Genomic DNA, 72,089 nt, shown 5'->3' with positions numbered 1-72,089 from the left:
TTTGTTCAGTGCATCTAATGGCTGGCTTCAGTAAGATTTTTAACCAAACCCATTCCCATGTTAGTGAATGGGACAGCTGACAGTCTATCATTTGAAGTTACAGCTCTACAAATTATTTATGGGGCTGACACAACTTACAGCAAAAGTATTTAGCTGTATATTTTCAGTCTTCTCTGTCAATATATTATGTCAGTATTTAGTAGCAGTGCAATTTATGTGGAGACCCGGATACACTTGTGAATGGATTTTTTTTTGAATGCCAAGAGTCCAAAATCAACAATTTACAAACATTTCAGCCATCCAGGTATAGCCACCACAGACTACAATCCACAGAGAGTTCTAATCGAGCACACATGTTTCCAATTACACTCAAACTCTATGTCAAGAGTTTGGACATTCAAATGGTTACAAAGTAAAACTCAGTAGTGTTAACTCTGATCTCACCAAGTCTTTTGTTCACGTATCACGTACGCTGGTTTTTGACTAGGAGTGTTTCCTGCTTGTATTTTGTTTTTGTCACATTGTGCTGTTTGATGATCGCCTGAGCCTTTTCCTGTTTTTGACCTTGAACTTGCCTCACGTTCTGGATTTGTCTGCCGATTGTGATTAAACTGCCTCTACTGCATTTGCATACATCTCAGTCTTTCTGTTGTTACACTGCGTCTATTAATGGAAGAAACACCTGACCATAAATTTGTAAACAAAACAAAAGTGAAACCAAAATGAAATATTTGAACAATGCACAGTATAAATTTATGTTTTTCTTCTTAACCATTGTAATAAATAATATTACTTGAATCTATGGTTTAAAGTGATAAACTGTCTAAAATGTGTGGAAATATCTCAGCATTACTATTAACAGGGATTGTTTTTATGTAAGAGAGGAAATATACTTTCATTTTGTATCCTAGTAAATCCTGAATTTGTCTTTCATGTAGGATAGATTTTACTATGCAAAAGAAAGCTCAAGTTATTTCTTATTCATATTATCTTTGCTTAGGTACAATTTGAATACTTATCTGCATGGAAGCTGAAAGCATTGACTAAAATGAAAATGAAAGTGGATGTGGAGGTGTTGTGTCAGTAGCATCAGTTTATGTTTATTCAGTCTGTGTTTGGATTACAGGCACTCTAGTCACACATGAAATGATCTAGATGTAATTAGCTGTATAGGAACTTATTATTCTTATCATGTTGTATTACCTTATTATTACCTTAGGGTCTTAGGCAAATGCCATCTTTTAGTTGTCCATAATGAAACATACCTTCATCAGTCAGTTAAACTATCGTTTTATTATGAAACATTCTAATATCAATAATTTTAAAGATTACCAGCTATTATCTCACCGCCGTATACTTTATCCTGTTAAAATTCCAACGGTCAGCACGCTGTCACCATGTTATGAGCAAATCCATCTACACAGATTCTGTGTGTACGAAGGTACTCATACCTTTGGAAAGCTAAGATTCTTGTGCTTCAATATAAATATAAACCATTTCAAGATACAAACAGCAGCTACAATCAACGTGTCTGTCAGACCACCGATATACAAAGAAACACTTACGAAACGGAGGCAACTCACCTCATATGAATCCTCATAGTAATCCACTGATCAGTAACATCCTGACAAAAACAGTCCTGTTATACTGGCAAAGGTCCAAACAATCCAATTATGAAATATATTTAGTCCACCTTTCAAAAAGAGACCAAAACCATGCATGTACTCCAAATGGTTCAAGAACAGCTTTAATTTTAGTTTGGGTATGCCTTGGCTAGGCGTTTTAGGCTAATTTTTACAGGAGATTTACTTTATGAGAATTTACAGAAAAACGCACTAACAACATGGTTACAGGTTTGATTATATTTACAGATTTCCCCTGTATCACCGCACACAAGAACTAGAAAATCACAGCCAAAAGCAACACATTGTTACATTCTGTTTCTGCTGCAGGGGCTAGTAGCAAATTATTTTTGTTTAATGGTGCTATTCTGGAGTGTGGTTCAGAGTGCTCAAATTGCAACCATTTTACATCATTGACTCAGGGTGCACTGCAGATGTAATGGCAGCCTCTGTAAGTTAAAATATGTATGAAACATAATATTTTGTGTGTTTTCAATGTATTTCAACGTATTTTAGTAGGAGAGGGCAATTACTGCGTGTTAAAGCCGACAAGTCTTCATAGGCGGGGTTTCTTTTAAAGCATTACTAAACTTTAGTTTAGCCATCCAAACAGTTGACAGCATCTCTTAGAAGTTCAAAAATATCATCTCATCTCATTATTCTTACGTTCTCATCATTCTGATCATACTCAAAAAGAATGCAGGCTACAGTATAAAATAATTGGTATTTTGTGTGCTATTGCTTTTGGAGAAATCAAAGCAAGACTGACACACAACACAGACTTTCACCTGGAGTGATCCCATACTAAGTGGGACACTGGTCCCAAAATCCCACTGTATCATTAAAATAGACCCGAGAGCTATCTATCTTATCTATTTTATGCTGAAACAAGGAAAAAGTGAAATAAGAGAGACATTTGGAGAAAGGATTGGTTGGGAGAAACAGGCAGCAAGGATTGTTATTCTGCAAAGAGAACTAGCGTGAGTATTGGATGTAAGTACAGAGAGCCCTTACTGGACACAGCTGGTGTATTCTCTCTTGTTCCGGTGTGAGGAACAGAGGAGGGCAGAAAGCCTGTAACAGCACAGGCTGGGCAGCAGATGTAGGCACCTTATGAATTTAATCCGGCCTAGGATACAGGAAGATCTTGGTTAATCCAGGGGAAAAGGCAAGGCAGGAAGGACCAATTGAGAGAGCTTGTAGATCTACTACTCACTTGAGAGATGTCAGGGCCCGCAGAACAGCTACCTTTAGAGGCAGAAGCTTCTCAGAGGCTGACTCTAAGGGCTCAAATAGGGCACCTGACAAACCTTCCAGGACCACAGAAGGTCCCAGGAAGATATGCGCTACCTGCAGATACGCCTCAGCCACCTGACACCATGCCGAAATGGTTGCCACATAAGCCCTGATTGTAGAAGGAGCCCACCCCGCTGAGAAAGGTCCTTGGAAGAACCCCAGGACTATAGCTATTGCTCAATTCAATGGGTTTAGCTGGCATTCCTCACACCACAAGACAAAAAGCCGCCACTTGAGCGCATACAATTTCCTTGTGAATGGTGCCCCTCAGGGACCAGACCCACAGTTTCCATAGTTCTGGCCGAGGGTGATAAATCAGCCTTCCGGCTTGCGACAGTAGATCAGGTCTAAGGGCTGAAATGGGGCACCTGACAGACCTTCCAGGACCACAGAAAGGTCCCAAGAAGGTATGCGCGGCCTACAGATGGGCCTCAGCCGCCTGACACCACGCATGAACCTCAAAGTTAGAGGATGTTGCCAAACAGAGGCTCCATCAACAGGGGTGTGGCTGGCCGAAATAGCAACCACATAAACCTTGATTGAAGAAGGAGCCCACCCCGCTGAGAAATGTTCTTGTAAGAACTCCAGGACAGTAGCTATTGCACAGTTCACTGGGTCTACAGTGGATCCCTCTGGATGGGAATCTCACAAAGTGTGCCATCTAGCAGGGATATTATCTCTGAGAACCATATTCGAGTTGGCCAATAAGGTGCTACTAGCAGCAGACATAGACTGTCTTGGTGAACACTTGCTAGAACTTGTGGGAGCAGAGTGGTCGGGGGAAAAGCGTACACATGTGACCTCAGCCACATGTGCACCATGGTGTCCAGCCCTAATTGTGTGGGAGGAGTGAGGGTGAACCCCAGTGTGTTGTCTCCTCAGAGGCAAACACATGCAGTCCTGCTTGGCCAAAACTCCGCCATATGGACTCCACCACTTGTGGATGGAGCCACCAATCCCTGGGCCTCAGCCTCTGCCTCAACAGGATGTCTGCCCCCACATTCCAGTTGCCCAGAATGTACATTACACTCACTGACAAAACTTTCCCTCTGCCCAGAGAAGAATTAGTTGCCCCTGCCTGAACAGGGGGCGCGGACATAATCCTCCCTGGTGGTAAATATATGAGACCACCGCTGTGCTCCTCTTCCGGATCCATAAGAGATCCTCATAAGAGTGGCCGGCCAAGATCCGCGAGGCTCTGAAACCCAACTTGCTTCGGCTTCTGTGAAGAGAGCAAGACGTGAGTGAAGCTTCCTAATGTAGGCATTACAATGCACAGCCTCTCGATGCTGCTATCGCATGCTCCACATCTAGACACTTCACACAAAAAGTCCAGAGATTTTGAAAAAAGATAGAGAGGAAATGAAGAGTCTTTTGGTTCTTTACACAAACAACTAACATGCAGTCTCGCTGAAGATAATAAGGCTGATGATGCGATTCGCAGGTGCCATATATATAAATATATTATTTTGGGTCATTGTCATGCTGGAATACCCATCCACGACCCATTTTCAATGCCCTGGCTGAGGGAAGGAGGTTTTCACCCAAGATTTGACGGTACATGGCCCCGTCCATCGTCCCTTTGATGCAGTGAAGTTGTCCTGTCCCCTTAGCAGAAAAAAAAAACCCAAAGCATAATGTTTCCACCTCCACATTTGACGGTGAGGATGGTGTTCTTGGGGTCATAGGCAGCATTCCTCCTCCTCCAAACACGGCGAGTTGAGTTGATGCCAAAGAGCTCCATTTTGGTCTCATCTGACCTCAACACTTTCACCCAGTTGTCCTCTGAATCATTCAGATGTTCATTGGCAAACTTCAGACGGGCATGTATATGTGCTTTCTTGAGCAGGGAGACCTTGCGGGCGCTGCAGGATTTCAGTCCTTCACGGCGTAGTGTGTTACCAATTGTTTTCTTGGTGACTATGGTCCCAGCTGCCTTGAGATCATTGACAAGATCCTCCCGTGTAGTTCTGGGCTGATTCCTCACTGTTCTCATGATCAATGCAACTCCACGAGGTGAGATCTTGCATGGAGCCCCAGGCCGAGGGAGATCAACAGTTCTTTTGTGCTTCTTCCATTTGCGAATAATCACACCAACTGTTGTCCCCTTCTCACCAAGCTGCTTGGCAATGGTCTTGTAGCCCATTCCAGACTTGTGTAGGTCTACAATCTTGTCCCTGACATCCTTGGGGAGCTCTTTGGTCTTGGCCATGGTGGAGAGTTTGGAATCTGATTGATTGATTGCTTCTGTGGACAGGTGTCTTTTATACAGGTAACAAACTGATATTAGGAGCACTCCCTTTAACAGTGTGCTCCTAATCTCAGCTCGTTACCTGTATAAAAGACACCTGGGAGCCAGAAATCTTTCTGATTGAGAGGGGGTCAAATACTTTTTTCCCTCATTAAAATGCAAATTAATTTATAAAATTTTTGACATGCGTTTTTCTGGATTTTTTTGTTGTTATTCTGTCTCTCACTGTTCAAATACAACTACCATTAAAATTATAGACTGATCATTTCTTTGTCAGTGGACAAACGTACAAAATCAGCAGGGGATCAAATAGTTTTTTCCCTCACTGTAGTTCTCTTGTTCAAAGTAGTTAGAGTGCTCAGAAACATTTTATGTCATTCCTGTTCCATACCTGTCCGTTATATAGTTTTATAAAAGTCATAACAACAGATTATAGATTAGGTATATTCCACATGATAGGGGAGGCTTGGAGGGCTTTAGTTACAAAAGGTTGAGAACCTTTGCTCTACAGTATACAGTATGTTGCTCTCCATCCATCCATCCAATTTCTGTACCGCGTATCCTTACTGGGTCGTGGGGAGCCTGGAGCCTATCCCAGGGGCACAAAGCAGGGGACATCCTGGACGGGGTGCCAATCCATCGCAGGGCCAGAATGTTGCTAATCTATAGTTAAAACCTAGAAATTATTATTATTATTATTTTTTTAAATTTTGGAAATACATAAAAACTTATCAACTGTTCTTAAAATTAGATATAATGAAAACAATACTACAACTATGTATAATGTATAACTCCTGTATAAAGTCAACCTGTATGACCTGTCTTTCATTTACAGATATGTTGTGCTCATACATGCACCTTGGCAGCATTTATGTTGGATGCTTATTAGCAGATGTCCTCCTGCTAAAATAAAATGTCTTGCCCTGTTTGTCTACAATTACAAATACACAGAAATTTACTTTCATTTTCTACCTTAGTTTCACATTGAATCCAGAGTTTGCGTTGTATGGAGGTTATATTTGTCGATAACTGGATGTGGACATTTGCATCAGTTTGTGTTCATGGATCACCATCATGGATCACATGATGTGATCAGCAGCTGTTCTGTCAATCTTAAACCTGATCAAGAAAACCTAGAGTACATTTTCATTTTTGTTTCTAAACTTGACTTTAAATGCCCAAATCATAGAAACAGTCACAGGGTTGTACAGTAGCACAGAGACCTCCAGTAATATTTACTAATTTGTAAAGTGTTTTATTGTTTATTGGTCTATTGTACATTTATTAATTCCATATATTATATTCTACATATTCTTGCAATATTTACAGATGAAAATAAACCTTTTTTTTTTTTTCTTTGGCACACAATTTCCCTAGTGTTTAGTGTTCAAAAACACACATATTCCCAAGCACGCTTAGGTTTAGTTCTTTATGGGTTAGACAATACTTCATGGAAAGAGGGATGTGCTCATGCAAACATCGCATGAATGTTTGTGTGTGTGTGTGTGTGTGTGTGCGTGCACATTTCCTGCTTTTTGTTATTCGTTTTGTTTCTCTTGCTTTGTATGTAGAAGCTAAAAGTCTCCTTTTCTGTTTTTTTTTGCCATAATCACCACATTTTGCGGCAAGGTAAGTTCCCAACAAGGGACTCTATATAATAACATTTATAATATTTTTTTTGAAAAATAGGTTAATAATACACAATACGTAGAGACCATTTTTTAAGGAAATGTATGTGAACGAATTTATGTACTACAATTTTTGGTATTTGATTAGTAAATAAACAAAAACACTGACGGTAAACAAAGACACTAACTTACAATGCAAACTTTTACTTTACAGTTGTCTGACTTGAGAACTGAGATCAAGGGATCAAGGAGCATTAAAAACAAGTTACTTGTCTGGTGTTTAAGGTATGTAAGATGTACTGCACACTGACATGACAAACTTTCTTCCTTTTTAAATGAAATCCATGAACCTACCGTGCCCTCCACTAATATTAGTGAATTTAATATGAGCAAAGTAAATGGTATGGTAAATATGAGCAAAGAAGCCTGTGAAAATTTGTCTTTATTGTTGAATCTTTTGATCTTTTGTTTAAAAAAGTCACAAAAATAATATGTTCTCATGGGTATCGAACAATTGCCAACAAAACACATGTTAATTTTTTTTTTTTTTAAATATAAGTGTGCAACAATTATTGGCATCCTTTTAGTCAATAGTTTGTTGTACCTCCCTTTGCCAAGATAACAGCTCTGAATCTTCTCCTATAATGCCTGATGAGGTTGAGAATACATGGCATGGGATCTGAGACCTTTCCTCCATACAGAATCTCTCCATATCCTTCAAATTTCGAGGTCCACACTGGTGGACTAAGTATCCACTCTGCTAAGTATTAAATAAATTTCAGTTACCGTGGTCAGTACTTTTTTCCTATGTCATTCCATTTTATTACACATCACTTTATTTATAGACTTTAATGTTGTGAATTCTTTATATTTCTGGATTTCTTGAGTTAATACTGATGACTGGTGAAAATTTCATGTGAAAAGCTTCATTGGAAATATATTTACTTAACTTTTTTTGACACGTCCAATACTTGTTCCCCCCACTGTATAATTCATTATAAGCATGGGTTTCATAGAAAGTGTTACCAAACACTCTAACAGTGATCATTAATGTTTTTCCAAGTTGATTTTCCTGCCATATATTACATAGAGTAATCATTTCCTTTCTTCTGCTGTATGGACCAATAACTACTTGACCTGTGACATGCTCTTATGTTTTCAAAGCTCCTCTCAATTGTATGACTTATGTGACTGTTTGTTCTGCTACTAGGTGGGTGCACAAGGTAGCGTTCAAAAGAGGAAATCTATATAATAGCATTTAAAATATTTACTGAAACAGATATGAATTACAACATTACAAATACATACCTTACACTAGTTCCTGAATGCTATTAAATTATTGTTCCTCAATAGAATTGAATGTTTTTCTAAAAAAAAAAAAACAGTAGCATATAAATCATATGAATGTCTATATAAAATGTTAGTATTTAGTAGGCAATTATAAATTCTAATGAAATATGTGCCATTACATTATATTTTTAAACAATTGATATGTGAACTGCATGTTCATTTGTATTACAAAAGTATGGCTTAAATAATGATTTGTTTGTTTTAATTTTAAATTATGCATTTTTAAATTATTTTAATATCAATGATAAATAGTCTGACAAAGTAATCATTCATAATCTTTCTTGACTTCAACCCAGATAACAGCATTTGTTTTGGTTTCATGCAGAAGATTTGTTTTTTTTTTTTTTTTGGGCATCCTGGGAAAAAAATCCATTTAGTAATAAATAGAATTACTTACATTGAACATTGGACAGTGAACAACAGTTGTCTGAGCTGAACTGAGATCAGCAACAGCAAACAATTATGACTCCCTGCATTTAATATACTATACAATATATTTATTGTTTGCAATGCCAGGTTCATCCATTTATCATTTGAAGTTCATTTGTATGCTGAGAAGAAAAAATACGATCTAATTTGTCATACATTGTCACAGCTCAGTCAGATCAGAGCTCAATTTCCCAAGACTCACTTCTCATGCAAGCATGCGCTCACCATCCCCGGAGTTCTGATCAGACACACCTGGCACCAATCACACACACACACACTCTCACCGCTAGTACTTAGGGATGTCATTCACCTAGAGTCATTGCGAAGTATACGTTCAGTCAACTCGTTTCTCTGCGTTACCAAGCCGTTCTAGTTAGTTAGTCAGTCTTCTCGTTATCCTCGACCCTTGTTTCCGGTTTCGACTACGCTCTCTGCCTGACCCCATTTGTGTTGTTCGTCCGATCGCTTGAGCATTGCTTGTCTTACGACAACATTTCTTGAACTTCCGATACCACACTCTACACCTGCCGCCCGCTTCTGCTTCCGTGCCGATTCGAGGTTTGTGACAGAATACTTCGCCTTCCAATGGAAGCAGCGGGAGATCCCCGTTGGCCGCAAGCCATAGAGGGACATGGCCGGATGATTAGTGACCATGATCAATTCAATTCAATTCAATTTTATTTGTATAGCGCTTTTTACAATAGACATTGTCTCAAAGCAGCTTTAAAGAAATATCAACATGGTATACAGAGATCACCATCTCGCAAGACTGACTGAGCAGGTAGCTCGGCTAAACCAAACCGCACAGTTTTCTACGGCACCGACCACATGCTTACCTCCCACTCCAGCGCCGGAGAAGTACGACGGAGATCCGGCACACTGCTGAGGTTTTTTACTCCAGTGCTCCAGTGAATTTCGTACTGTGGCCGCTAGGAGTGGATGGAATCAACCCGCTCTAAAGACTATGTTTTGCCGGGGATTAAATGCCGACATCGTAATGGAGCTGGGGTGTCGCGATGATCAGCTGACTCTCGACTCCCTCATTAACTTAGCTATACGCCTGGATCGTCTACTACGGAGCCGCCACTCCATACGCAGCGAGGTGGAAGTACCAGCGTCTGAGAGCCCTGGTGAACCCATGCAGCTGGGACAGACTCGGGTGAGCATGAAGGAGAGAGAACGATGGCGCCGTGAACATTGTTGTTTCTACTGCGGCGAGAAAAGCCACTTCATGCAACAATACCCTCTCAAACAGTGCTCTACCCAAGGGGAAACCAAAACTCCCAAACAACCTCAGTCAGGGGTGAGTTTAGAACCCATTGCCCAGTACTCAGTTCAGTCTGCATTTGTATTACCAGTTATATTAGAATACTCAGGCGTTTCCTGTATTTTAGAGGTGCTGATCAACTCTGGAGTGGCAGGGAATTTCATCGACCAAGAGACCATACACCAATACAACATCCCTGTTCGTCCTCTCAGCACCCCCCGCTGTGTCCAAGCCATTGATGGAGCCCCCATTGGAGATGGTTTAATCACCCACTGCACCGAACCTATTAACCTTCGCACCAGCGCTCTTCATCAGGAAAAAATTACGTTCCATGTCATTGTGACGGCCCAGCATCCAGTGGTTCTCGGTCTTCCTTGGCTCGAACATCACATCCCACAAATTTCATGGAATCAAAGGGAGATCACTTGCTGGTCAGCTCACTGCATCAATCACTGTCTCCAAGTCCCTGTGATCACCTTAGCGTCCACATCTGTTGAGAGCCCTGACAAGGTGGACAGCGTTCTGATCCCCAGTGTTTACCACAACCTCATTGGAGTATTCAGTAAAAAGAAGGCTAGTGGACTACCTCCTCATCGAGATTACGACTGCGCAATCGATTTGCTTCCAGGCACTACCCCACCGTGAGGGAGAGTCTATCCGTTAATAGTAACTGATCAAGTAGCCATGGAGGAGTACATTCAGGAAGCATTGCACCAAGGTTATATATGACCATCTACTTCTCCAGCATCAGCGGGGTTTTTCTTCGTAGAGAAGAAGGGAGGAGGTTTATAACCATGCATCGATTACTGAGGACTAAACTGGTGTTGCGTCAAGTACCGTTACCCACTACCTCTAGTACCAGCCACTCTGGAACAACTACGCATTGCCACCATCTTCACAAAACTGGACTTACGCAGTGCATACAACTTGGTCCAGATTCGAGAAGGAGATGAATGGAAGACTGGGTTCAGCACAACTTCAGGTCACTATGAGTATCAAGTCATGCTGTGTGGGCTTTCTAACGCTCCCTCGTTCTTCCAGTGTCTAATTAACGACGTGACATGCTGGGATGCCATGTGATCACCTACATAGATGACATTCTAATATATTCTAACTCCCGGGAGGAACATGTTCACCACGTCCACAAAGTTCTACAACGACTGCTCCATCATCAGTTATATGTTAAAGCTGAGAAATGCGAATTTCATAGAACCACCATTGCATTTCTGGGATACATCATCAGCCCCGAAGGGATCTCCATGGACCAAGAAAATGTCCAGACAGTAGTAAACTGGCCCACACCCACGACGATCAAGGACCTACAGAGGTTTCTGGGGTTTGCAAACTTCTACAGAAGGTTTATTAGGAATTTCGGTGCCATCGCCAACCCCCTATCGTCCCTACTAAAGGGGAAACCCAAACGTCTGTCATGGGATCCAACCACCCATACCGCTTTCAACAAGCTCAAGAAAGCCTTCACTACTGCACACATCATGAAATATCCGGACCCATCTAGACCGTTTATAGTGGAGGTGGACTCGTCAGAGACCGGGGTAGGAGCCATTTTATCCCAGCGGTTCAGAGAGAGGCCAAAGCTCCATCCAGTGGCATTCTTCTCGCAAAAGCTTTCCCCATCTGAGAGAAACTACGATCTACGAAATCGTGAACTCTTGGCAGTTAAGTTAGCACTGGAGGAGTGGAGACACTGGTTAGAGAGGGCTACACATCTCATTGTCATCTTCACAGACCATAAGAACCTGGAGTATCTTCGCACTGCAAAGAGATTCACCCCGCCATGCCCGATGGGCCCTGTTCTTCACCAGGTTTCACTTCACGTTATCATACAGACCGGGGTCCAAGAACATAAAAGCTGATGTCCTGTCTCGTCTCGACCACACAGAACGTGTCAACGAGCACGAGGAGTATATCATCCATCCTTCATGTATCATCAATGCGCTAGAGTGGGATCTGGACCAGGAACTAGAGGAGATTCCCCAGTCGCAAGTACCTGTAAAATGTCCCCCGAACAAACTTTTTGTACCCGAAGAGTACCGTCAAGAACTCATCATCTGGGTGCACACGGTACTCGATACAGGGCATCCAGGGGCACAGCGCACACACCATCTCCTAAAAGAGAAGTACTGGTGGTTCAATATGGAGGGAGATATACACAAGGTGGTGGCATCCTGTTCATCTTGCACATAGAATAAGGTACCTCAGACCCTACCAGCTGGGAGGCTAAAGCCCTTACCCATACCCGAACACCCATGGTCACACATCAGTTGACTTCGTAACGGATTTACCAAGATCCCAAATAAATACCACAGTTCTAGTCACAGTGGACCGGTTTTCCAAGTCTGTATGTTTTACCCGCTCTCCCCACCACCCTCGTGACAGCCGAATTTCTATTCCAGCATGTTTTTAGATATTTCGGCATTATCTGTGACAGGGGCCCGCAGTTTACTTCCAGAGTGTGATCCAGCTTCATGACTAAGATAGGAGTAACAGTGAATCTCACCTCCGGATATCACCCACAAGCCAACGGACAAGTTGAACGAATCAACCAGGAATTAGGGCGATTCCTCCATACTTTCTGTGTCAATAATAGAGAGGATTGGAGCAAGTTTCTGCCATGGGCCGAGTACGCCCAAAATTCACTACATCATTCGGCTACCAACCTCACTCCTTTCCAGTGCATACTAGGTTACCAACCTCCACTGTTCCCATGGAACGCGACTCGCATTGCAGCTCCTGCCGTTGACCAATGGTTTGAACATAGTGAGCGTGTCTGGGCTGACATCCACCGACGCCTGAAAGAGACCACAGACACATACAAGCGCAAAGTAGATCACCACCGCAACGAACACCCTTATTACCAACCAGGCGATAGGGTGTGGTTGTCCACCAAGGACTAAAGACAACCTCATAGCTGTAAAAAACTGACGGCAAGATGCACTGGACCATTTAAGATCCTCAAGCGAATCAATGAAGTCACTTACCGTCTGGAACTGCCACGACACAGCCGCATCTCCCCCTCATTCCACGTATCATGTCTAAAACCTGCTGTCAACGGTCCATTAGCTACAGAAGTACCATCTGAACCTTCTCCGACCCCTCTGGAAATTGATGGACAACCGGCTTACCGTATCAAGAAAATCATCAAATCTAGACACAGGAGAGGCAAGCTGGAGTATTTGGTCGAGTGGGAGGGTTATGGACCTGAGGAACAATGCTGGGTTCCCAAGCAGGACATATTGGATCCACAGCTTACTGAAGACTTTCACCCAACTCATCCTGATCTCCCAGGTCCAAGACCCCGGGGGAGGCCAAGAAAGAACTCGGCTCCTGGAGTGAGCCCTTTGGTGGGGGGTGGGGGGGGGTTCTGTCACAGCTCAGTCAGATCAGAACTCAATTTCCCAATATGCAACACTCACTTCTCATGCACGCATGTGCTCACCATCCCCAGAGTTCTGATCAGACACACCTGGCACCAATCACACACACACACTCTCACCGCTAGTACTTAGGGGTGTCATTCACCTAGAGTCAATGCAAAGTATACGTTCAGTCAACTCTTTTCTCTGCATTACCAAGCTGATCTAGTTAGTTAGTCTTCTCGTTATCCTCGACACCTGTTTCCAGTTTCGACTACGCTCTCTGCCTGACCCCGTTTATGTTGTTCGTCCGATCGTTTGACCATTGCCTGTCTTACGACTACGTTTCATGAGCTTCCCGATACCACGCTCCACACCTGGTTCCGTGCCAATTCGAGGTTCGTGACATTGGTGTGCTCGCCATCGAATTCATTGAAGTGCCATTCGAAAACAGTACCCAAGTTTTAGTTTGTTGCTGTACCTCTAATTATACCAGTAGAATTAATATCAATTATCAATTATGGCCATCGGCTTAACACAAAGGTTAGGAGAGCCAGGGAAAAATTTCAATCTTTTGATATTTTGTTAAAATAAATCACAAAAATTCTCTGTTGTCATATAGGTGTGCAGCAATTATTGACACCCCTATCAATTCATATGAGAAAATTATATTTGAAGTATATTTGATGTTTCACATTTTTTTACTATAAATTTTTTAGTACACCTGGGTGACCAGGAACAGGAAATTGTTCCACCATGACTTCCTGTTTCACAGGGGTATAAATATGAGGTAACATACAGGCCAAATTCCCTTAGTCAATAATAACAATGGGTAAGACCAAGGAATATAGATGTGATGTGCGGCAATAGGTTTTTGAGCTTCACAAAATGGGAAGTGGCTAAAAGAAAATAGCACAAGCATTAAAAATGCCCATTTCCACCTTCAGGGCAATAATTAAGAAGTTCCAGTCAACTGGAATTGTTATGAATCAACCTGGAATTGGAAAGGCATCTACATTGTCTCAACGCACTGTGTAGATAATGGTTCGAGTGGCCAAATAATCTCCAAGAATCACAGCTGGAGAATTGCAGATGTTAGTTGTGTCTTGGGGTCAGAAAGTCTCCAAAACTACAAGCTGAAGTCACCTACATCACCACAAGTTGTTTAGAAGGGTTTCAGGAAAAAAGGCTCTACTCTCATCCACAAACAAACTCAAGTGTCTTCAGTTTGCCAGACACTACTGGAACTTCAAATCGGGTTCTATGGTCAGATGAAACCAAAATAGAGCTTTTTGGCAATAAACACCAGAGGTAGCCATATGGAAAAGTATCTCATGTCCACGGTTAAATATGGTGATGGCTTTCAATGTTTTGCGGCTGTTTTGCTACCAGAGGAGCTGGACATGTTGGTAGAATATGGCATCATGGACAATCAAATATCAACAAATAATTGGACTGCCACTGCCAGAAAGCTTAAAATGGGCTGTGGTGGGATCTTCCAGCAGGACAACGATCCAAAACATACATCAAAATCATCACAAAAATGGTTTACTGAACACAAAATCAAGGTCCTGCTATGGCCGTTCCCCCTGACTTGAAAACCTGTGGGGTGAAATGAAGAGGGGAGTCCACCAGCGTTTGAAGGATCTGAAGAGATTCTGTATGGAGGAATGGTCTCAGATCTATTGCCATGTATTCTCCAACCTCATCAGGCATTACAGGAGAAGATTCAGAGCTGTAATCTTGGTGAAGGGAGGTAGCACAAAGTATTGACTAAAAGGGTGCCAATAATTGTTTCACACCTAAATTTAACAAATACACACAAATACACACACACACACACACACACACACACACACACACACACACACACACACACACATATATATATATATATATATATATACTGATAAACCTGTGTTTTGTTTGCAATTGTTTGATATCCTTGGGAGGACAGTATGTTGTGATTTTTTTTAAAACAAAAGATCAAAAAGTTAAACAATAAATACATTTTTTTAAATTTTCTTTGCTCATATTTACCAAGGCTGCCAATATTAGTGGAGGGCACGGTATATATGATTAGCTTAACATAGAAGCATAGAGGTAAAGAGAGCCAGGGGAAAATATTTCGGAAAATTTCAATAAACAGTTGTCTGACCTGATACCTGAGATCAAACGATTCAAGATCATCAAAAACAAAAACTATGTCTCTCTGCATTCTGTGATCCAGGGTGGGCTCTCAAGTTGCCTGTCTGTTCTTTAAAATAAGATTGCCATGACATTACATATTGTATTGTACACTAACATTATAAACAGTTTTAGGAGGTACTCCTTTCTTTCTTTGGAAATTGAAAGTCATGAACCTGTGAATTTGTCTAGTGCTTTTATCTGTTTTAAGTTAATACATAAGAAATAAAGCAGAAAACAGTTGCAATCTATTTTTCCTTGGTAGAATTTTATGCAGTGAAAACTTTATGTAAGTGTGAGATAATTTACCCAACTGTTGCCCAACACATGTGCTGTAATGTACTTGTATACAATATTTCCACTACGTACAATAATTCCTTTAAATATAACAAATGCCTTATTTCATAATTTCTTACATATATGTTTTTCATTTCTTTTATATGTATCACCAGCTGATTGCTAAGTAAAAGGTAAGTTTCAAACAAGAGAAACTGTATAATATAGTATTTATTTTGAAACAGATATTTATTAAATCAAATTATATATTTCAATCAGGATTACATAATTCTTCACTTACATACTGTAAGTGAAAAAAATGGTTAGTGTGTATTTACTGAAAACTGTATCGAGAACACAATGAATCGAAGACTGTTAATAAAATGACCTCCTCTCAAAACATGAAAAAATGGCCTGAAGGAATTAAAATTTGTGCCATTTCATCCTTGCTTTTAGACATACAATACATAACACTCAATTAACAGAAATATTACAAAATTATTAATTCTTTTATTGTATTTTATTTACAGAATTTAAATAATAAATAATGATGTCACAAGAAAAAACAAGCCTCCGTTTTGTCTCTTGGAACACACGTGGTATAAAGAACTCACGCCAAAAGTTTTCAGATGTGTTGAACATCCTCAGAATTCTTCGGGCTGATATTGGCTTTATACAAGAGACACATGTTGGGCCAAATTGCTTCTTTAAAAACATAGAAGAAGACAAGAATGGAATAAAATGGAAAGTCTACTTCACTGTACACAGCCCACAAAGCAAAGGAGTTGCAATACTCATAAAAGACAACATACAATTTGAGTACATATGCCATGATGAGGATTGCAGTGGAGGTTACATTGTACTCTTCTGTCATCTGTATGGTGAACTGTACACACTTGTTAACGTGTACAATCATATGTCAGACAGAATTGTCTTGGGTAGGTTAAAAGACTATTTAAAAGAAACAGCTGAGGGTATGCTGGTGGTTGGAGGTGATTTCAACACTGTTTTGAATCTCAGCACAGATTGTAGCTCTTCAGCTGTTAACAAACAACAGTCTCAACTAAGAGATATTTTAAAAGGCTTTACAGCTTTTCTAAATCTCGAAGATGTACGCCCTACTAATGAACGATTTACACGACGTCAGAACGAGAGTTACTCCAGGATAGACATGTTTTTCCTGTCAAAGGACAGAATGGGACGGGTGAGAAATATTAATATAGAGAGCGAGATACCTGAAGTACAGTGTATTTCTGATCATTACCCACTCCTCCTAAAATTCACAGTTCAGATGCAAACTGAACGACACAACCCACATGTTGCCACATGGTTGAAGGAATTGAAATACACACCTGACATAAGACCAGGGAAAATTAGTGGGGCAGAAATATTGAGTGCCATTAAGTCTTTACCTGATACAGATCCTGTGAGGGACTACAAAACAAATTGCTGTCCACTGACTGAGACCTTAAAGATAACGTACAATAAAATATTGACTAATCAGCTGGCACCTGGACATTTTAAACATTCAGAGGACAGACTTAATAAAGTGGAAAATTTAATATTTTCAGAAATTTTGGCCAAGCGCCTCACTGCATTCATTTCATGGGAAACAAACTGTGATATCGGTGTCATTGTGACCTTTGAGAGAAGCCCACAGGAGATCAGGTGGTCTTTCCTGGAGACATTATTTGAGAAGTTATATATTGAATATGCAGGCAGTAAGCTAAAACAGACCCACTCGGCCCCACCACCAGAGTTCAGCATTCTAGATCACCTTCTTCCTCAAGTCCAAAACTCTTCTTGGAATCTCAGAAGTTTGCAGCCTGACTGTCCACTAACCAATGCTATCCTCAATCTGGTTCTGCACCAGCTACAAAATCTCTGTACTAAGAAATGCTACAGATCCAGAGTTTGTTATCTCAGTCAAACTTTGCACATAGACGTACAACAGGACTCACGGGAGGAAGTTATTAAGCTAGTAGAAAAATTCCAGGATGATTCAGGAATTAGACTGAGATTCACATAATAATGGTACAACAAACTGGTTCATTTTACACTAGATTTAAATATCATAACAACTATAAATACTTTATGTACAACCTAATAAGGTACTGTACCTTGATACTAAATATTTGTGTTATAACAAAAATAGAATATAAAACATAGAACAATTCGCAAAGCCTGTCAGAGGTACATTTCTATTTTTAGGTCCAGAGTAAAAATGTATATAATTATGCTGGCTTTTATCTCTCATGTATTTCATTATTATGTTTAATTATTAATGCTATTATGAATTTGTTCATTGTCCTTCTTTGCTTATTATATATATATATATATATATATATATATATATATATATATATATATATATATATATATATATATATATATATATATTGCTTATTCTTTGCTTATTGAATGCATGTTTTAAACAATTTACTGTATTTTCTGAAGTGAGGTCCATTCTGAAATAATGATATAGTACATCCTGGTGTTCCTTCATGCTGGGATTGAAAGAAAGACATTTGGAATACATTTAATTCATGTGTGCTAACTTGGGTTAAACATGGAGGAAAATAATTATACTGTACTTACATTTTTTTTGTTAATCTGACCTTACTGAACTGCCTACCACTAACAATATATTGTGTTCAGAGATCAGATGCTGCTATCAAAGTGAGACGCAATAGTATATTAGAACAAACGATCACTATAAAACAAGCCATTTAAAAATTTCAGTTAAATACCAGCAATGAATGTATGAATTTATGAATGTTAATAACAAACCATATAAATGGAGCAGAATATCTCTTAACTGATAGTAAATGAGCAACATGCCTAAAGGGAATTTTACACTGAATGAGATCATTCGAACATGTTTTGCCATATATTTTTGTGATGATACTGAATTTATTTCAGGGATGTAATTTAAATTTATATGTTTTTGGCAGTACTTCCTCATCATAGATGGCACCAATAAGTTTATTTTAAAAAATCCTAGAAGAAAATTGTCCATTTGTGGGACATTTCAAGAATAACCATACAGTATATAATGTTTCATTAGCAGCAAAGGTGATCACTGTCCATCACTAGTCAGATTTAAGACAGAAGGAAAATCAGAAAATAATAAAGGAGTTTCAGACTCTACAGTTCTCTAGATATCTACAGTTACAGTTTTGATTTTCTATCTGTAAGATGATAGGTTGTATTTGTATGCATAAAATGTTATTTTATATTTGTATAATATATATAATATATGTAAATTATTACAGCAATGATACAATGCTTTGTGTAATCATTATATATTAGGGATGCACTGAAATGAAAATTCTTGGCCGAAGCCGAAACCGAATATAATGAAAAGCTTGGCCGAAAGCCGAAGGCCGAAACCGAACACGTTTTTTTTCGTGTTTTTTCCATTTATTTTGCCATTTTTTTCACCATTGCATAAATTAAATAGTCAAAATGTGCTTTTTACTATTTTGTCTTGCTTTTCAAAGAAAAAGCAGCAGGCACAGGCTACCAATAAGGCACAATATAACTTTAAATAAATAAAAGAGTAAAAAATATTTTGATGTGGTCATCTTTGAACCCCCCTTGAATAGCCTATGTTAGGCCTATAACTGACTGTTGAAAGAATGTAACACTCTGTAGCCTACAACTAAAAAGTGCATTGACAAGAGTACAAAAAATGGTTCTATTGGGTTCTATACGGCTGATTATATTGGGGATATATACCGCTCGCGTCCCTGAACACCTCGCGGAGTATTATAGTAGATGTAGTAGAGTTAGGTACATTGTTAATGTTATGTTCCTTTAAATAAATATGTTTTTACCTGCTTCCGTACTCTACTCCCTTATGTCTCGCGACGTGACAGAATACTTCGGAACAGAAACAAAACAAACGTCCACGTGTCCACAGTAAACAATGTCACGGTTGTCAACATCTGAAGAGCATGCGCTCGTGCATGTAGCACGTGCATGCGCGCGCCCCCTCATCTTTTTCTAGTCTAATGATACATTCCAGTGCAGTCATGTTTACTATGTTTATGGGAAAATTGTATTTGAAAAAAGAAAATTCTTAATATGTCTTTTTTCCCTTGAGGTGTCTGGCCAACATTGGGCCAAGTCTGTTTTCTGACTTTGGGTCGACACTGACAGACTGACAGACTCAGAAGGTGACTTTGCACCAGTGTTGCACCAGCACTGCTTGGCTGTCTGGGCAGGCAAAGCCCTCACAGATTCTGAGGCTGTTATTACTTTTAATTAACCTCTGCACATTTTCATTATTAAAGCTTCCTGTGCACTGAGGGAAAAATCACATCTGTTAATACTTTCTTATAGATAAACAGATTTTTCCCGGTAGGATGGGTTTAACCCACCTATCATGTTATTATGTTATGTCCACATTTGAGATGTCTGAAATACTGGTTATTCTCTCCTTTTTTGTTTGAAATTTTTTGACTTTCCTCATTTAGGGTCATGAACTTATATGCAAATATTTCATCTTAATAAAGGTTTACTGTTTTACACCGTTCTTTGCTGTTTTTTTGTGTGTGTAGTTAAACTGTGGAAGTCAATTTGACCCATAACATAATGGATGTAACTTTTCCAACATAAAAGGAGGGTTAATGATGCCCCTCCCCCTCCCACACATGGGCTACCATAAACTGTAAAGCACACGCAGAAATATTTCTAGTAAGAAGGTGAAGGTGAGGCACAAACTCAGAGCTAAAGATTGCACTGCTAAGAAAACATGGCACGTAAGTATTAATAAACCACATTTAGAAGACATATTTGTACAGATAAAAAAAGAAGAAAAGATTCAAGTCCTGGACTGAAAAATTGAATGTTTTTCTTAACGCTTTTCCTCTTTTAAATACAGAAGAGTTGTTGAAAGCCCGGCTTGGCCTCATCCAGGGAGTATCTGAGGGTCTCCTGAAGGATCTTACTGATTGTCTCAGGGCTACAAACCCTCCAGTTCTTAATGAAAGGGAAGTAAATAAGATTCTTCAGACTCACGCAGTGACGCAGGACAGAACTGGAAAACTTGTGGATATGGTGCGGAATAAAGGGGATCAGGCCAGTTTCATAATGATATCTATTCTGGAACAAAGGGACAATCTGCTCGCCAGAGACCTGGGGCTTCTCACAGACTGCATTGAAGAAGCCAGAATGAAGCGTGAGTCAAATCACTTAAAACTTTGTAAAACTTTATAAGTGAAATTCATAATCATCGGTGATTATGTACATAATCATGCTTTGTCTACAGGTTTGGATCGCAGCAGTAATCCTTAATATGGCATTTGGAAGAGGGGAATCAAATCGAAAGTGAAACTAACAAGGAGGGTCGATTTTGGACTGTAGAAGAACATGGACATGGCTCAGTCCTAACAGTTTCTGAGTGGCACCTCAGGACTTTTGCACATTTTCGTTAAAGCGTCTGTGCAGTGAGGAAAAAAAATACATAGGTGTTAATATTTATTTATTTTTTGGTGGGATGTGCTTAATGATGCTGAAAGCCCAAACCACATTTCCTACAGCCCCTCACAAACAGGCTACTGTAAACTGTAATGCACAAACGCACAGATATTCAGAATTGTTTATAGCGTGAACGAGTAATTACCACACACTAATGACAACATGGTTGTCAGCTGAATTATTTCCCTGTCAAATAAACAAAACTGAAATACTTTCACATCTATAAGCAAAATTAAGTTATACAGTTTGGTAATGAGGGAGTTAACACTGTAATGCATAATAAAGCACAAAACAGTGATAGATTGCATCTAGGAAATCATTTCTGACAATAAGTAACAACCCCCTGCTTAGCGTAGCCAATTACAAACAACTACCATATCCGCATTGTATGGTGCATTCAATGACCAGCGAATCAGTTAGTACATTACAAGGTTGAACTTATAGTTAATAGTGATATGCAAATCCTAGCCAGCGTTCAATTAATATGGACATAAGACAGTGGTTTGGAATAGCACCAACATCGGCAATAAATGATTGCAGTGACAACCAAGTTTAAGCGAATGAATGATTTGGCTAATAATAGCTCCGTTATTAGTGCATCTGATCCTGACATACAGACAAGCTGCAGCGTTGGAAGTAAGTTAACATTACTGAGAACATTGATGCTGCCGGGCAAAGTAGCCGATGGAGACTGACATGTGCCCCGATGATTTGAGAGTGGATGGGCGTATGCAAGTCAGACTTGAGAAATACCCTTCACGTCTCTTTGGGATTAAAAAGAGGTTATTCATGCCATCATGGTATTACAAGTGAGAGTGGCTTGAATATTAATAATACCTGTGCAGAAAAGTTCAGTCTTCTCAGTCCAAGTCAGTGTGGCTGGTCAATAGGGGGAGCTGGGGCACCGTTCCTTCAAAGTTATCCAGAGAAACCTGTTAAACATAAGGTAAATATATATTGCAAAATAATTATGAAATAAAATTATTTAGTCATGCTATTTGCATTTTAGTCATGTTAGCATTTATTTAAAAAATCTAAAAATCTAAATTGTTCATTCATATTTCATACATTCATATCTGTCTGCAGAGCGCCGGCCAAGAATGCGTATGTAGGTCATTAAACTTCTGAAGAGCAGGTGACTTGAGGATGTTCTGTAATTGACTTGCTTCATATTGTCCTCGGGGAACAGCTCCTTGCGCCCCAGACACTCACACTTTTGTTGTTAGCGAATCAATGTTGTTTTTTAAAAATATTTTTTCACCTCATGTGATTGGACCGTTCTCAATGACTCTCTCTCCCACTCAGCAGCTTGTCAGCTGACCGGTACTGCAAGAGATTGTTAACAAAGTAGAAGTAGGCTCAACATTTCTTCCAGATGAAAGAAAATTCAGTTTTATCTTTACAAAAAACCATTTCACTAGGCTTTCATATGAAGAAAAAAAATATATAAAGGAGCTGGGACCATATCGACCCAACTTACAAATTCAGCAGCAGTCAAGTGATCGTGGACGAGCTTACACCAACGTTTCTCCAGCACTTGTTATGGCAAACAGAGTTGCTACTGGCCATTGTTTAGGCAACATTACAGTGTATTTTTTTGATTGATTACAGTTTTTTGAGTGATTATTTTTATTACTGATAATAAATCCACATTAAACTCAAAGTCACTGATTTGTGCTACCTTATTGCATAGTTTAACAGTTAAATTTTCCATTTTTAGGTAAGCAGTGGTGATACATTGTTATATCACCTGTTATTTAACAATTACATTCAGTCCTGCATTACTAAAGGTGTGATTTTCAGTTTGTTTGTATCCTCCCCAAAATTTTTAGCACCAGCCATCACTGGTCCAAATGTGACCCAGGTTTCACTAGCAAAGGCTTCACTGACTGGAAACACAGCAGTGAAGTCTAATAAGGGACTTAACAGACATGGGACTTCCAAGGAACATTTGGCCTGTTTCAGTGAGTGGAAAGAAAGAGAGCAGCATATAGAGAAATGGAAACAAATCCCAATGCTACCTAGTGCAGATCAGCTACAGAAAAAAACAGTACTACCTTTCTAGTATTACCTTATTTGAATTCTTAGTTGAATACTTAGTACCTTTCTTATTGATATCACTGAGTTGCCTTCATGGGGTAAATTAGATGCATTTGGTGATATCTCAGAAGGAGGACGTGGGCTTTTTCTATCTTTATTTTACTTAAGTATAGAAAAAAGCATAAGGAGAGACCCCCAGTTGGCCCAAATTATGAAGTCAAATCCCCAACACGCTACTTACACAAGTCATGGGATGCAAAATAGATCTTATTTGCATTATGACCAATTTTGTGATTGAAGCAATTGTGAAAGAAATTGGAGACTCTTGGTTCACAATAAAAAAAAGATGTAACAAGGTATCCTCCTGGAAAAAAAAAATGTCTCCATAGTTATTCTTTTTTCAACAAAGAAACAATGGAAATAACAGAATGTCTGCTTGTGATGGCCATCACAGACATGCAACGCGTTCTACAACCTTTTCTGTAAACCCACCAGTGCCACACATTACAGAGGTGAAAAACTGAAATGTTTGCTGGACCAGTGGGCTGCCTGTAGTGGCTCCATACTGTGGGCATATTGTGGGCCCATAATGGGCACCAGTGGGGCCCTTCATATGCCCACACTTTGGGCTGGTTGTGGGATGCCCCACTGCAGCAACACATGGCCCCCATAGCCTGTGTGGGGCCTTTGCGGGCATTCTATATACCTGCACACTCTAGGCATACAGTAGGCACACTGTGGGAGCACTGGGCATACTATGGCATACTGTAGGCATGGATCTGGGCCCACAGTTTACCCTGTGGGCATGTTCTGTGGGTCCTTAATAAATAACAAAATTAGTTTGGTCCTACTTTGCACCTGCAATATAACACAACATTACTATTAATGCATATGCAGAAAAAGTGCACTTGTAGACTAACTAAAACTATGTTTTAAGAAAAAAGGAAGAAAACAAAAAATTTGTACAAAACAGCATTTTTTTAGTAAACAGAATCACATATGAAGCACATTTTAAAACCTAAAAAAGAACAAACATGGAACCACATTGTGCATGTGTGACCTGTCAGTTATATATATATAGATAAACAAACAATAAAACCACTGACAGGTGACACACACACACACACACTCTTTTTTTTTATGTGTTCTTAATGTCTGTATAGAAGATTTGGCAATACAAATGTTAATATGTGGCAGGCCAATAAAGCAACATTTGAATATGAATTTGACAGAGTGAGCTAGAGAGAGTGACATCATCATGTAGCGATCTAACGAAACTATATTATCCAAATGCATTGTTCAATTCATTCAATTATCTGTTAATTATCTATAGATTTATTTATGACTCATTCTTTCCATTGACGTGTGTGTTCAGACAACACGCCTATAGATCTGATCTAGCAAGTTTACACAAACTTGTGGAGTGTGTTTCAGCTCGAGTGCATACTGTTATTAATGCAAAAAGGGGACATACCAAATATTAAGAAACTCTAAACTTCATGTAAATATTTATAAGATTCTACTTTTCACTGAGGTTGTTAAGGATGAGATCATTTGTAATGCAAACATTCGTGTTAAATTGATGAAATTACATCAAGCTGCTTTTTGTTCTTTCATTTGTTAAGTTGGTAGTAAATATTGATTACTTTGTATAACAAATATTACCACCTTTATTTAGCTGTATCTTATGTAACAGATACTTACACAATAGTTACAAAAGTGACGTGCTTTTAATTGACATTTCCTATAAAAAATATGACTCATTTGATTTTTCTGTTCTGCCATCAGCTGAGTGCACAAGTTCCAAACAAGGGAAATTATATAATAACATCGATCATATTTACTGAAATAGGAGAATGTTTATAATATAAATAAAACTACATGTATATAGTTCTTAACTGGTAATAATCAACCGTGTGTGTTAGCACTAAATGAAATACATGGCATTACATTATTTAAAGCAAATTGTATGTGAACTGGATGTTCATATGTATTTGAGTTTTACACAAGTACTTCACAAATATCAATGATTGTTTTAGTTTGAAATTTTAATTTAAAATACATTAAAATGTATTTTCCCTTGAATCATAGTCTCTTCATTCTGAACAACAATCAAGATAACATTATTAGCTTGTAGTACATGTAGTATTTTTTTGTGCTAAATATATAAAATATCAAAGCCTATAGCAGTTAGGGGAAAGTTCCAGTGAGCAAAATCACTTACTTACAATGAACATTTCCATTTAACAGTGGCCCAACCTAAACTAAGATTAAGTGATCATCCAGCACCTCAAAAGCAAATACTGGTGTTGCTGCATTCTTTGATATAAATTTGGCTCCCAAATTGCCTGTCTATTTTTTAAGGTAAGGCTCATAGTAAAGACAGATGTCAATACATTACACATTCCACTACATCTACATTAAGGGCGTGTTCACATTTGGGCAGAAGAATACTTGAGTCTGCACCTAGGACCAGTTCTGGGTTGGTTCAGGGTGGGGCTCATAATACCATATTTGTTTCCATAACACTATAACTTTTTATTATGTTGAGCTCCACACACACACACACACACACACACACACACACACACACACACACACACACATTCTAACACTTTAAGAACTGTTGAGTTGTGACTGACTCTTCATTCTATACATTGATCATTGATAAGGTATCATGTTATGGAACAACAAAAGTGCCACATTTCCCCACAAAACAAGCATCCTTTGATTTGTTTACAGCATAAAAACAGTGCTTTTTCAGATTTTACACAGTAACTTACACTGTATCATTTTACAATGCTGTAAAAATGTTGCAGTAATTCAACAAATCATTAAAATGCTTTATTTTTCAGTGTTGTATGATTTCTTAGAAATTCAATTAAATGTGTTGATAGACTACAGTTGGAGCTACAGGGAGCCTGTCCTGTCCTAAAACTAGTAATAAATTATTATCATCTTACTCTAATTTTCCTCTCATCTCTTTAGGTAGGGGTAAGTGTATTCTATATCATAAAGCGCTCTGTGATAGAATTTAATCTTAAAACAGTAGTACGTAAATCATAGAAGACCAGGTTGGGAAAGCCAATATAAAGTGTAAGTTCTTAACAGGCAATAATAAACCCAGTGCATTAGCACTAAATGAAATACATGCCATTATGTATATATATATATATATATAGTGTTCCTCAGAGAGAGATAGTTTGTATATATTGTAACCGTAGTTTTGACAGGTATAGGTCAAAGGTCAAAAAGATACACATTCTAACTCTCTATATCTAGATCAAAGGTCATGATCATAAAAATATGAATAGTTATGTTAAATCTGGATCACATCCATTCGTGACCATATATGGTGCGGACATGTGTGTTTTTCCGCCCCACACGTTGCGCACATGTTCTTTCTTTTCACATAGAATATGAAACTCTCTGTGGTAGGTCATAAAAATATATATAGTTATGTTAAATCTGTTTCACATCCAAATCGTGACCATACCTGGTACGGCCATGTGTTCCCCCAACCCACCCCACCCCACCCCGCCCCACACACACACAAGTTGCATACTCATGTTTTTTCTCTTCACATAGAATATGAAACTCTCTGTGGTAGGTCATAAAAATATATATAGTTTTGTTAAATCTGGTTCACATCCAAATCGTGACCATACCTGGTACGGCCATGTGTTCCCCCACCCCACCCCACCCCACCCCACACACACACAAGTTGCATACTCATGTTTTTTTCTCTTCACATAGAATATGAAGCTCTCTGTGGTAGGTCATAAAAATATATATAGTTATGTTAAATCTGGTTCACATCCAAATCGTGACCATACCTGGTACGGCCATGTGTTCCCCCCACCCCACCCCACACACACACACAAGTTGCACACTCATGTTTTTTCTCTTCACATAGAATATGAAGCTCTCTGTGGTAGGTCATAAAAATATATATAATTTTGTTAAATCTGGTTCACATCCAAATCGTGACCATACCTGGTACGGCCATGTGTTCCCCCACCCCACCCCACACACCCACACACAAGTTGCATACTCATGTTTTTTCTCTTCACATAGAATATGAAACTCTCTGTGGTAGGTCATAAAAATATGTATAGTCATGTTAAATCTGGATCACATCCATTCGTGACAGAAATGTTGCTAGTTATGTTAAATCGGGTTCACATCCATTCGTGACAGAAACGTTACCATACATGGTACGGCCATGTGTATTACACATCCAAACAAAAATATGACGCACACAAACGCACTTTATTTTCACATTATTTAAAAGGAATTTAAGTGTTATGTACTAAATTACCATAATTATGAGCACAAGTTGTTAAGTTGACAATCATTTTTAAAATTATGTTTCTCCATTTAGATTGTCTGCAGTAGAATGCAGTCTTTTAAACCAGGAAAAATGACTGCCTTTAAGTTTTATAACAATAGAAAGTAAAATCCAGCGTGATTTACATTACAAATCTCATACGTAACATCTCTGCAGGATTTATAGACGTTAAAGCACTGAATACAAAAAATAAACACTCTGTGTCTACTACTTTTATCTCTCATAGAACTATCCACAGTCCAAAGGCTGTGGAGCTAGAAGGCTACGTGTGCGAATGACAAAAGATTTAAAAAAAAAAAAAAAAAATGTATCAATACATGAAATTAGATTACACAATGTAGTTGAGGTTTACATGAATAAGCAGAAATGTAATCATGCGTATCTTTCCTATAGCACAGTTGAAAAGCCCTCTCTAGATGAACAGATTTGTCAAATGAAACTTTTTCCTTCTTTTCCACTGCTACGGTAAGCTAAAGAGTGGATATTCAGATTACACTGCTAAATATGACTAGCATTAGCTATGTGTACTAGTGCAAAATAGTACATCAAATGTATTAGCAGGTGTAGCCTATACACGAGTCCACTATTGGTCATATCACAATTGAGAACATGCCCCCAAATTCATTGCTTTAGTAGAATTTAATGGTAAGTGAAATGATAATCACATTGTAATGTCCTTAGTATTTGTTCAGTCTACAGGTCCTCTAACACTCTGTTAAATGAATAAATGTAAATGTACTACAACGTAAATTTTGTTTTAAATCAATTAACGCAGAAATTACACACAATATTAAGTTGATGTAATTATCAACATTATTATGTCAACACCACTCATCAAAATAATGTGTATAACTTTAAATATTTAATTAATTTAATAAATTAGAATTTTTATCTTGCAACCCCACATTAAATTTAGATTGTGGGGGTTTGTTTTGTATAGCTCCGCTGTTAGAAAATACATGATGGTTGAATGTGAACATAAATGAGCAGAATGTAAGCTTGTGAAATAAATTAAACTTTATTGATTGCACTTTTTGAGAAAATGGCATGACTTTGAATAAAAATTTACTGAAATAAATACTCTAAAACATTGATATACCCGAAGAAATGTAAAAAAGAAAAAATTTAAAAAATAAAAACTTTTTACATACCTTCTAAATAGGTCCCTTTAGAGGGTAAACGTTTTAAAGACGGTGTTTTATAAGAAATGCACGTATTACATGCCTTCTAAACCTAACCCTTTAGGATGTAAAGTGCTGCTTAAAAGAATCGAGAGTTTTGTTTAAACTAGAAGACACATTTTCCGGGCAATGTCTTGTAGGCCTATACACAGTGTCCTACACATCTGAAATGTGTGTGTATGTGGGTGTGGGGGGTGTGCGTGTGTGTGTGTGGGTGTGTTAGAGAGAGAGAGAGAGAGAGAGAGAGAGAGAGAGAGAGAGCGAGAGAGAGAGAGAGTGTCATGTGTTTCCTGGGGGTTTGCTGACCAGAATGCTTACAGTGTGTTTATGTTAATGAATTAAGGGACGAGTCGTGTGTTTCAGGGTTTAACGATCCCTACCAATGTGTACATTTGTGGTTTAAGTGAATCTTTGTTTCTGAAATTACTTCTGTGGTAATTATCAGTTTGTGTAACTAATCTATCAGAAAATACTAGACCTGGTGACTGAATGTGGTAGATGTATTAGAATTTTGGACATGTTATGCATGTGTAGCTCCCTATGTGTATGATCTATGTGTAATCCTTCTGTCAAGAAATGAGCAGACTGAGGTTTGTGAAATAATTGAACTATTTATTGGCTACGTTGTTGAGAAAAACACTGATGTGTAAAACATTTCTACAGTCCTTCAAGGCTGTATGATGTTGTTGTTCTCTTTTACTGAAAGAAAGGTCAAAACCATCGGTGTTATTCGTTGTGGAGACTGAAGTGACAATATGTCTGAAGAAAATGAAAATATGTATTACATATCCTACCTTCTAACCAGGCTATATTTAGGGTGAAAAAACCTTTTTTTTTAAAGACGGTGTTTTAAAAGAGTCGTGCATTTTGTTTAAACTATAAACAAGATTTCAGAAAATGGTACGCCAACGAGGATACTTACACAGACCTATCGCTAAATACATAAGCTTTCATCTTTGCATTGACATCCCATGTCCCAGCAGTACATTTATGACCTCTGATGACCATGTGGGTGTGCGGGGGGGGGGGTGTGAGAGAGAGAGACACACAGGTGTTCTTTCGGGGGTTTTGCTGACCAGAATTCTTACAAATGTGTTTGTTAACGAATTAAAGGGAGTCGTGTGTCTCAGTGTTAAAATAGTGGTTAAGACGTCGTAGTTAAAACACAGAAGAAACTCTGCAACAATCTGTTACAATGTCTGCTCCGAGAAATCCTAATACCCTTAGAAGATTGCTGTGTATTCACCAACAAGAGGACCTGTGGCTTCGTCAGGCAAAGATCACGATGGTATGGAAAGTGTATACAAGAGTAATTGGGGTGATCTAATGCTTAGGACTTGTACAGTACTTCAGCTCGGGAACGTCCCACCATGGCGTTCAGAGAGACGTTATCTATGGTACACGTATATATAATATAGATCAGATCACCAGTCTGTCTTTACCCACTCCTGATCTGGGGGGGGGGGGGGGGGGGGGGATTACAGTTCAGGCATATTTCCAACAGAACAGAATATTAGACATTTAGTGTAAACTAGTGTAAAAAAAAAAAAAATCTCTGAAATATTTCATTGGAAATAGTGGTCCATATTTAATGCATTATATTAGAAATGATAGTACAGTCTTTGTTGATCAGTTACCAACTCATACTTTATAATAATTTGTTTAGGAGCATCTGAATCTGGCAAATAACTTTTATTGCATTTAGGCATACAATAAAAGCTAATAAGAAATGAGGAAGAAATGACTTGTGCACTACTGCTGCGAATATTAAGTCAAACCATTTTGTTCAAACTTCAGCATGACCCATAGAGAAGCAGAAACTTATGGCACCTTATGAATACCATGTGAAGGATTACGTTGACTCGTCCCTTACAGTTACAAAGACATGTCCTTGTGCAGGATCACCTTCGCACCAGCATCGGACCCCTCTTCTCCCATTTCAACGTATAAGAAAAGGCAAAAAGTAATATAAGATGTATAAGAATATATTTATAAAATATAACACATTATGAGGAAGAAACATAAAATATTATTTAACAAGGTCTGCCATTCAGCCCTCTTAACTGTAAGAGCATCATCAGTATTGTACGGCTGTTGGGGACAGTAGTTAGCTTTCAGATGTCAGATATAAAACAACTTTTTGAGTCACAGTGCCAAACTACTGGTATTATATTCGGATCCTTCTTTTTCAGCATGAAGGACCGGCATTTATTTAATAGACAGATGGTACAGCCATATACTTGGTCAGAGGATTTAGTAATTTCTTTGAGAAAGGTTCATTGTTTTCGTTCTTTTTTCATAGCTTCAGTTTGTATACTTACTTTGGTTAGTGAATTAAACTGTTTTATTAGGTATTGACAGATTTCATTAACAGGGAACGATGATAGGTGAAGATTAAGTTGGTATGCGTGTACAAAATAAAACTGTCTATATGTATATTTGTCTGCTATGTATCTGTTTAAACACTGCTGTAATGGCGATATAAAGAGAGAGAGATACCCATTTACTAATTCATAGAACCCCTTTCCACCTTTTCAAGTTCGTTATACATTTTTCTTTTCAAGCATCGTGTTCAGACATTGCAAATCATCAGTCTGAAGGTTAAGGGTTACTTAGATTTTTGCTTCTTCAGCATCAAAAAAAAGTCTAAACATTAATCTTATTATTAAACTCAGAAACACTATAAATGTATGGTTGTGATCATAATAAAAGGCAACGTGAAAGGTGACTTAATTCCCAATGAGATTTCTCTAAATAAACAATAAAGTTCCAATGAACAGTAAATCTACATTTTCTCCTCCTTTATCTTGTTCAGTACTGGTAATACAGATTAAATACGTGTGGGACAGATGCTGTAAACTATGGGTCTGATCCAATGTTATTTGGGAACAAAGATCAATCTGAATTTTCTCAACATAAATGTTGTGCGTGTAGTTTGTTATCAGATTGTCTAGACGTACATCACACATCTGATAAACGAGATTTCCTCTCCCGTGCTGTAATGATGGCTGGAAACTAGGAATTAATGGCATATACTGTAGAAAGGTCATAGAGAACACAAAGAAATCTCATTGGGAATTAAGTCACCTTTCACGTTGCCTTTTATTATGATCACAACCATACATTTATAGTGTTTCTGAGTTTAATAATAAGATTAATGTTTAGACTTTTTTTTTGATGCTGAAGAAGCAAAAATCTAAGTAACCCTTAACCTTCAGACTGATGATTTGCAATGTCTGAACACGATGCTTGAAAAGAAAAATGTATAACGAACTTGAAAAGGTGGAAAGGGGTTCTATGAATTAATAAATGGGTATCTCTCTCTCTTTATATCGCCATTACAGCAGTGTTTAAACAGATACATAGCAGACAAATATACATATAGACAGTTTTATTTTGTACACGCATACCAACTTAATCTTCACCTATCATCGTTCCCTGTTAATGAAATCTGTCAATACCTAATAAAACAGTTTAATTCACTAACCAAAGTAAGTATACAAACTGAAGCTATGATAAAAGAACGAAAACAATGAACCTTTCTCAAAGAAATTACTAAATCCTCTGACCAAGTATATGGCTGTACCATCTGTCTATTAAATAAATGCCGGTCCTTCATGCTGAAAAAGAAGGATCCGAATATAATACCAGTAGTTTGGCACTGTGACTCAAAAAGTTGTTTTATATCTGACATCTGAAAGCTAACTACTGTCCCCAACAGCCGTACAATACTGATGATGCTCTTACAGTTAAGAGGGCTGAATGGCAGACCTTGTTAAATAATATTTTATGTTTCTTCCTCATAATGTGTTATATTTTATAAATATATTCTTATACATCTTATATTACTTTTTGCCTTTTCTTATACGTTGAAATGGGAGAAGAGGGGTCCGATGCTGGTGCGAAGGTGATCCTGCACAAGGACATGTCTTTGTAACTGTAAGGGACGAGTCAACATAATCCTTCACATGGTATTCATAAGGTGCCATAAGTTTCTGCTTCTCTATGGGTCATGCTGAAGTTTGAGCAAAATGGTTTGACTTAATATCCGCAGCAGTAGTGCACAAGTCATTTCTTCCTCATTTTTTATTAGCTTTTATTGTATGCCTAAATGCAATAAAAGTTATATGCCAGATTCAGATGCTCCTAAACAAATTATTATAAAGTATGAGTTGGTAACTGATCAACAAAGACTGTACTATCATTTCTAATATAATGCATTAAATATGGACCACTATTTTCACTGAAATATTTCAGAGATTTTTTTTTTTTTTTACACTAGTTTACACTAAATGTCTAATATTCTGTTCTGTTGGAAAAATGCCTGAACTGTAATCCCCCCCTCCCCCGAACCCCCAGATCAGGACTGGGTAAAAACAGACTGGTGATCTGATCTATATTATATATACGTGTACCATAGATAACGTCTCTCTGAACGCCATGGTGGGACGTTCCCGAGCTGAAGTACTGTACAAGTCCTAAGCATTAGATCACCCCAATTACTCTTGTATACACTTTCCATACCATCGTGATCTTTGCCTGACGAAGCCACAGGTCCTCTTGTTGGTGAATACACAGCAATCTTCTAAGGGTATTAGGATTTCTCGGAGCAGACATTGTAACAGATTGTTGCAGAGTTTCTTCTGTGTTTTAACTACGACGTCTTAACCACTATTTTAACACTGAGACACACGACTCCCTTTAATTCGTTAACAAACACATTTGTAAGAATTCTGGTCAGCAAAATCCCCGAAAGAACACCTGTGTGTCTCTCTCTCTCACACCCACCCCCCGCACACCCACATGGTCATCAGAGGTCATAAATGTACTGCTGGGACATGGGATGTCAATGCAAAGATGAAAGCTTATGTATTTAGCGATAGTTCTGTGTAAGTATCCTCGTTGGCGTACCATTTTCTGAAATCTTGTTTATAGTTTAAACAAAATGCACGACTCTTTTAAAACACCGTCTTTAAAAAAAAAGGTTTTTTCACCCTAAATATAGCCTGGTTAGAAGGTAGGATATGTAATACATATTTTCATTTTCTTCAGACATATTGTCACTTCAGTCTCCACAACGAATAACACCGATGGTTTTGACCTTTCTTTCAGTAAAAGAGAACAACGACATCATACAGCCTTGAAGGACTGTAGAAATGTTTTACACATCAGTGTTTTTCTCAACAACGTAGCCAATAAATAGTTCAATTATTTCACAAACCTCAGTCTGCTCATTTCTTGACAGAAGGATTACACATAGATCATACACATAGGGAGCTACACATGCATAACATGTCCAAAATTCTAATACATCTACCACGTTCAGTCACCAGGTCTAGTATTTTCTGATAGGTTAGTTACACAAACTGATAATTACCACAGAAGTAATTTCAGAAACAAAGATTCACTTAAACCACAAATGTACACATTGGTAGGGATCGTTAAACCCTGAAACACACGACTCGTCCCTTAATTCATTAACATAAACACACTGTAAGCATTCTGGTCAGCAAACCCCCAGGAAACACATGACTCTCTCTCTCTCTCTCTCTCTCTCTCTCTCTCTCTCTCTAACACACCCACACACATGCACGCACACCCCCCACACCCACATACACACACATTTCAGATGTGTAGGACACTGTGTATAGGCCTACAAGACATTGCCCGGAAAATGTGTCTTCTAGTTTAAACAAAACTCTCGATTCTTTTAAGCAGCACTTTACATCCTAAAGGGTTAGGTTTAGAAGGCATGTAATACGTGCATTTCTTATAAAACACCGTCTTTAAAACGTTTACCCCCTAAAGGGACCTATTTAGAAGGTATGTAAAAAGTTTTTATTTTTTAAATTTTTTCTTTTTTACATTTCTTCGGGTATATCAATGTTTTAGAGTATTTTTTTCAGTAAATTTTTATTCAAAGTCATGCCATTTTCTCAAAAAGTGCAATCAATAAAGTTTAATTTATTTCACAAGCTTACATTCTGCTCATTTATGTTCACATTCAACCATCATGTATTTTCTAACAGCGGAGCTATACAAAACAAACCCCCACAATCTAAATTTAATGTGGGGTTGCAAGATAAAAATTCTAATTTATTAAATTAATTAAATATTTAAAGTTATACACATTATTTTGATGAGTGGTGTTGACATAATAATGTTGATAATTACATCAACTTAATATTGTGTGTAATTTCTGCGTTAATTGATTTAAAACAAAATTACGTTGTAGTACATTTACATTTATTCATTTAACAGAGTGTTAGAGGACCTGTAGACTGAACAAATACTAAGGACATTACAATGTGATTATCATTTCACTTACCATTAAATTCTACTAAAGCAATGAATTTGGGGGCATGTTCTCAATTGTGATATGACCAATAGTGGACTCGTGTATAGGCTACACCTGCTAATACATTTGATGTACTATTTTGCACTAGTACACATAGCTAATGCTAGTCATATTTAGCAGTGTAATCTGAATATCCACTCTTTAGTTTACCGTAGCAGTGGAAAAGAAGGAAAAAGTTTCATTTGACAAATCTGTTCATCTAGAGAGGGCTTTTCAACTGTGCTATAGGAAAGATAAGCATGATTACATTTCTGCTTATTCATTTAAACCTCAACTACATTGTGTAATCTAATTTCATGTATTGATACATTTTTTTTTTTTTTTTTTAAATCTTTTGTCATTCGCACACGTAGCCTTCTAGCTCCACAGCCTTTGGACTGTGGATAGTTCTATGAGAGATAAAAGTAGTAGACACAGAGTGTTTATTTTTTGTATTCAGTGCTTTAACGTCTATAAATCCTGCAGAGATGTTACGTATGAGATTTGTAATGTAAATCACGCTGGATTTTACTTTCTATTGTTATAAAACTTAAAGGCAGTCATTTTTCCTGGTTTAAAAGACTGCATTCTACTGCAGACAATCTAAATGGAGAAACATAATTTTAAAAATGATTGTCAACTTAACAACTTGTGCTCATAATTATGGTAATTTAGTACATAACACTTAAATTCCTTTTAAATAATGTGAAAATAAAGTGCGTTTGTGTGCGTCATATTTTTGTTTGGATGTGTAATACACATGGCCGTACCATGTATGGTAACGTTTCTGTCACGAATGGATGTGAACCCGATTTAACATAACTAGCAACATTTCTGTCACGAATGGATGTGATCCAGATTTAACATGACTATGCATATTTTTATGACCTACCACAGAGAGTTTCATATTCTATGTGAAGAGGAAAAACATGAGTATGCAACTTGTGTGTGGGTGGGGTGGGGTGGGGTGGGGGGAACACATGGCCGTACCAGGTATGGTCACGATTTGGATGTGAACCAGATTTAACATAACTATATATATTTTTATGACCTACCACAGAGAGCTTCATATTCTATGTGAAGAGAAAAAACATGAGTATGCAACTTGTGTGTGTGTGGGGTGGGGTGGGGTGGGGGAACACATGGCCGTACCAGGTATGGTCACGATTTGGATGTGAACCAGATTTAACAAAATTATATATATTTTTATGACCTACCACAGAGAGCTTCATATTCTATGTGAAGAGAAAAAACATGAGTGTGCAACTTGTGTGTGTGTGTGTGGGGTGGGGTGGGGTGGGGGGAACACATGGCCGTACCAGGTATGGTCACGATTTGGATGTGAACCAGATTTAACATAACTATATATATTTTTATGACCTACCACAGAGAGCTTCATATTCTATGTGAAGAGAAAAAACATGAGTATGCAACTTGTGTGTGTGTGGGGTGGGGTGGGGTGGGGGAACACATGGCCGTACCAGGTATGGTCACGATTTGGATGTGAACCAGATTTAACAAAACTATATATATATTTATGACCTACCACAGAGAGTTTCATATTCTATGTGAAGCGAAAAAACATGAGTATGCAACTTGTGTGTGTGTGGGGTGGGGTGATGTGGGTTAGGGAGAACACATGGCCGTACCAGGTATGGTCACGATTTGGATGTGAAACAGATTTAACATAGCTATATATATTTTTATGACCTACCACAGAGAGTTTCATATTCTATGTGAAAAGAAAGAACATGTGCGCAACGTGTGGGGGGCGGAAAAACACACATGTCCGCACCATATATGGTCACGAATGGATGTGATCCAGATTTAACATAACTATTCATATTTTTATGATCATGACCTTTGATCTAGATATAGAGAGTTAGAATGTGTATCTTTTTGACCTTTGACCTATACCTGTCAAAACTACGGTTACAATATATACAAACTATCTCTCTCTCATAGTCACCAAGAAAACAATTGGTAACACACTACGCCGTGAAGGACTGAAATTCTGCAGCGCGCACAAGGTCCGCTGCTCAAGAAAGCACATATATATGGCTGTCTGAAGTTTGCCAGTGAACATCTGAATGATTCAGAGGACAACTGGGTGAAAGTGTTGAGGTCAGATGAGACCAAAATGGAGCTCTTTGGCATCAACTCAACTTGCCGTGTTTGGAGGAGGAGGAATGCTGCCTATGACCCCTGGAACACCATCCTCACCGTCAAACATGGAGGTGGAAACATTATGCTTTGGTGTTTTTTTTCTGCTTAGGGGAAAGGACAACTTCACCGCATCAAAGGGACGATGGACGGGGCCATGTACCGTCAAATCTTGGGTGAAAACATCCTTCCCTCAGACAGGGCATTGAAAATGAGTCGTGGATGGATATTCCAGCATGACAATAACCCAAAATACATGGCCAAGGCAACAAAGGAGTGGCTCAAGAAGAAGCACATTAAGGTCCTGGAGTGGCCTAGCCAGTCTCCAGACCTTAATCCCATAGAAAATCTGTGGAGGGAGCTGAAGGTTCGAGTTGCCAAACGTCAGCCTCGAAACCTTAATGATTTGGAGAAGATCTGCAAAGAGGAGTGGGACAAAATCCCTCCTGAGATGTGTGCAAACCTGGTGGCCAACTACAAGAAACGTCTGACCTCTGTGATTGCCAACAAGGGTTTTTAAACCAAGTACTAAGTCATGTTTTGCAGAGGGGTCAAATACTTATTTCCCTCATTAAAATGCAAATCAATTTATATCATTTTTGACATGCGTTATTCTGGATTTTTTTGTTGTTATTCTTTCTCTCACTGTTCAAATAAATCTACCATTAAAGTTATAGACGGATCATTTCTTTGTCAGTGGGCAAACGTACAAAATCAGCAGGGGATCAAATACTTTTTTCCCTCACTGTATATATTTATTCTATCAAGGTGTCATGAATTGGAGACGCAGACAGAAGCAAGTCCAGGCATGGCACTTTAATTAAACAACAAGAAGTACGAAGGATAAGGCAGAAGTCAGTAATCATAATAGGCAGAGGTCAGGTGATCAGGCAAAGAGAACAAACAGGAGAGCGGAAAAGAGAAGAGGTCGTAAATATGAGTAAAGTCAAAAAACAGAATAAACAGACACGGTATAAAAGCTTGGTATAGACAGAGAATATTTGATATTGATATTTAATGTTTGCTCCAAGTGGCTTTTCCTGTCATATATTACATAGAGTAATCACTACTGCTGTATGGACCAATAGCTACATCACCTGTAACGTGCTCTTGTGTTTTTAAAGCTCATCTGAATAGTAAGATTCATTTGATTGCTTGTTCTGCTAAAAGCTGGTAAGGTAAGTTCCCAATGAGGGAATCTATATAACATTTTAAATATTTACTGAAATAGAAGATATGTTAATTACAACATTACAAATACATACCATACTATAGATCCTGAAAGGTATTACATTATTGTTTCTCAATATAATTTAATGTTTTTTCTAAAAACAGTAGCACGTAAATCATAGGAATGTCAATATAAAATATTAGTTCTTAGCAGGCAATAATCAATTCATATGAAATATGTGCTATTACATTATATTTTGAAGCAAATGGTATGTGAACTTTGAGTTACTTTTTTTTTTTTTTTCAATTTTACACAAGTATGGCTCAAATATTAATTTGGTTCAGATTTCAATATTTGGTTCAGACAAGTGGTCATTTTAAACAATGTTCATCAACTGAGTACAAATGTGTGTTAGTGTTACACCACGGCGAACTCGTGGCCACCGAGCCGGCATGGACTACATATCCCACATATCCCATCAAGTTCGCCGGAGTACTGAGTGCCAACATCTGTGCGCCACCCAAGGTCATTTAAGACCTTGTTAACGACAGCGTGGCCCGAATAACGCTCAGTTTTCCCCAAACGCTAGTAAGTTACCAAGCTTCCTACTACGCTTCGGACTTTCATGGTTTAAAGCCTTTTTTATGACTTACGATTCCTGGATCTCGTCTTGGATTCTTTCTATTGCTTCGGACTGTGTACTTTGTACTTCGCGCTTCCCTCGCCTTTCTGTCACTGCTCGGCTCTCGCTTGCCTCCCACCTGGTAACGTAACAGTTAGCATTTAATTTAACACTTGATTTCTACATAAGTGAATCTTTTTAAAAAATATATTTAAAAAATATTTTATTTTTTTATTTAAAATATTAATTTGTAACTACAACCATGATAACTTGCTTGCTTTGGTTTGTTGCAGTAGTTATCCCAAAGTACTAAATATAACAGCTTATGTAGCAATGTGGCTTGTTTTCGTAGCAACTACGCCACCCTGAGAAAACGGGGAAAATAACCCAAATAGAGACACACAAATACGTTCCACTTAGAACAGGCAAGAGGAATGGGTTTCCATACAAAAATACATTTTATTTTGAAGTTAAAAAGACTGGCCAAGAATTATTTTTAAAAAACAGCAGCCAATGCAGTCATACATTTGTCAAATAAAACAGTCACAAGAAGAAATGAACAATAATCATAGGAGGACTGAGGCTTCCTGTATGAAGGGCAGGCTAGTATGACAGGACCAGCTATACAAAAGGGAAAAGCACCAAACTAATCAGGATTATACCCACAAAATTCACTGCAAATTAACACAGCAATAATAACGACCCTTGTTAAGTAAAGCCTAAGGTGCAGCAAAGAACTCCCTCCCAGCCACAGGAAGCACTCAACTCCTACAAGGAGAAAACAAAAACACAAAATCATTTACAATATGCTCAAAGCAAACAAACAAAAGAATAAAACAAAACAAAAACAAACTTACTGTCACAAAAACACAGAGATAACCCCGAGCTCAAACTGATTAGCTTGGTAAACTAAAGTTTACCAAGACTGACCAAAACCACTACTACCACATAGCAGTATCACCATAATTGATAAAGACTGTTACAACAGTTGAGTTCAATAAAACTGATCTTAGTGACGGTGACAAACATAAATAAAAGCAAAACAAACTGATGCAGCAAAACCAAACAGAATCAAGCAGCCCAAAGCAGCAACGTGGCTCCACGAGTGAGGAGGAGGAGTTATACCGAAACGATCACATCTCACTCAGCCCACCTTAACTCATGCAAAATCGAGGACCCGTGATCCAATGACATGATACTCACGATGACACATACGAAAGTCATGATAGCGTCTTTAATAGTTGTGACGGCAACAGCTGGCGCTCCGACCGGAGCTACGTTAAACCACCATGCTACACAGTTGGGAGCCTTGACGGCACACCGCAATGAGAGTGAGCAGCACATCACACCTGCACACAGTCTCAGTAGCCCAACATCACACTCTGTAGTCCATAGCAACGAAAGGAAGGAGCAGGTTTTCGACCATGACGCATTCTGGGAGGCCTAAACAACCACTTATATACTGTGGTAGGGAGAGAGCCTATTGGCCACATAGTTAATAAGGGTGACGTTTTAACCACGACACACACCCCACTACACTTAACATAGACATTAGGAAAAAAATAAGTTAAACAATATCACTTTCTCAAAATGAAACCTTTTACTTAACAGTTGTCTGACCTGAGACCTGACAGCAAGTGATTAAGGAGCATCAAATATAAATCAAATACTGCATTCTTTGATCCAGTGTGCGCTCACTAGCTGCCTGTCTGGTCTTTAAGGTAAGTACAGGTTGCTTTTTAAATGGAAAGTCATAAACCTATGCAGATTTTGCACAAATGCATCTGTTTTTCTATTTTTAACGGATATATAATAAATAAAACAAAAAAGCAGTTGCAATCTGTTTTTCCTTTATAGAATTTCATGCAATAAAAACTAAAAATTTTCAAGTTCGAAATAATTTCCCAACTGTTACCCAAGACATGTGTGATGTAATTGACTTGTGTACAACATTTCCACTATGTACATTAAATCTTATGTGCAATAATGCCTTATTTCTTAATTTCTTTTAGTTGTACCGCCAGCTGACTGCTGAGAACAAGGTATGTTTCTAACAAGCGAAACTTTATAATATAGTACTTACTTTGGGATTGATGCTTATTGAACCAAATTATATCTTTCAATCAGAATTACACAATTCTTCATTTATATACTGTAAGTGAAAAAGTGAGTATGTATTGAAAACAGTGAGAGAACACAAATAGAGAACTGTGTTCATAAAATGACCTCATCTCAAAACTTATTCATAAATTTATGTCCCGATATGAAATAACTAAAATAGGTGCTGTTTGATCCTTTAAATATACAAAACATAATATATAATAGACCGATTTTTTTTAATATCTGTGACTTTAAATTCTGTACTTTATTTACAGAAGTTCAATCATAAACTATGGCACCACTAGTGAAAAAAAGGCTCCGTTTTGTCACCTGGAACACACGTGGCATTAAAAGCCCACCACAAAAGTTTTCAGATTTGTTGAGCAGCCTCATTTCCCTAAAGGCTCATATTGCCTTCATACAAGAGACACATGTTGGGCCAACATGTTAACAAATCTTGGATGTTGAAAACTGGAATGTCTACTTCACTGTACACAGCTCTCGCAGTAAAGGAGTGGCAATACTGATCTGCTATGATGGACCATTTGAGTACATTTGCCATGATGAGGATTGCAGTGGAAGTTACATTGTGCTCTTCTGTCATCTGTATGGTGAACTGTACACTCTTGTTAATGTGTACAGTCATAAGGCAGACAAAAATGTCTTGGCTAGATTGAAAGACTATCTGAGGGAAACAGCTGAGGGTGTGCTAGTGGTTGGAGGTGATTTCAACACTGTTTTGGATCCCAGCTTTGATCGGGTATCTTCAGCTGTTCTCACAAAACAGTCTTCACTAAGAGCTATTTTAGAAGACTTTACTATTTCTTTGAATCTCAGAGACACCTGGTCATACCTTCACTCTGCTGATGGAGGCTTTACACGACGTCAGAATGAGAGTCACTCCAGGCTGGACATGTTTTTCATGTGCAGCGATGCAATGGGACGGGTGTGTAGTAGCAAAATACAGAGCAATGAAATTTCAGATCACAAGCCTCTTGTCCTAGAACTCAAAGTGCAGCAACAGACTGGAAATATAATTCCAAAGGTAGCCTTGTTTTTGAAGGAAATTAGAGTTGATGAAGAACCTGACAGAAGATCAGGGAAGATTAATGGGGCAGAAATACTGAGTTCCATCAAGTCTTTGATTGACTCCAATCAAACACTTGGTACAATGGATGTGGATTACTATAAAAAGTTTTGTTGTCACTTGACTGAGACCTTAAAGAGAAAGTATAACTTCATGTTAAAGAATAAGCAGGTACCTGAAGCTTATTATTCAGGAGACATTTTCAATGTTGACTGTTCGATATTTTCAGAAATATTGGCCAAGCGCCTTAGTGTGAAATTAGGTGGTCCTTCCTGGAACAAACCCTCAGGAGACTAAAACAGATATCATCTGTCCCTCCACTAGACTTCAGCATTCTGGACTGCCTTCTTCCTAAAGTCCAAAACTTTTCAGGAGAACTCAGACGTCTGCGGCCTGGCATTCCCGTCACCAACGCTATCCTCAATCTAGCTCTGACACAGCTAGAAGATCTGATTCTCAGAAGTGAAACAGAGTGCACCAGTGTTTCCTTTCACAGACAGGCACTGCTCATACATGCAGACCAGAGCAAACGGGGGAAAGTTGTTAGGGTACTAGAGAAATTCCAGGACAACTCAGGAATTAGGCTTACAGAATGCCACATAATAGATTGAAATGAAAAGCACAAGTGTAGAAAACTAGACACAATCAGAAGGAAAGGGTGATCAGGAGCTGGAACTTATTAAATGCTATACACATTTTATTATTATTATTATTATTAGTAGTAGTAGTAGTAGTAGTAGTAGTAATAGTAATGTTATTATTGTTTTACTATATTACCACAGTTTAATTTTACACTATACTTATATATCAAGCAGATTATAAAATACTTTATTGTTGTACAGATTTAGAGACTGGGATGCAAGCACGGATGTTTTTGTTTAATACTGGGCATAATGAACAGCTTGCTAATACTTGTGGGGATGTTTGCCAAGTTTTCAAAACTATACAGAAAGACGTGAAACTCATCCCAAAATGTTCAGGCATAGGACTAGGTACAAGTATTCTCCCTCTTTTTCTTGGTCTTTTTCAGGAAAAACAGTTAACAGTGGTCCACGTTTATGATTTCAGTATCTATCTTCAATACATAACATATACGGAACTTGGCAACAATGTTCATGGAACTTTAGAAAAGAGCTACTTCATTTTTTTTACTAATGGGAAGTTGATTTTAGTTGAAATCCTGAACTCCAAAATATAATTATATTTCTAGCATATTTCTATTTTTTTAAAAATCATTCATTGAACTGTTGTTCCTTATACTGTAGCTCACACACCATGCACAGTGCACAGAGATGCACATCTCTCTCAACAGAATTAATAATTTAATATTGTATTAAAAATGTATTTTAAATAATATGTAAAATATTCTAAAACTTGTACATTAATTGTGCATGTTTTTGTTGTTCTTAAATAATTGTTATCCAAATTTATTGAAAGAAATTGTTTTAATAAATTCATACGGTCATTATAATGAAATGCTTTGCAAATAATCCAAACAATTTTGACTCAAGCAGCACTGTAAGGGTGTTCAAGTTTTATAGTAGGTTCTCACATTTCCAGCAAACTCTTCTGATTTTTCTGCAATGCAACAAACCCAAAAATGGCATTGGGAGACACACCAAATATAGCCTCTGGATGGGACACCAGTTCATCATAGAGCACCATGCAGACAAACTTTTACAGGATCATTCATACCTAGAGACAATTTAGAATAGCCTCCTGGCAATGTGAGGACACCAGGGAACCCAGAAAAAAAAACCCATTTGGAAACAGGGAGAACATGCACATGAGAAACTCCACACAGACAGTAACCTGAGCTCAGGATTGAATCATGGACTGTGAAGATGTAAGGAGGAAATGCTGTGTGCTGAGTCACTTGTTTTATGCCTTTCATTATTATTTTGTTCAATACTGTATTTTCTTTGCATGTGGGCAATTCTGTAGTAATTACATGCTACATGCATATTTGGGATTTGCCTTTTATTTTTTGGGATTAAATGATAGTCATTTGGAATGCATTTCATTTCATAAAATCTTGGGTCCATCTATTGGCCGTTTCAGGAATGACCACATACTGTATAAGGGCGCACTGGTACCACAGTTAGTCATTAAAGTCCGGCATCAAGTTCTGGCATCTCTAGATCCAGAATTAAAACAGATTCAGAAAATTATCAAGGGTTTTAGACGCTGTCTACAGTTACTTATACTGAGAGTCACTTCATGAGCTCACATTACTGGATTCAACTCTATTCTATAAGGACATATACTTGTATCTATTAACAGCAACAAGTATAAATGGTAGCAATTTGACAGTAATAGTAGATTTGGTGATCATGATATATACATAAACTGTGGGTTTTTTGTTTAGTTTTTTGTTTTTGTTTTTAGCCCTTGTTTAGTCTAGTAGTATTTATTTTTACATTTAAATTACATATACATTATATACAGTACATCCAAATTATGTTTTTTTTGTTAGTAAGATGTATTTTGTTGGATTTACTGACTCACACTGGATGAGATGTCTCATTCACCTCCCACATGATATATTAATCTTTAAAATTCTCCATCAAATTAGATTAGATTCACCATTAAACGAGCTATATAGTAAGGTTTTATACATTAGTTAGTTTGTTAGTTAGCTAATTAAGATTTGCAATTTTTCTTGTTGAATTAGCTAGCTAGTTCTTTTTTTCATTTTTATTGTGGCTTAGCATTCATTTCAAAAGAGTTATTAAACAAAGGTAGTTTTTTTTTCTGATAACTAATTTCTTAGTGAACCAGCTTAATGCTTAATTAATCAGGTGTGATGAACTTTTGGTCAGCTCTTTTAATCAGTTAAATATGTATTACTCTTTAGACATTTGATTTTAACTCAGTGGATGTTTACCTTTATACAGTACTCCGTGAGTAAGGGTTGGGTCCAAGGGTTGGAATGATATTAAAACAAGACATGACAGGCACAAGGACTGAGTAAATGGGCTTACTCCAGTAGTTCTGGAGGAAACTGCACTGGCAGTTCAGAATGTAAATGTAATGATGTGTAAAACTTGAATGTAAAACTATGATAATAAAAATATTTGTAAATATTGATATAATGTGTTTGTAACATTAAACACTAGATCATTAGCACTGTGATCTCTAGTTACAGTATATACAATATGTGCAGTTGTAAAATTGTGTTAACAAATGTGTGTAAGGCATGAATTCAATAGTTATAGATTTATTTGCAGTGCCTATAATAAAATAAAGGCTGATCTAAATATTTTCAATCTATCAGTAGTTACATCTCGGTTTCCTGTGCAGGTTAATACAATTTTAATTGAATAAAATGTGCACATTTATCACATTTGGCTACATCTTTGCACCATGTATGACCATGCATACTCCAAATCAAGATCAGGTGCAGTCATGTGACATAGTCAGGTGAGGTGCAGTGGCTCATAGGAATTGTACTAACTAGTTCCCTTTTCCGGTATTTCTATGACATTATAGAAATGGGTTTGGTTCAAGTTTGAGTTAAAGGAACTACTTCACCAGTAGTGATATTTGTTTAAGTTTGAAACGTTAATTTAAAATAAGTTAAAATATATTTTTCAATAAAACATAGTCTGTTCATTCTTAACTACAATCGAGATAACATTATTAGCTTTGTTTTTTGTAGTAGATCTAGTATTTTAATGGGCTTAATATAAAATATCGATGGGGTCATTAGCCTAGGGAAGTCGGTAAGCAAAATCATTTACTTACAATGAACATTTCTAACAGTTGCCCAACCTGATCTAAGATCAAGTTATTAATCATCATCATCATCAACAACAACAACAACAACAACAAAAACACAGGTGTTGCCTGCTGCTGGTTTATTTTTTTATTATTATTTATTTATTTATTTTTACATAGGGCTTATAGCAAATAGATCTGGCAAAATATTACACATTCTACTGTACACTAAAGACATGTTCACACTTGAATCTGCACATAGGACCAGTTTTGGGTCGGCTCAGGGTGGGGCTCAAAATTCCAGATTTGCACACACACACACACACACACACACACACACACACACACACACACACACACACACACACACACACACACATACAAAATTATTATTTCTACAGTCATGTAAATTCCATCAGTGCACCATTTAGCTATAGCCATTGCTGTATGTTTCATACATCCATACATGCATTTATTATATCCTTTCATTTCTCATATCTCCACTTAAGGCAGTCCGATTTTACCTGAACCATTCTGTCTTGAAAAGTATGGAACATCTGTACATGATGTCCATCTGTACATGTGAAATAACTTTGTTCTTATTTTATAACAACAGTAACAACAGCTTATGTGCAACATATCATGTACATCATGAATATGTGGAACGCATAATTCCTGACAAGTTTATACATTTATAAAATTGACATCAAATTTATAATTGTATAAAAATTCATATTTATTAATTCAATGAAAAAAGCTTGTTTTTCATTTCTCCTGCCTGGATTTAAAACCACAATCAAATAACCATTCATGTTTTTTAAAATATTTTAATTGTTACTGACACAAAAATAGAACATCCAAGAAAGCTCACAAACTTTAATGTAACATTAATGTAATCAGTTTTGACACAAAGTAAGTAATCCTTTGTGAATTGGGTTGTAAAGATACAAAATATTACTGGTGTAGGAAATGAATTTAAATTTGTTTATTTAAATTTTTTTTTTTTTTTTGTAATTTTGTACACAATCACAAAAAAATTATTGTCCAGTCCTCATAGAGCACTCTTGAAAATCCACAATTTCTGTTTAATTCACACTTACTTAATGTGACTTTAACCGTGGTTTGGATTTAGTGTTGTATTGATTACAGTGTACAGTTTCTCTTATACTATTTCCAAGAGAGGAAATATGCTTTTGTGTTGTGCCTTATTTTACATATCATCCAGATTTGGCCTTATCATATAGGTACGTTAGATTTGACTATAAGGTCATTTGACTGTGAGATCATTTCTAATTCACATCTTTGCAAATGTATTTAGGCTTAGGTAGAGCAATTTGACTATCTGCATTGAGTATCTGTATGGGAGTTTCAAGCAGTGACTAAACATGGTGAAGAAACTGGATGTATACAGTCATGGAACACATGATATGAGCAGCAGCGGTTTTGAGATAAAAAATGAGAGCTTAAATGTGATCAAGCAAACCTACAGTACCTTTTCATTTTTGCTTTCAAATTTGAAAACGTTACATGCTGAAATCATTTGTGCATATAGCACAGAGACACGGGGTTCAGCTCTTAAATGATTTAAAAAAATCCATCACGGAAATAAACAAGTCCTCAGGCAAATTGGGTATAAAAGTATGTGTGCGCCTCAAGCTGCTTTTTCTTTCCCTCTTTTTTTCCTTTCTGTTTTAAATAGGAGGTAAAAATATTTTTCCTGATATATATTAATTAAAGCAATCACTGCATTTTGCTGTAAATCTTATGCAGCAAGTATTTACACACGAGTTACAACCCCTGTGATGTGCTTTTCCAATGTAAAATTCTTCCACTTTTTCAGAGTTCCTGTAAATCACATTAGTCTAATTCACTTCTTCATTTCTGCCACCAGTTGAGAGCACAAGATACCATATAAGATAAGTCATTTTCAGATGAATCCAGTTTTAACTTGGATTGATCGGATGGTAGGGTGTTTGTGTGGAGAAAGCCAGGAGAAGAATTTAAACCAACCTGTTTTGTTGGCTAAAACATGGAAGAAACTGCCACTTGATCCATTGTTCAGACATTGTCAAAATATTTAGCAAAACAAAGGATGGCAGACTATAGTGGGGGAAATAAGTATTGAACGCATCAACATTTTTTTTTCAGTAAATATATTTCCAATGAGGCTATTCACATTAAATTTTCACCAGACTTTGGTATAACTCAAGAAATCCAAACATATAAAGAAATCCAAACATTAAAGTCCATAAATGAAGTTATGTGTAATAAAGTGGAATGACAAAGGACAAAAGTATTTAACTCCATCCATCTTATCCTTCTCAGGGTCATGAGGAACCTGGAGCCTATCCCAGTGAGCATGGGGCACACAAGGGGTAAACCCTGGACAGGGTGCCAATCCATCGCAGGGCACAATCACCTACACATTCACACACCCACCTACGAACAATTTGGACATGCCAATCAGCCTACCATGCATGTCTTTGGACTGGGGGGGAAACATAGCACAGGGAGAACATGCAAACTCTGCAGACATACTGCCACGGTGGGGATGGAACCCCCAACCCTGGAGGTGTGAGGCGAACATGCTAACCACTAAGCCTTTGTTTGTAATGACAGCTTCAAGACGCTTCCTGTATAAAGAAATTAATGGGCCGCAGTATTCAGGTGTGATTTTGGCCCATTCTTCTAAACATATTGTCTTTAAATCTTGTTCAGTTGGATTCGAGTCAGGTGATTGACTGGGCCATTCTAAGACCTTGATGTTTTTCTCTGATACCAATTGAGAGTTTCCTTTGCTGTATATTTTGGATCGTTGTCCTGCTGGAAGGACCACCCATGTCTCATCTTCATCATCCTGGTGGATGGCAGCAGATTCTTCTCAAGAATCTCCCGTTAAAGGGCTCCATTCATCATTCTTTCAGTTATATGAAGTCTGCCAGTACCATGTGATGCAAAACATCCCCACACCATGATGCTTCACCTCCAAACTTCATTGGTGGTATAGTGTTTTTAAGGTGATGTGCAGTGCCATTTCTTCTCCAAACATGGTGTGTAGTATGACAGCCAAAAAGTTACATGTTGCTCTCGTCTGACCAGACTACACTCTCCCAGTATTTCATAGGCTTGTCCAAATTATTTGTACCAAACTATAAATGAGCTTTGACATGCCTTTTCTTTTGTAATGGAGTCTTGCAGGGTGAGTGTGAGCACTGGAGTGCATTGCCTAGTGTTTTCTCTGTGACAATGGCACCTGCTACCTCCAAGTGTTTCTGGAGCTCTTTCCGAGTGGTCCTTGGCTCTTGGGCTACTCTTTTGATAATTCTTATTTTTCCCCGTTTTTTTTTTTTTTTTATCTCAGCTCAAACAAACAACTCTTTCGATAATTCTTCAGACTCCTTGGTCAGAAATCCTGCAAGGAGCTCCTGTTCGTGGCCGGTTGATGATGGAGTGATGTTGCTTCCACTTGCGGATAATGTCCCCAATGGTGTTTACTGGAGGATTCAGAAGCTTTGAAATATGTCTGTATCAGATTCCATCAATATGTAACGCAACAATAAGGTTGTGAAGGTCTTTGGAGAGCTATTTGCTTTTAACCATCATGAGATGTTTCTTGTGTGACACCTTGGTAACGAAAAGCCTTTTTATAGACCATCAATTTACTAACCCAGCTGATATTAATTTGCACAGATAGAGGGTATAATTACTTACAGTTTTCAGCTGGTTCCTTGTCTTACCTTGCCTTGGAGAACTGCTTTTTCTTAGCGTGTTCAATACTTTTTTCCTGTGTCATTCCACTTTATTACACATAACTTTATTTATGAACTTTAATGTTGTGAAATCTTTATTTTTGCACATTTAATTGCGATATTAGTTCTTAGCAGGCAATGATCAATTCAAATGTGTTATTCAAATGTGCTATTACATTATATTTTGAAGCAAATGGTGTGTGAATTGTGTGTTAATGCTTTTCAGTTTTACACAAGTATGGCTTAAATCTTGATTTGTTTCAGATTTAAGTGATATCATTTTAAACAATGATCATCAAACAAGTACAAATTTGTGTTAGTGTTTTATTTACCACTTGATTTCTACATAAGTGAAACTTAAAATAATAATAATAATAATAATAATAATAATAATAATAATAATAATAATAATAATTTGTAACTACAACCATGATAACTTGCTTGCTTTGGTTTATTGCAGTAGTTATCCCAAAGTACTAAATATAAAAGATCAGTGAGGCCATTAGCTTAACATAGACATTCGGAAAAAAAAAAGTTTGTAAATAAAATCACTTACTCACAAAGGAGCCTTTTACTTAACAGTTGTCTGACCTGAGACCTGACAGCAAGTGATTAAGGAGCATCAAATACAAATCAAATAGTGCATTCTTTGATCCAGTGTGCGCTCACTAGCTGCCTGTCTGGTCTTTAAGGTAAGTACAGCTTGCTTTTTAAATGGAAAGTCATAAACCTATGCAGATTTTGCACAAATGCATCTATTTTTCTATTTTTAACGGATATATAATAAATAAAACAAAAAAGCAGTTGCAATCTGTTTTTCCTTTATAGAATTTCATGCAATGAAAACTAAAAATTTTCAAGTGCGAAATAATTTCCCAACTGTTACCCAACACATGTGTGATGTAATTGACTTGTGTATAAAATTTCCACTATGTACATTAAATCTTATGTGCAATAATGCCTTATTTCTTAATTTCTTTTAGTTGTACCGCCAGCTGACTGCTGAGAACAAGGTATATTTTTAACAGGCAAATCTTTATAATATAGTACTTACTTTGGGACTGATTATTTATTGAACCAAATTATATATTTCAATCAGAATTACACAATTCTTCATTTATATACTGTAAGTGAAAAAGTGAGTATGTGTTGAAAACAGTGAGAGAACACAATGAATAGAGAACTGTGTTCATGAAATGACCTCATCTCAATACTCTTTCATAAATTAAATATACAGTACATAATATATAATAGACCATTTATATATATATATATATATATATATATATATATATATATATATATATATATATATATATATATATATATATATATATATATATCTGTGATTTTACCTTCTGTACTTTATTTACAGAGGTTCAATCATAAACTATGGCATCACTGGTGAAAAAAAAGGCTCTATTTTGTCACCTGGAACACATGTGGCATTAAAAGCCCACCACAAAATTTTCAGATTTGTTGAGCAGCCTCATTTCCCTAAAGGCTCATATTGCCTTCATACAAGAGACAAATGTTGGCCCAACATGTTACCAAATCTTGGAGAATGTTGAAAACTGGAATGTCTACTTCACTGTACACAGCTCTCGCAGTAAAGGAGTGGCAATACTGATCAGCTATGATGTACCATTTGAGTACATTTGCCATGATGAGGATTGCAATGGAGGTTACATTGTGCTCTTCTGTCATCTGTATGGTGAACTGTATGGTGTGCTAGTGGGAGGCTCATTCATACATAGAGACAATGTAGAATAGCCTCCTGGCAATGTGAGGACACCAGAAAAATCTGGCATCTCTAGATCCAGAATTAAAACAGATTCAGAAAAATATCAAGGGTTTTAGACGCTGTCTACAGTTACTTATATTGAGAGTCACTCACGTTACTGGATTCATCTCTATTCTATAAGGACATATACTTGTATCTATTAACAGCAACAAGTGTAAATTGTAGCAATTTGACAGTAATAGTAGATTTGGTGATTATTATATATACATAAACTGTGGGTTTTTTGTTTAGTTTTTTTTTCCTTTGCTTTTAGCCTTTGTTTAGTCTAATAGTATTCATTTTACATTTAAATTACATATACATTATATATATATATATATATATATATATATATATATATATATATATATATATATATATATATATATATATATATATATATATATAAGTATTTACATCTTAGTTTCCTGTGCATATTAATACAATATTAATTGAATAAAATGTGCAAATTTTTCTTTGGCTACATCTTTGCACAATGTATTACCATGCATACTCCAAATCATGTTTAGGACACACAATCTCCTGTACAGAGCTTTTTATTTTTTTGACAAAACTAAGAAATGTATTTCCTCTCTGTCACACCCTATCTTATCTGGATTAGTGTGAATGTTTTGTTTACAAGTGTGTGTGACAAGTGTAGAAAACAAGACACAATCAGAAGGAAAGGGTGATCAGGAGCAGGAACTTATTAAATGCTATACACATTATTATTATTATTATTATTATTATTATTATTATTATTATTATTATTATTATTATTGTGAGTGTGGCCTCCAAAGCTGACTGTCCAGTTTTTACCATAAGAATGCCGTTAGATTGCGAATTGTACTGTGCACAAACATAATAAACATTATTAGGGAGTTTGGGGCTTGATATTTATTACAACAAATGATATCTTTTAGTCAAGTTTACATATTTCTTCACTAATATACAGTTCACTTATATACCTTTTCAACTATAAGTCTAAAAAAGGTGAATGAGTATGTAGTAAAAACTGTATTGAGAACACACAATACACAGAGGACTGTGTTCATAAAATGACATTCTTTAAACTCCTTCACACAATTATGACCTGATATGAAAAATTAAAATAAGTGATGTGTCATGTAAATAGTTTTAGAGACAGATGCAAGTGCAGTTAAGAGCTTTATTGAAGAGAGAGAGGCATACAATTCCAAATGGAAAGGCAACATACATGGTCATAAACAGGCAAAGCAAAAATCAAAGAGGATGAAATAGGCTAAGACAGGAATCGATAAACGAGGATGAGAACAGGAACAAAACTACTAAACAAAAACTAGGATCAAAAGGCATGATACAGTACAAACACTCATGATACTTCGCCATGAACAAAGTCACACGATATTTTTTAAATACTTAACGAAATCAAAGGCAGAGCATAAACAGCTGTGAATAATAATGACACATGAGGGAGACATCCAATAATGTAACAGGGGCAGAGACAAGTCATAAACCATAACAAAACACACGTGTAGAAAGTGAACAAAGTCACTGAAAAACCCAGAAGAGCGTGCTGTTGTGCTTCGAGCAGTTGAGGGGAAATCCGTGACATGCTGTTTGATCCTTGCTATAAACATACATAACATACAATAGACAAAAATATTACAATAACTGTGATTTTAATTTTGTATTTTATTTACAGAAGTCCAATCATTAATCATGATGCTCCAAGAAAAAACAAGCCTCCGTTTTGTCACCTGGAACACTAATGGTATAAGAAGCCCAGATGAAACGTTTTCAAATGTGTTGCGCAGTCTCCGTAAAATTCAGGCTGATATTGTCTTTATACAAGAGACACGTGTAGGGCCAGATTGTTACAAAATCTTCACAGAGGGTACCATTTCCTTATCATAAAGATTGGAAAGTCTACTTCACTGTACACAGCCCTAAAAGCAAAGGAGTTGCAATATTGATAAAAAACAACGTACCATTTGAGTACATATGCCATGATGAGGATTGTAGTGGAGGTTACATTGTGCTCTTCTGTCATCTGTATGGTGAACTGCACACTCTTGTTAATGAGTACAATCATAAGGCAGACAGACTTGTCTTAGGTAGATTAAAAGAATATTTGATGGAGACAGCTGAGGGTGTGCTAGTGGCTGGAGGTGATTTCAACACAGTTTTACATCCCAGCTTTGATCGGAGTTCTTCAACTTTAAGGCCTTCAACATTTAGAGATGTTTTGGAAGACTTTACTGTTTCTCTGAATCTCAGAGACACTTGGTCATACTTACACTATGCTGATGAGGGCTTTACACGAAGTCAGAATGAGAATCACTCCAGAATAGACATGTTTTTCTTGCACAAGGACACCCTGGTACGAGCACGTAATATCACTGTACAGGACAATGACATTTCTGATCATAATCCAGTTGTCCTGGAACTTGAAGTGCAGCAACAGACGGAAAAAACATTTCCAAAAGTTTCCTTGCTTTTTAAGCAAATTCCAAATAACAGGATATCAGGGAAGATTAGTGTGGCAGAAATCCTGAGTGCCATCAAGACTTTGGCTGACTCACAAGAACAAAGACCTGGTGAAAAGCAAGTGGACTACTATAAAAACAATCGATGCCCAGTGACAGAAAGCTTAAAGATAACTTACAACAACATGTTAAAGACAAATCGTGTATCTGAAGCTTTTAAAGAATCTTATCATTTGCAAGACAGATATGTCTTCAGTGCAGAATATTTGATATTCTCTCAAATATTAGCCAAGCGCCTTAGTGCATACATTTCCCCCTATATCAAGGAAAAGCCAGAAAAAAATCTTGAAAAATTTCTCACTGTGACATTTGAGAAAGGCATACAGGAGATTAAGTTTTCTTTCCTTGAGACAAGCCGTGAACTTCATAAAGACTTGAGGTCCTCTGTCCCCCCAACCAAGTTCCGTATTCTGGGGCGCCTTCTTCCAGAAGTCCAAGGCTCTTCTGGGAATCTCATACATTTGCTGCCTGGCTGTCCACTTACCAACACTATCCTTAATTTAGCTCTGAATAAACTCGATTGGATTCTCAATAGTGAGAAGAAGTGCAGGAGTAGTGTTTGTTTCCACAGACAGGCTCTGCTCATACATGCACACCCGAGCAAACAGGAGCAAGTTGTTTGGCTAATTGAGAAATTCCAGGAAGATTCAAGAATTAAATTTAAGACAATTTCATAGATAGAGACTGAGATGATTAAAACACACAAATGTATGTGACAGCTAGATTACATTTATACATTTACTGTGGTAGGATTACAAAATATCCAGACACGACCAAGACAAATTATTTAATTTGATATTGTCATCTTGACTTTAAAATACTTTATTGATGTACAGCACTACCTAGATAGTAAATATTTTGAGAATTATTAAAGGGCTTTTCAACAGCAACCATTTGAAGAATATTAAGCATATGACAAGTTCTGTACAACATCTGCATTGCAAATTGAAATTGCAATTAAACCTCCGTCAGAGGTGCATTTATTTTTTCATGTCTGACCAAAATTTATATATATATATATATATATATATATATATATATATATATATATATATATATATATATATATATATATATATATATATATTTATATATGCTTACTATGCTTACTTTTATGTTTAATTTTGATTGCTGTTATGATTTTATTGACTGTTTTTATTTAATGCATTCGTTTATTATTGTATTGACTACTGGTTGTAAATATGTTTACTGTAATTTCTTGAATGTGGTCCATTCTAAAGTAATGATATCATACTTCGTTATGGTCTTCTTTATTGGGATTGAAAGAAGGTATTTTGAAATGCACTTCATTTTATAAACACTTGGAGGAAAAGGGTTTTCTGTTGGCTTTTTCATGAATGACCATAGATAAGGGCCCATTAGTACCACAGTGGGTGATCACAGTTCATCACTGGAACCACAATTAAAATAGATTCAGTAAAATATAAAGGGTTTCAGACACTGTTATACAGTTGCTAATGTTAACATGTGCTTCATGAGCTGGGATTACTGGAGTTATCTGTAAGATATAAATATATATTTGAATGCAATCTATGTATTTTTACTTAAAATGTTTTAAGGATTATCATTTGACTTTTGTCTTTCAAATTCTTGTCCAGTTCTTTGTCAATTATTACAGCAATGGTTCAGGGCTTTGTGTCTGACTGCAATCATTATAGATATATAAACAGTAGGTTTTAGCTTTTGTTGAATCTAATGCTATATTAAGTCATCTTTACTCTATTTATGAGGATATTGTTTTTTGGGAAATTCTTACTATGTCATATTTCTTTCTTAATAAATAAAAGCTGTGTAGTGTAAAACGTGTCAGTTGTCTTGAAATGTACAGTCAGGTCCATAAATATTTGGGAAATATATAAAATCTTAAATAAAATTTTTAATCCAGATCTTGGCTGCCTCAGACTGTCTTCAAATCTGTTTTTAAATCACATTCTCAACATTCCAAATCCAACACAGTATGGTGGAAACTGACAACCAAATGTGTTAACACAGGTAACACATTAACACGGTTTTTAAAATCAAACACTGCACTCTCACCTGAGCTCGAACCCAATAATTGGATCACGTTAATATGATGTCATTTGATCACGCTCGCAATGTATCATTCTAATTAGTATATTAGATACTTGTTTAAATTAAACTTAATTAAATTAAATTACATTTACTTTAAGCAATGAAATTTTGAGAAACTGATGTAAAATATAAATTGTATTTTTTCTTCAATCTGACTGACCACATATTCCCTTTGTTCAGTGCATCTAATGGCTGGCTACAGTACAATTTTTACCCATGTTAGTGAATGGGAGAGCTGATAATCTATCGTTTGAAGTTACAGCTCTACAAATTATTTGTGGGGCTGACACAACTTACAGCAAAAGTATTTAGCTGTATACTTTCAGTCTTCTCTGTCAATATATTATGTCAGTATTTAGTAGTAGTGGAATATATGTGGAGACCTGGATACACATGTGAATGGATTTTTTTGAATGCCAAGAGTCCAAAATCAACAATCATTTACACACATTTCAGCCATATAGGTATGGCCACCACAGATTACAATCCACAGAGAGTTCTAATCAAGCACACGTGTTTCCAATTACACTCAAACTCTATATAAGCAGATCTTGGACATTCAAATGGTTACAAAGTAAAACTCAGTAGTGTTAACTCTGATCTTACCAAGTCTTTTGTTCACTTATCACGTAAGCTGGTTATTGACTAGGATTGTTTCCTGGTTTCTGTATTTTGGTTTTTCTACATTGTGCTGTTTGCTGATCGCCTGAGCCTCTTCCTGTTTTTGACCTTGAATTTACCTCACATTCTGGATTTGTCTGCCGATTGTGATTAAACTGCCTCTACTGCATTTGCATTCATCTCAGTCTTTCTGTTGTGACACCGCGTCTATTAATGGAAGAAACACCTGACCATAAAATTGTAAAGAAAACAAAAGTGAAACAAAAATTAAATATTTGAACTATGCACAGTATAAATGTATGTTTTTCTTCTTAACCATTGTAATAAATATTATTACTTGAATCTATGGTTTAAAGTGATAAACTGTCAAAAATGTGTGGAAATAACTCAGCATTACTATGAACAGGGATTGTTTTATGTTAGAGAGGAAATATACTTTCATTTTGTATCCTAGTAAATCCTGAATTTGTCTTTCATGGAGGATAGATTTTACTATGCAAAGAAAGCTCAAGTTATTTCTTATTCATATTATCTTTGCTTACTTACAATTTGAATACTTATCTGCATGGAAGCTGAAAGCACTGACTAAAATGAAAATGAAAGTGGATGTGGGAGGTGTTGTGTCAGTAGCATCAGTTTATGTTTATTCAGTCTGTGTTTGGATTACAGGCACTCTAGTCACACATGAAATGATCTAGATGTAATTAGCTGTATAGGAACTTATTATTCTTATCTTGTTGTATTACCTTATTATTACCTTAGGGTCTTAGGCAAATGCCATCTTTTATTTGTCCATAATGAAACATACCTTCCTCAGTCAGTTAAACTATCGTTTTATGATGAAACATATTCTAATATCAATAATTTTAAAGATTACCAGCTATTATCTCGCCGTCGTATACTTTATCCTGTTAAAATTCCAACGGTCAGCTCTCTGTCACCATGTTATGAGCAAATCCATCTACACAGATTCTGTGTGTACGAAGGTACTCATACCTTTGGAAAGATAAGATTCTTGTGCTTCAATATAAATATAAACCATTTCAAGATACAAACAGCAGCTACAATCAATGTCTCTGTCACACCACCGATATACAAACAAACACTCATGAAATGGAGGCATCTCACCTCATATGAATCCTCATAGTAATCCACTGATCAATGGTCCTGACAAAAACAGTCTTGTTATACTGGGAAAGGTCCAGACAATTCGGTTATGAAGTATATTTAGTCCACCTTTCAAAAAGAGACCAAAACCATGCATGTACTCCAAATGGTTCAAGAGTTCAAGGTGTTTTAGGCTAATTTTACAGGAGCTTTACTTTATGAGAATTTACAGAAAAAATGCACTAACAACATGGTTACAGGTTTGATTATATTTACAGGTTTCCCCAGTATCACAGCACACAAGAACTAGAAAATCACAGCCAAACACATTGTTGCGTTCTTTTTCTGCTGCAGGGGCTAGTAGCTAATTATTTTGTTTAATGGCGCTATTCTGGAGTGTGGTTCAGAGTGCTCAAATTGCAACCATTTTACATCATCTACTCAGAGTGCACTGCAGATGTAATGGCGGTCTGTAAGTTAAATATATTAATATGTATGAAACATAATATTTTGTGTGTTTTCAGTGTATTTCAACGTATTTTAGTAGGAGAGGGCAATTACTGCGTATTAAGGCCGACAAAACCTCATAGGCGGGGTTTCTTTTAAACCATTACTAAACTCTAGTTTAGCCATCAAAACAGTTGACAGCATCTCTTAGAAGTTCAAAAATATCATCTCATCTCGTCATTCTCATCATACTCAAAAAGAATCCAGGCTACAGTATAAAATAATTGGTATTTTGTGTGCTATTGCTTTTGGAGAAATCAAAGCGAGGCTGACACACAACACAGTCTTTCACCTGGAGTGATCCCATACTAAGTGGGACACTGGTCCCAAAATCCCACTGTATCATTAAAATAGACCCGAGAGCTGTCTATCTTATCTATTTTATGCAGAAACAAGGAAAAAGTGAAATAAGAGAGACATTTGGAGAAAGGATTGGTTGGGAGAAACAGGCAGCAAGGATTGTTATTCTGCAAAGAGAATTAGCGGTATAGTGAAAATAAACATTTTTATACTGTGAGTACTGGATGTAAGTACAGAGAGCCCTTACTGGACACAGCTGGTGTATTCTCTCTTGTTCCGGTGTGAGGAACAGAGGGGGGCAGAAAGCCTGCAACATCACAGGCTGGGCAGCAGATGTAGGCACCTTATGAATATAATCCGGCCTAGGGTACAGGAAGATCTTGGCCAATCCAGGCAAAAAGGCAAGGCAGGAAGGAGCAATTGAGAGAGCTTGTAGATCTACTACTCGCGTGAGAGATGTCAGGGCCCGCAGAACAGCTACCTTTAGAGGCAGAAGCTTCTCAGAGGCTGACTCTAAGGGCTCAAATGGGGCACCTGACAAACCTTCCAGGACCACAGAAGGTCCCAGGAAGGTATGCGCTGCCTACAGATGGGCCTCAGCCACCTGACACCACGCCACATAAGTGGCCACATAAGCCCAGATTGTAGAAGGAGCCCACCCCGCTGAGAAACGTCCTTGTAAGAACTCCAGGAATGTAGCTATTGCGCAATTCACTGGGTTTAGCTGGCATTCCTCACACCACAAGACAAAAAGCTGCCACTTGAGCGCATACAATTTCCTTGTGAATGGTGCCCCTCAGGGACCAGACCCACAGTTTCCATAATTCTGGCCGAGGGTGATAAATCAGCCTTCCGGCTTGAGACAGTAGATCCGGTCTATGGGCTGAAATGGGGCACCTGACAGACCTTCCAGGACCACAGAAAGGTCCCAGGAAGGTATGCGTACAGATGTGACCTCAGAAACATGTGCACCATGGCGTCCAGCCATAATTGTGTGGGAGGACTGAGGGCGAACCACAGTGTGTTGTCTCCTCAGAGGTGAACACATGCAGTCCCGCTTGGCCAAACCTCCGCCATATGGACTCCAACACTTGTGGAGGGAGCCACCAATCCCTGGGCCTCAGCCCCTGCCTCAACAGGATGTCTGCCCCTATATTCCAGTTGCCTAGAATGTACATTACACTCACTGACAAATCTTTCCCTCTGCCCAGAGAAGAATTAGTTGCCCCTGCCTGAACAGGGGGCGCGGACATAATCCTCCCCGGTGGTAAATATATGAGACCACCGCTGTGCTCCTCTTCCGGATCCATAAGAGATCCCCCGGACCTGAGACGGCTAGCTGCCTCGGCAGTGGCCGGCCAAGATCCGCGAGGCTCTGAAACCCAACTTGCTTCGGCTTCTGAGAAAAGAGCAAGACGTGAGCAGAGCTGCATAATGTAGGCATTACAATGCACAGCCTCTCGATGCTGCTATCGCATGCTCCACATCTAAACACTTCACACAAAAAGTCCAGAGATTTTGAGAAAAGATAGAGGGGAAATGAAGTGTCTTTTGGTTCTTTACACAAACAACCGACATGCAGTCTCGCTGAAGATAATAAGGCTGATGACGCGGTTCACAGGTGTCATATATATATCACGCAAGGCACTTAATTTAAACAGGCATGATTTTACACGATCTTCAGATACCGGTTGCGCCGAGGGGTGCTCCCATAGTGTTATGCTAAATGCAACGTGGAGTTCCCTTTCAAAAAGGGAACTCCCACACGATGTTAATAGTGTGATTAAGGTGTGTACATGTCTTCGATAATGCAACTAAAACAGCAATATTCCACATGTCTTAATTCGATTTGTGTTTACTTCGAGTATGACTTTAGTTGGATTAAGATCGTCAGAAATCTGTGTTTACAAGGTAGTTTCTTAATCAGAGTATTGTCATAATCAGGTTAATATCAGATTATTGCTGTCCATGTAAACGTACTGATAGACATGAATGTAAACAGAAGCAAGAGTATGTATCCCACTGTCATGGCTAATGAGATGTGCATTTCATCCCAATTTGCATAATTCGTTTGTGAATGTTTTTAGAATGCATGATGAATGTAATGCAACATGTTTTACATGTAAAATAGTCCACTTTATGACAGCCTAGTTCTCTTGTTCAAAGTAGTTAGAGTGTTCAGAAACATTTTATATCATTCATGTTCCATACCTGTCCGTTATATAGTTTTATAAAGGTCATAAACACAGATTATAGATTAGGTATATGCCACATGATAAGGGCGGCTTGGAGGGACTTTAGTTACAAAAGGTTGAGAACCTTTGCTCTACAGTATACAGTATGTTGCTCTCCATCCATCCATCCAATTTCTGTACTGCGCATCCTTACTGGGTCATGGGGAGCCTGGAGCCTATCCCAGGGGCACAAGGCATGGGACATCCTGGACGGGGTGCCAATCCATAGCAGGGCCAGTATGTTGCTAATCTATAGTTAAAACCTAGAAAGTATTATTATTTTTTATTTTTTATTTTGGAAATACATAAAAACTTATCAACTGTTCTTAAAATTAGATATAATGAAAACAATACTACAACTATGTATAATGTATCACTCCTGTATAAAGTCAATCTGTATGTTTTTTTAACAACATTATAATAAATATAAGCAATAAACAATAAGTACAACCAATGGAACAATACAATAAATACAACACAGGACATTAAATATAACACAACAGCATGGTATAGCGTGTGGTGTGTGGTGTGTAGCACATAATCACCACTAGCAGCACAGAAGTCCCTGTGTTATAGAAATAAAGTGACAGTGCTGTAACTGATAAGAAGATGGGATGGAAATTGGTTATAGTGGCTTAGGCATGATGGGGTTGTGTCCATTAATTCTGAGGTAAGTGAGCTGCAGAGAGTTTATTATTGAGGGTCCTGACAGCTTGTTGGTGTAAGAAAATGTGGAAACTTCTAGAATATATGAGAATGCAGCTTTATTTGTATTCATCCTTCAAAAGGCAGATGGTCCAGGAGTCAGGGGGTGTCCCCTCTCTGCAGTTAAACATGGTGAAACTAGAGGGGAAGAGAAACAATTTGGCTTCACTTTTCAACCACTGTACACCATATATAGTGCCAGTTTAACCACTGTGACGATGCATCAAGATGGAACTATTACAGTCTGAAAAGCACTGTATTTTGTGTAACGGGGAATGGAATAGATATTCCAAGATAATGCAGGTTATTTTGTATGTATTTTGACAACTTACCACCTGTTTTTAAACGGGTCTTCACACTGTCCTCCAGCTTAACCACCTCCAGGGCTTTGATACTGAAGCTCTCATCTATGCAAGATAAAGATTTCAGTGAATCATGAGAAACAACTATAAGAGGCAATTCCTCAGAGAAGCACCTGACATTTCCTCTGTCACATGAGAAAGCTGACCTACAAACACATGTATATGAAGATCAAACAGGGCATATAGGACACTGAGAAACATTCAGATTAAGCTAATTTTCACTTGAAATTTTACCTTTGGCTAGGAGAACAGTACACCCTCTGATGGACCATGGCTTCTCAGGCTTAAAGACGTGATCCTGTTCTTTGCAATGGCCTTGATGGTTTTGCTGTGACAGTAAAGTATGCTGTTAGTAAGATTACACATGCCTATCTTTAAGATTGACATAACCTTTATTGTTAAGCTAATATATTGTACAGTCCTTGTTGCTGGGGTGATACCCTTCCCACTCTCACCTCCTAGGTTAATAACAATCAAAATTTACATCTGGACTTCTATAAAGCTACTTTGTCAAAATGTCTGTTGAGTCCTAGTTGATGCTCTGAAAGTGCAGACACTCCTTGAAGGTTTCAACTTTTGGGCAGGTTTCACATCAGAAGGTGATGGATTTTCATTCAACTTCTGAGACTCAAATGGCACAAATGCAATAATATGAATCCATTGAAGATAACTAAGGATGTTAGTATAGCAAGTGAGATGTATAGCTTTCTAATACATTTAAATAGTTATTCAATGTGTATATAATAAATATTTGTAAATATTGAGATAATGCATTTATAACAATAAACACTAGCAGCAGATCTGTAGTTGTAGTTGTATGTGTTGTAAAAACTTGTTAAAAAGTGTGTGTAAGACATGAATTCAATAGTTATAAATGTGCAATACTTATACATATACCAAATACCTATTATATAGTAAAATGTGATTGTATTTAAGTTTCTAAAGAATTGTAATCTATCAGAAATTGCATCTCAATTTCCAGTGCATTTTAATACAATATTAATGAAGTAAATATGTGTACATTTACATTTATGTTTTATTAACAAGTGTGTACAATTCACCATAGAGATGACATGTTTTCTATGCCAACAGTTCAAAATCCTCAATCATTAAAAAATTTAAGGTACAATAGTAACGATTAGTCAAGATTGGCAATCAAGTAGGTGGTTAAGTACAACAACATCAGAATGATTTTTACTCCTTCAACCTGCTTTCAATTTCCACCCATGTACACAAAGCACATTCGGCTCATGCTGATTTTCTGTGGTCAAATGACTTCACTATCTTGTTGTTCATCTGAAACTTGCTTTTTTGTTTTCCAATTAAATATCTAGACCACAAACTTTAAACACCAGCTCTAACACTCCAGTGAAAATTAATTTCACACTTCAACAGCTTCCCACTTCAAAGTATTTCACAGTTAGGTATAATTAATATTTATGTAGCAGTATGTAGAATTTCTGATGTTTTAGATGATGATTTTTAGATTTAAGAGTGTGAAAACTTGACTGAATTTTGCATTTGTGAATACATTAGAGGTGAGAGTGACCAAATGACTGAATGGAATTTATAGTAAGTGCATAAAGTTGTAAACATATGTGTATCTCTTCAATAAGTATTTAGATGAACTTTCTGAAACTCTGTATGGAAGACTTAACTTAAGAATTAGACTCGAATAGATTGATAATTCAGTTTATAATTTTATTCATAATTCATACAACACTTCACAAGTATGAAGCACTAAATAATGCTTTTCCAATTCCTTTATTTGTCTATACACCTGCCTTTTGTAAATGACTGTTTAGTTAAAGAAGCATATTTAACCATTGATTGGATTTAGATTGTTATATTTCTTACAGTGTACAATTTCTCTTATACTATTGGCAAGAGAGAAAAAATATATTTTCGTTTTGTGCTTTATTTTAAAGTGAATCGAGAATTTGTCTTTCACATAGGTTAAATTTGACTATGCAAAAGCAAGTTTATTTCTTATTCATATCTTTGCAAATGTATGTAGGCCTAACCAAATTATTGAGTATCTGGATGTGGACATTTGAACCAGACTGTGCTTATGGATCACAGTCATGATGTGAGCAGAAGCTGTTTTGAGATCAAGAAATCAAGAGAGCTTAAACATGCTCAAGTAAACCTACAGTACATTTTCATTTTCACTTTCAAATTTGACTTTACTTGCCCAAACTAACTTTTAACATGTTATGCATGGCATGTTCTTGCTAGATTTGCAGTAAGAATATATATATATATATATATATATATATATATATATATATATATATATATATATATATATATATATATATATATATATATATATATATATAGCATTGTATGTATAGCATATATATGTATAGCATTTTCCAAAACTGGTATTTGCCTTACAAATGATAAATGAATTCAGGTAAAGAAGAACATTTAACATTAGCATTTAGCATTTAGTATGTTGTATTTAATGAATCATGCTGAAGCTGAAGCTCTTCTGGGGAACTCAGATATTTGTCCATTCACCAACCTCATCCTCGATCTGGCTCTGAGGAAGCTAGAAGATCTGATTCTCAAAACTGAGACAGAGTGCATGACCTGTCTTTCATTTACAGACATGTTGTGCTCATACATGCCCCTTGGGAGCATTTATGTTGGATGCTTATTATCAGATGTCCTCCTGCTAAAATTAAATGTCTTGCCCTGTTTGTCTACAAATACACAGAAATTTACTTTCATTGTGTACCTTAGTTTCACATTGAATTCAGAATTTGCGTTGTATGGAGGTTATATTTGACTATAACTGGATGTGGACATTTGCATCAGTTTGTGTCACCATCACCATCATGGACCACATGATGTGAGCAGCAGCTGTTCTGTCAATAACACAATCTTAAACCTGATCAAGAAAACCTAGAGTACATTTTCATTTTTGTTTCTAAACTTGACTTTAAATGCCCAAATCATAGAAACAGTCACAGGGTTGTACTGTAGCACAGAGACCTCCAGTAACATTTACTAATTTGTAAAGTGTTTTATTGTTTATTCGTCTATTGTAAATTGTAACTTTATTCATTCCATATATTACATTCTACATGTTCTGGCAATATTTACAGACGAATATAAACCTTTTTTTTCTTGGGCACACAATTTCGCTAGTGTTTAGTGTTGAAAAACACACATATTCCCAAGCAAGCTTAGGTTTAGTTCTTTATGGGTTAGACAATGCATCATGTAAAGAGGGATGTTCTCATGCAAATATCGAATGAATGTATGTGTGTGTGCATTTCCTGCTTTTCGTTATTCGTTTTGTTTCTCTTGCATTGTATGTAGGAGCTAAAAGTCTCCTTTTCTCTTTCTGGCCATAATCACTACATTTTGCGGCAAGGTAAGTTCCCAACAAGGGACTCTATATAATAACATTTATAATATTTTTTGAAAAATAGGTTAATAATACACAACACACAGAGACCATTTATTAAAGGCAATGGTATGTGTACGAATTTATGTACTATTACACATTTATGCAATTTTTGGTATTTGATTATTAAATAAACAAAAACACTAACGGTAAACAAAGACACTAACTTACATTGCAAACTTTTACTTTACAGTTGTCTGACTTGAGAACTGAGATCAAGGAATCAAGGAGCATCAAAAACAATTTACTTGTCTGGTCTTTAAGGTATGTAAGACGTACTGCACACTAACATGACAAACGTTCTTCCTTTTTAAATGAAATCCATGAACCTACCATGCCCTCCACTAATATTGGCACCCTTGGTAAATATGAGCAAAGAAGGTTGTGAAAATTTGTCTTTATTGTTGAATCTTTTGATATTTTGTTTAAAAAAGTCACAAAAATAATATGTTCTCATGGGTATCGAACAATTGCCGACAAAACACATGTTAAAAAAATATTTTTTAAATATATATGTGCAACAATTATTGGCACCCTTTTAGTCAATAGTTTGTTCTACCTCCCTTTGCCAAGATAACAGCTCTGAATCTTCTCCTATAATGCCTGATGAGGTTGAGAATACATGGCAAGGCATCTGAGACCAATCCTCCATACAAAATCTCTCCAGATCCTTCAAATTTCGAGGTCCACGCCGGTGGACTAAGTATCCACTCTGCTAAGTATTAAATAAATTTCAGTTACCGTGGTCAGTACTTTTTTCCTGTGTCATTCCACTTTATTACACATCACTTTATTTATAGACTTTAATGTTGTGAATTCTTTATATTTCTGGATTTCTTGAGTTAATACTGATGACTGGTGAAAATTTCATGTGAAAAGCCTCATTGGAAATATATTTACTGAACATTTTTTGACACGTCCAATACTTATTTCCCCCACTGTATAATTCATTATAAGCATGGGTTTCAGAGAAAGTGTTACCAAACACACTAACAGTGATGTTTTAAAGTTGCTTTTCCTGCCATATATTACATAGACTAATCATTTCCTTTCTTCTGCTGTATGGACCAATAACTAATTCGCCTGTGACATGCTCTTATGTTTTCAAAGCTCCTCTGAATTGTATGACTCATGTGACTGCTTGTTCTGCTGCTAGGTGGGTGCACAAGGTAGCTTTCCAAAGAGGAAATCTATATAATAGCATTTAAAATATTTACTGAAATAGATGCGAATTACAACATTACAAATACATACCTTACAATAGTTCCTGGATGCTATTAAATTATTATTCCTCAATAGAATTGAGTGTTTTTCTAAAAACAGTAGCACAAAAATCATATGAATGTAAATATAAAATGTTAGTTTTTAACAGGCAATAATAAATTCTAATGAAATATGTGCCATTAAATTATATTTTGAAACAATTGATATGTGAACTGGATGTTCATATGTATTACAGAAGTATGGCTTAAGTAATTATTTGTTTGTTTTAATTTTAAATTATGCGTTTTTAAATTATTTTAATATCAATGATAAGTAGTCTGACAAAGTAATCATTCATAATCTTTCTTGACTTCAACCCAGATAACAGCATTTGTTTTGGTTTCATGCAGAAGATTTGGTTATTTTTTGGGCATCCTGGGGAAAAATCCATTTGGTAATAAACAGAATTACTTAAATTGAACATTGGACAGTGAACGACAGTTGTCTGAGCTGAACTGAGATCAGCAACAGGAAATACTTGTGTCTCCCTGCATTTAATTTACTATACAATATATTTATTGTTTGCAATGCCAAGTTCATCCATTTATCATTTGAAGTTCATATGTATGCTGAGAAGAAAAAATACGGTCTAATTTGTCATACATTTATAAGTTCAATTTTTTTTTTTGTTGAGCATCCTGTTTTCCTCAGTGTATGACTTACTATCAAATACTGCTTATAGAGTTTTATATTTTACTTTAGCTTGAGTCTTATCAACTGTTCAGAGCCTTTGAGTTGAAGCTGCTTGTGTGTCATCTGGTGTTAAATAGTGTTATGGTGTTAGCATTGACGATAGCACCTAGACCACAATATACGTGCCTCAAACCACAATTTCTACTTCACTTGAAATAAAGTCATTTTGATCTTTAATTTTATAATTCAATGAAGCAAAAGGCAATCAAAGATATTTAAATATAAAGAAAATGTATGTACATACACATTACAAAAAGCTAAACACAGTAAAACATACACAGACACATACACATTAGATTGCAGGTCCAAAACAAAAAACAAAAACAAAAACAAAAACAAAATAAACAGAGTGAATTAAAAAATATTGGCACACATTTAGAATTTCCACTTTGTCCAAGTTATTTTGCTATTAATAAAACGTAGACCTCCACACAACTGCAAGGTTTTGACTATTTACAAATGACATAAAAAAAAAAAAACATTTATATCATATTCTGAAGCAGCATGACTTACCTTTTTGTTAAAAATGACAGAAAGCCTTTTTTAAATGTGTGATGAAGTTAAATCAATTCATTATTTTATTATATTATTTGGCATGTGCAAATAACTTCTGTTCGTCAAAACTTATTAGGTCTTAATAGCTTCATGAACCACTAAACTACATTTTCTGAGATTTTAACACAGGCGTACATGTCGCACATCATAAAAGACAATCTTACTATCCGTTAATTTTAATTGTAGGAGAAAACTGGTTAATTTTGAGTTTTTTTCCACTATTTTTGTCTTTGGGGTTTAAAATGTCGTGACAGACAGTGATGTGGGAATGTACATCGATGACGCGTCAGTGCGTCATACCAAGACAGTAACCAACACAAAACAAAATAATAGAACAAAATAAAACCAAATCAGAGCATGAACAAAGCAGCATCAATATTCAATATATTGAAGCTCATATAAACCTCGTTCCTAAAATTGGTTTCTTTCATCTGTGTCGCATTGCTCGCCTCCGTCCCTTCTTTAGCCTCAAAGATGCTGAAACACTGGTTCATGCATTTATTTCCTCACAGCTTGACTTGCAATGCTCTCCTCATTGGTCTACCTGCTAATTCTATTGCTAGGTTGCAATATATTTTAAACTCTGCCGTTAGACTTCTCACACATACCATGCGCTCAGCTCACATTACTCCAATCCTGTCTGAACTGCATCGGCTACCGGTTTCATTTAGTATTAAATATAAAATAATCCTGCTCAAATTTAAATCACTTTATGGTTTGGTACCTTTCTATCTTAGCGCACTGCTTCTCCCCTACAACCCGCCAAACTCTCTCAGGTCCTCTGGGCTCGGAGTGCTCTCTGTCTCTAGATTTGTCTCTCAACCATGGGTGCTAAGACTTTCAGTGTTGTAGCACCTAAAATCTGGAATTCTCTCCCTCTCACTCTCCACAGCATCACATCCATCTCCGAGTTCAAATCGCAATTAAAAACATATATGTTTTCTCAGTGTTATCTGTCCTAATCTGTTGTAATACATTTTCTCAGTGACTGTACTATGTATTTCTTTTCTGTGTTTGGTTGCGCTTTGTTTTTCACATTGTGTGTTTGTGCATGATTGTTCATTGTTTATGTATCATTGAATTGTAAAGTGTCCTTGAGCTCTGGAAAGGCGCTATATAAATTAAACATATTATTATGACAGCAAATGGTGCTTTCCTGCAACAGATGTAGTAGATGAGAGAGGCATTCAAATGGGTCACAGGTGTTTGTTTCAGTGGTCTAAACGTTTGAGTGTGTTTTCTTGGGACAGCTATGAGAATTGGAGAAAGGTGGACTTCTGACTTACTCATGAAGGCAGTTTGCGTCTACACAATGATGCGGTACTAAGTCCCGCAAGTCCCGCATCCCTTCAAATGAGGTATGTGTCTAATTTTTAACCATGACAGTTTTAATTGTCATTTGACCTAATTAAACCTGTATGTATAGTTGCATGCAAAACTATACAATGAGAGTCCGCATTGAAAGGAAGACTCTTCCACTTTTCATTCATGAAATGCTCGAGCCTATTAGCTAGCTAAATTTCCCATCCTGCACTGCAGCCCACAAACATGGCCGCCATGGATCACATTTCCCAGAACACTCACATTCATTCTAATCATGCGCACCTGCAGCCAGTCTCACACACAATCGCACCACACATAAAAGAGACTGTTTGAACACTAAATATTTGCGAAGTATTACGTGAGTTTCCATATACCAAGCGTTTGCTTCTCGATTCGTGGGTTATTGTTTTGATATTGTTCTCGCCCTCATTCTCTATTCTTGTTTTGCCTTGTTTGCCGATCGCCTGACCTATTGCCTGTTTATGACCACGTCTATGTTTCACGATTTGAATTTGTCTGCCTGTTGCTCATATAATAAAGCTTTTATCTGCATTTGCATCCTTCCTACCTCCTTTATGTCCATTACGTGACATCTATACAGCTTATAGATCTGCTCCCACTCTCCAGACTGGTCCACTATCAGCATGTTTCAATGAAATAACTCCAATTTTAAAAACTTAACATGGACAAAACTGAGATCATTATTATCAGAACACCAACACTTACTAAACATATCCTCTATGAACTTAGTTGTGACATTGATAGCACTCTCATTAAACCAACTAGTACTGTAAAAAACGTAGGCATCATCTTTGATCCCTCCCTCACCTTTGAAGCTCATATAAACCCCGTTCCTAAAATTGGTTTCTTTCACCTGTAGATGTGGGTCTCTAGCTGTTTTTTGAAAATCGTGACAGATTCTGCAGTCCAGATTGAGTTGGAAGTTCATTCCAGCACTGAGGGACAGTTAGTGTGAAGGTTCTGGAAAGGGACCTTGAGCCACGCTGAGTAGGCACTGTTAGTCGATTGCAGATTGCGTGAGGGAACGTAAGCCTTCGGGAGAGTGTTGAGGTAGGGGTAATGTTCTCGACAAGGTCTTGTATGTGAGCATCAAGGCCTTGAATTTGATATGGGCAGCTACAGGAAGCCAGTGGAGGGAGATGAAGAGGGGTGTGACATGGGTCCTTTTGGGCTGGTTGAAGACGAGGCGTGCTGCTGCATTCTGAATCATCTGAAGGGGTTTGAAGGAGCTCGCTGGGAGGCTTGAGAGTAGTGCGTTGCAGTAGGCCAGTTTTGAGATGACAAGAGCCTGGGTTAGTAGATGTGTAGCCTGTTTGGTGAGATAGGGTCTGATTCTTTTGATGTTATACAGAACGAACCTACAGGACAATGCATTTGTTGAAATGTGGTCTGTAAACATCAAGCTGTCATCAAAAGTTTACCCAAGGTTCCTGGCTGTCCTGGTTGGCTTGAGTGTAACAGGCAATACTTATCTAGTGTCTTAGCACTAAATGAAGTACATGTCATTACATTTTTTAAAGAAAATAGTATATCAGATGGATGTTCATATACATTTCAGTTTTACACAAGTACTTCATAAATATTGATTAGTTTGTTTTAGAATGAAATTTTAATTTAAAATTTGTTAAAATGTATTTTTTTAATGAATCATAGTCTGTTCATTCTTAACTACAATCAAGATAACATGATTAGCATTACTGTTAGTATTATTATTAGATTATTGCATTATTATTAGATGAATATTATTTGGTTTCTAGTAGTAGATCTAGTATTTTAATATAAAATATCAATAGGGTCATTAGCCTAGAGCAATTAGGGGAAAACAAAATCATTAACTTACAATTAACATTTTTATTTAACAGTGGCCCAACGTGAACTAAGATCATCTAAATGAAATTCACACTTTCAAATAACACAGAGTTTTAGGTACCTTGACACTTAAAAATGCCATTAAACGAACTGATTGGCCTTTTTGTGACTACTATTGGAACTACAGGGATCCTGTGCTCTAAAACTGGCGATAGATTTCTATAATCTCCTCATCTTCTATCATTTCTTTATCTCCTATGGAACTCCTATGGAACCCAATTATCTAGGTTCCATCACTAGCTTTCTAGACATATTAGCACAACTCCCACACTGTCCACACCTGATCTGTTGCTCAGTCTGGCACTAACCTCTCAGTCAATTGACCAATTTATAATGCCCCTATATTGGCCAATACTGTGCTCTGTAGATGACTGAATTTACTAAATTAGCTGAACTGAACATTCATACAGAGCTGGAGTTGGGTTTCATTCAACGTCTGTGTATGTGTGTTATTGGGGCCTCCTCTGACACCACGGCTGTTATTAAAAAGCCTTGAGTAGATGCCTTGTATCTAAGCGTGTTGCTACACGCTTGCTGAGATGCTGCTTGTAGCTTAATTATTAAAAACAGTCTGGAGTTAAAGCCGAGTTTTCTCAGCTACTCCCCCATTCTTTCTGCTGAGCAAGAGACAGGTAATTAATTACGTATTCAAGCTATCTTGAGTGTTAAACTATCACTAAAACAGAAAGGGGTTAGCTTTCACATCACCTGCCATCTGACTACTAGCGTAGACTAAAATTCGGGTAAGACCAAAAACCAAATGAACTGTTGCCACAGGGAATTTCAGTGTGCCACAGTGTAAATATGATATTGAGAACATTTAAGGAGGTTTGTAGAACCTCTACTGCAACATGCTTGAACTCTGTGGTATGCACCTTAGCTAACCTAATGGACTCTGGATTTCACTGTATAAAGCACTAATTCCCATTTCCTAGGTCAACCCACTACTTTGTGGGATGACCTCCAAAAGATGCCCCGACAACATGAACGAGCACCGTGGAGCCCATTCAAGAAAGAC

The 72,089-nt window shown here is 37.1% G+C and overlaps 1 protein-coding gene and 1 long non-coding RNA gene across 2 annotated transcripts; both read left to right on the top strand.

Annotated features, from left to right (window-relative positions):
- The first annotated feature begins 18,112 nt into the window (after positions 1 to 18,112).
- Positions 18,113 to 22,516, top strand: LOC108265785 (caspase-1-A-like). The gene is made up of 3 exons (XM_017468476.3): positions 18,113 to 20,446; positions 20,569 to 20,865; positions 20,956 to 22,516. Exons 1-3 carry the CDS (start codon positions 20,440 to 20,442, stop codon positions 20,979 to 20,981), a joined length of 330 nt encoding a protein of 109 aa, XP_017323965.1. The 5' UTR covers positions 18,113 to 20,439; the 3' UTR covers positions 20,982 to 22,516.
- Positions 22,517 to 40,454: 17,938 nt separating this feature from the next.
- On the top strand, positions 40,455 to 42,766 carry LOC128632853 (uncharacterized). Its single transcript, XR_008396462.1, has 3 exons — positions 40,455 to 40,750; positions 41,042 to 41,071; positions 41,405 to 42,766. It is a non-coding gene; the product is annotated as an uncharacterized LOC128632853 (long non-coding RNA).
- The last annotated feature ends 29,323 nt before the right edge of the window (positions 42,767 to 72,089 follow it).

The sequence above is a fragment of the Ictalurus punctatus genome, chromosome 1 (assembly GCF_001660625.3).
Source record: "Ictalurus punctatus breed USDA103 chromosome 1, Coco_2.0, whole genome shotgun sequence".
NCBI lineage: Eukaryota > Metazoa > Chordata > Actinopteri > Siluriformes > Ictaluridae > Ictalurus > Ictalurus punctatus.
This window is presented reverse-complemented; position numbering and strand designations above follow the sequence as displayed.

Coding starts and splice junctions, on each gene's coding strand:
- LOC108265785 (XM_017468476.3), top strand. Junction 20,866..20,955: donor TGAAGAAGCCAGAATGAAGC/GTGAGTCAAATC, acceptor CTTTGTCTACAG/GTTTGGATCGCAGCAGTAAT.